At 51.9% G+C, this 70,193-nt stretch overlaps 2 protein-coding genes across 7 annotated transcripts; both read left to right on the top strand.

Annotated features, from left to right (window-relative positions):
* Nucleotides 1–28,507: 28,507 nt before the first annotated feature.
* Nucleotides 28,508–49,376, top strand: RUFY4 (RUN and FYVE domain containing 4). 6 transcript variants are annotated; one of them, XM_060106555.1, is made up of 15 exons: nucleotides 28,508–28,571; nucleotides 28,940–29,086; nucleotides 29,217–29,353; nucleotides 29,530–29,663; nucleotides 30,832–30,956; nucleotides 31,075–31,181; nucleotides 32,392–32,517; nucleotides 32,861–32,967; nucleotides 33,281–33,424; nucleotides 33,898–33,967; nucleotides 35,131–35,778; nucleotides 36,502–36,608; nucleotides 42,588–42,734; nucleotides 48,040–48,150; nucleotides 48,725–49,376. In XM_060106555.1, the coding sequence occupies exons 5-15, from the start codon at nucleotides 30,911–30,913 to the stop codon at nucleotides 48,825–48,827; spliced, it is 1,716 nt and encodes a 571-aa protein (XP_059962538.1). In that variant the 5' UTR covers nucleotides 28,508–28,571; nucleotides 28,940–29,086; nucleotides 29,217–29,353; nucleotides 29,530–29,663; nucleotides 30,832–30,910; the 3' UTR covers nucleotides 48,828–49,376. The 6 variants fall into 6 exon arrangements, with proteins under 6 accessions (XP_059962538.1, XP_059962537.1, XP_059962536.1 ...); XM_060106554.1 differs by lacking the exon at nucleotides 28,508–28,571 and adding an exon at nucleotides 28,695–28,819 and having other exon boundaries at nucleotides 29,278–29,353; XM_060106553.1 differs by lacking the exon at nucleotides 28,508–28,571 and adding an exon at nucleotides 28,695–28,819 and having other exon boundaries at nucleotides 29,242–29,353.
* A 13,273-nt stretch (nucleotides 49,377–62,649) lies between these two features.
* LOC132495090 (C-X-C chemokine receptor type 2-like) lies at nucleotides 62,650–63,723 on the top strand. The gene has a single exon (XM_060106686.1). The coding sequence runs from the start codon at nucleotides 62,659–62,661 to the stop codon at nucleotides 63,721–63,723; it is 1,065 nt and encodes a 354-aa protein (XP_059962669.1). The 5' UTR covers nucleotides 62,650–62,658.
* The last annotated feature ends 6,470 nt before the right edge of the window (nucleotides 63,724–70,193 follow it).

Raw genomic sequence — 70,193 nt, 5'->3', positions numbered from 1 at the left:
GCAGGTGCAGAGCTGGCGCTGGGATTCCCCATCAACGTCCAAATGCAGATCCCAACAGCACAGGACACAGGAATCTGACAAGAAAGCCCTCGCAATGGCGTGGCTCCTTCGGGCTCTGTCCCTCTGGCCCCTGCCCGCGGAAGGATCAATACTAACTAACCAGACACTTAACTGTGGTATCGTACTTAAGCCTCCTACCAGCTCTCATTTTACAGATGTGGAAACTGAGGTGCAAAGAGGTTCGGCAACTTGCTCAGCGCCACACAGGTAGTATGTGTGAGAACGGAATCTGGGGTGTCTGATTCCACATCTCGTGGGGATCAAACATTTTCCTGCTGGGCTTCCCTGGTGGCGCAGTGGTTGAGAGTCTGCCTGCCGATGCAGGGGACACGGGTTCGTGCCCCGGTCCGGGAAGATCCCACATGCCACGGAGCGCTGGGCCCGTAAGCCATGGCCACTGAGCCTGGGCGTCCGGAGCCTGTGCTCCGCGAGGGGAGAGGCCACAACAGTGAGAGGCCCGCGTGCCGCAAAAAAAAAAAAAAAAAAAAATTTTCCTGCTGCTCCTCTAGCAATACCATCACCCAGAGACTAGGGCTCACGGTCCCACGTTGAGGTGATGTGTTAGCTGTTCTCCCCACTCCTCATTCAAGGGCTGCAGCTCCGAGAAGAATGTCAACTGCCCAGGCCCAGGTCTGGCTTGGGGCGGGGAAGAGGGGGCAGGGGGAAGGGGGACACATAGAGGGACGCCGAGGACAGCACTGCCACCTGGGTCAGGATGAGACCAACTGGCTCCCTAGTGGCTCTAGAAGAGCCAACCAGAAGAGAAAAACCACAGTCCTAGCAAGCCCTGGGGCCTGAGATCTGGGTGACGACAGGGTCTGGCCACAGGGCTTCTGTTCAGATAAGCCATGCTGCCTCTCCCTGCTCCCACCCCCATACACACTCAGCCTTTGAGTTCTGGGGGGCTTGGAGCCCTAGCAGAGCCTCCATGTACCACTGGGCAGGATGTTCATTGAACAAGGGTGTAGCCAAGGGGTGAGTGGGGCCTGAAGACTCGTCCATGCTCTACTCACCAAGCCTGGCCCAAGACACATTCATCCTCATGCCCACCAAGGTACCCTATGGGCCAGGGGAGGTCCAGACCCCTGCCCCTATGCCCACTACCCCTCCGGTATAAGATGGAGGTCTCCCCCTTGCACTTCAGAAATCGGAATGCTCCCTAAGATGGAAAGTGAGCTTCCAACCAGGCCCTGTATGGGCCTCAGTTTCCAGCTGACCCAGGAGGGAACATCACTCACACCCCCTTCTCCTACCTCCCCTCCATCAGCACCCTGGATGGGGACAGTGTCCGGGCCCAATCGTAACAATTTTTAATAAAATCCTTCCCAGAGCTCAACTCGGTGATCTTGATATCTTCCCCAGCTCTAATTTCCTGCCTGACTCAGGCCCTCAAAGGCTGGAGGGAGGCAGCTGCAGCTGATCCCCCAGCCCCTCACCCCCAGCCCCCAGCTCAGATCCTAGCCCAGAAGGAGTTATGTCATCCTCAACCTCTGCAAATGAGGAGCGGGAATCGCCAAGTGGACTGGGGTCCGACTGACCTGGTCTCGGCTGGCCATTCCCGCTGCAGGCTGCCTTTTCCCAAATCTGAAAACCCGGACTCCGCAGCATCTGAACTCAGAGCCCACAAGAACGCCGACGGGGCTCTGGCCTTGTGGTCCACAGCCGCAGCGCCTGCCTCTCAGCCAATCACTGGAGACAATGCATTTTGCTAGAAGATTTCAAAGTACACCTTGGGTGACTGGAGCGGGCGTCTGCTGGCACTTTTTCCCCACTGCAGAGTGGCAGTGAGGGAAACTGAGTCCCAGAGGCAGCACCTGGGAGGAGGCGCTGAACAGTCAAGCTTCGTATGGAGTGGAAAAATCCTTCCTATCCATGTGATGGGAAGAATGGATACTGGGAGAAATCCCTCTATTCCCACATACCCCATCTCTGGCCTGTCTGAAGGTCTACAAGGAGGGAGAGCCCCATGGAAAGTCACAACAAGAATAAAGAAAAGATTCCTAATTTTTATTGAGTACCTAAAACAGAGAAAGCACTTGGTAACCACTTCAAATGTCCTACTGCATTTAATCCTCACAATAACCCAGTGATATAGGTATTTTTATAATCCCCATTCTACATGTCTGAAAACAGGTACCGGCAGCGTAAGTGACTTGCCCAAGGTCCACAGCTGGCAGATGGTAGAGCCAGAATTCAAAGCCAGGCAAACAAGCTCTACAGCTGGCACTCAGCCTGGGTGCCACTGAGCCCCTTTCCCCCATGTGACAGGGGCCCCTCTGGCTTCCCTACGGAATGGAGAATGGATCAGAAAGCCAGACCCCGCAGTCCCAGAAATCCTTCCCCTCACTGGAGTCTTCTGGGGGCTCGAGGTCATGCTCTTGGAATTCTCTCTGTGCCTCCAGGGGAGGATTTAAGGTTACCTGCAGTTTTACCAGTTCCCTACTCTGCTGGCCAGCTATGACCCACCTCCTCTCTCTCCCTAACCTCCCCCCTCCACACACACAAGCACGCACACCCTGAAGGCACTGTCAAGGATCTTCTCTGGGAGAAAGATGCTCAACCATGACACGCCCATTCACAGCACTGGGGGTCCCACCAGACCCCTCCTCCCTCACTAAGCCAGCTACTGCCCCAGCCCCCGTCCTTTCCATGTCCGGTTCCCTGGTCCCCCCATCCTCCTGAATAGATAGGAAATCCCTCCTGACGTCCACCAGCTTCATTTCCATCTCACTCTGTTACATCTCAGCCTTAACTCTGAATCCTCTGAACCCATCCGGGGGAAAAAGAGACATTTCCAGGAACTTGCCCTCCCTTCCCACAGAAACGTGAGAGGGACGCTGAAAGCCCCCAGAAATACTCCTCTGTGCCCAGCTCTCCAACGCCCTCGCACAGACTCCAGTGTTATCCTTCAGACTTCCAAGATGCTGTGCCCTGGCGGTGAGGCAGCCACTCCCCCTTGTGGATCCATGCATGAGTGGGGGCTCCCCCAGGAGTCCCTAAACTCTCATGAAAGCCACGCTGACAGCGGTCAAGGTGGGTGTCCCTGAGGGCGGCGAGAGGGTGATAAACCTGACGCCTAGGTGACCGAGGGAGGAGAGTGCCTGTCGGGGACGGGTGGGGCAGATGCCAGCTGAGTTTACCTGTCTGCGGAGGCAGAAGCGCAGGGGCAGGAAGCAGGAGAAGAGGTACTTGCTCCATCGAATCACGCAGGAGAAGCACCAGCTCATCTGAGTCATGTTTAACCCCGACGTGCGCGCCCCGGGCGCAAGGGTCGGAAGCAGGACCGGCTGCTCCGGGGAGGTGGTGAGGAGGAAGGCGAGAGACCCGCCCCGTGGTCTCCCGGATGCTCAGCCCCGCAGGAGCAGCCCGAGTGTCCCGGCCCCTCTAGCGGGAGGAGCTCGACAGAGCCCCCGAGGCGCGGCCCCGACGTGGCTCCATCTCCCCCGGAAGCCCCGGCGGGAGACGCGGGCGCTACAGGGCGCTTCCACCCTCGGGGACTTCCTCCAGCTGCTGCCTCTTTCCTCCCCTCGTTGTGACAGCCTCTGCCTGCCGGTCTCCCAGGCGGGCTGTGGGGGAGGGGGGCGGGGGCGGGCGCAGGCACCCCGGCAACTTCGGAGGCGGCTCGGGGAGAGGCTCGCAGGAGAGGCTGAGGGGCAGAGCAGAGGCGGTGCCAGGCGCCAGGCGACCACCTGCGGGAAGGCGCAGCGGCGGTGGCGGCAGCATTGTGCTCCAAGCTGCAGTGAGTGTGTGAGTGTGCGCGTGTGTGCGTCTGTGTGTGCGGATTCCCTCCAGACCTCACTCTAATTTCCACATTGCTCCCCAGAGCATAATGTGATTAACTTAAACGGAGACCTCCGGCTTCCATGACTGAAGCAGAAACATCCCTGGGCCTGGCATGCACGTCAGGACACCGAACACAACCTGGACGGGCTGTCCCAACTCACCAACCTCTGACCCTGGCCACACCTCGACCCCTCTGCCTGGATCTCTCTCCAGCCAACTACAGGAGGGAGCTCTGAGCATCCAAACGCCCCCCACAAGCTGGAAGGGCCCCTGCCTAAGAGGCTGAACCAACTCAGATTGATGAGAGCGGGCTGGGCCCCCCACAGCTATGGCTGAACCTCCCGCTCGGGGTTCAGGGTGTGCCACGTCCCATCACATCCTGCCCCGTGGCCGCCACTGGAGAACAGGGACCCTTCTCTGCCTCTGCTGTGCTCAGAGGATGTGAACAGGGGTTGGAAGCATCTCAGGAGAATTGTTTGGGGGTCACCATACTGTGACCCTGGAACCAGGGAGCAGGAGGAAGAGAGAGGTGAGAGGAGGTGCTGGACTCTGGAGAGAGGGAGAGAAGACGCAGAGAGACAAACACAGAGGGAGACCCACAGACAGACTTCGGGGAGGTGGAAAGAGGCGGCTGTGAGCTCTGCCCCTGGTTCTGTCCCTGCAGAGAAACTGGGAGGGGAGCCAGCCAGCCAAGCCCAGAAAGAAAAAGGGCGGGAGAGCTGCGGCTGCGAGCAGGACCCTGCCAGGGCCTCCTCCACAGCAACAGACCACTGGAGCCCAGCCAGGGCGCTCCCAACCCCCGCGCGCCGCCTCCGACCGCTGCCTGCACTCCCGGGCCCGGGCTTCCCTGGGCACTGTACCGGGGCTGTTTTTCCTGGCAATGCTGTCTCTCTGTCCTCAGGGAGACAATGCTGTCCTTCTTCCTCAGGGAAGGATGGGGACACACAGACAGCATTGCAGGGGCTCCAGGCAAGGTCTCCCTCCCGACATGCAGAGTTTCTCAGCGAGCTTACTCCTGCCTCCAAGCTCCCCCCACCCCATGGGACTTCTCAGGCCCTCCCCACTCCCCAGTTCATCTCCCCACCATGAGACAAGGCAGTGGGGTGCAGCGCTTTGGGGGAGGTTGACAGGAACACAGTGAGGGAGGGGGGAAGGGGGCCCTGCTGGTACGCACCAGCTCTAGCCAGCTCTCTAGCACCAGCTAGAGAGACGAGGAAAGACAGACACTGGGGCCCTCAGCCCTCAACAGTGCCCAAGCAAAGGGTCCCTCACTGTCTTCCCACACACACCACCACGAAGGCTCTGGATGAAAGCGGGAGGGGGCGTCACGGAAGTAGGCGGAGATGTAATACGCGAGCCCCTCCCTAGCAGGCCCTGCCTTTGCTCTTGCCCATGACCTACAGTGAAGTGCCTGGCACTGCTGAAGTCCGTGCCAGGCCTGCAGAGGGGCCCTTCCTCCTCTTTGGGGGGCCTGCGATCTTCACAGCCCTCCCCACCCTGGCGCCAGAGGAAATGGCTGCGTCGTGAGATGTGAGGAAACTGGGCTTAATCCACAGCATGTGGAACAAAGTTTAATCAAAAGGAATCACTAGGGCTTCTCTGGTGGTGCAGTGGTTGAGAGTCCGCCTGCCGATGTAGGGGACACGGGTTCGTGCCCCGGTCCGGGAAGATCCCACATGCTGCGGAGCAGCTGGGCCCGTGAGCCATGGCCGCTGAGCCTGCGTGTCCGGAGCCTGTGCTCCACACGGGAGGGGCCACGACAGTGAGAGGCCCGCGTACTGCCAAAAAAAAAAAAAAAAAAAAAGGAATCACTGGTTGAATTTTTCAAACAGAAGGAAGTTCCTCAGGTAGGCTGAAGTGTGGCCCTGCCTAGACTAAGAGAGAAGGACAAGATGATTTTCTTTAAGAGGATTCTTAAGACTCCTCAGCACCAAGAACATGAAAGGCACTCATCAAACAGAAGGAAGGAAGAGCAGATGGGAAGAAAGAGAAGGAAGTGATTTCTAGGTTCAGCCCTTCCCTACAAGGAGATCCTGATAAAAAGGGCTCAGAAGGGCCAAGGGCCTTCATTTCATCTACCGGCCAGCAGGAGGTGTCCTTAAGCCAGTGACCCTCCAGAAAGGAAGGGAAGAGCCCGTGGCTGACAGAGATAGGAAGCCAGGCCCAGCACTGCCTGGGCTTCTCCCCGGCTCCCTCCTCCCAGCCCCTGGTCCCACCACACCTCCACAGAGCTTCAAGCCCAGCGTTGCGGCTCCTGAACGAAGTCCTGCCCCCAAGGCAGGACGTGGAAATGTGTCCTCGGGAGTTTGGTGCCTCATGGGAAGTCACACATCCTCTGTTCTGTTTTCATCACCAGAGGAGATCAGAACCCTGAAGAGAGCAGCTACAGGATCCCCAGAACCTCCTGGAAAGCTTTAGCAAGGATCCCCATGCTTCCTCTTTCAACTTTTGTGAAGGTGGGGAGGGGGTCCAATCTCAGAAGTTCGTCTTTCAATTTCAGTCTCTTTCTCCTCAAAGCACCAGAAACTGCATCTGGTAGGTTCTTGCATGCATCCCATCCCCCATCTCTCCTTCCAGGCCCCCAAGCGTCAGGGTCAGAGATGCAGGATTTCACAGAATAGATCAGACGCAGATGTTCAGACATAGGGGACCACGGATAGGGATGAGTCTGGGCAGGGTCTGCTCTGTCACAGGAGCCTCAAGTCAGACCCCAACCTGTCTGCAGCCCCCGTTTGGGTACCTGACAACAGACCCCCAGCTCCTCACCTCGGCCTCCCCAGTGGAGCTTGTGAAAAGCTGGCCACCATCCTCGGAGGGTTAACCAATCCTCTGGGGACGCTTTGTCTCCCCTGCCCGGTCCAGCCTCCCGCAGACCCCCCGGCCTGTCTCCCTGTCACCCCTGGGACCCCGGCCCTTCCTCTCTCTGCCTCCTCAGCTAGAGGCCAGACTGCTAAGCAGGGCTGGATGTGGGCCTGGCCACGGCTGGAAGGAGAAGGAATTTCTTCTCCACACCCCACTCTTGTTCACACAGCCCAGAGACCCGGATTCTGAGTCCAGGCCAGGGAGGAGATTCCAGAGCCTAGAGCCAGGTAGGATGGAGGCCACATTCACAGAAAGGGGGCTGCTCCGCCCCCACCCCACCCCCGTCCCCCCTGCTCCCCACCACCCCTGAGAAGCGGGAGAAGAATGGGAAACTTCCCAGAGGCATCCAGAGAAGGTGTCAGGGAAACAAGAGAGCAGGTCACAGCCACCAGCTCCCTGGGGACAGGGTAAGCACAGATTCTCCTCTGTCCCATGTCCCCAGGGCCACAGTGCCCCCGGCTGGTTTTGTCTGTGGCGAGACAAAGGCGGCTCCTGTGAAGGAAGAATGGCTTGGGCATCTGATCGGAGGCTCCGGGTCTTGCTTTCACACCAAGAGAGATGCACAGAGGCCACTCCCTGGAGGCCCCCAGCCTTCCTCCTCCATCAGATGGGGACAGCTCCGGCAGGCCCAGCCCCCCACGTGCTTGCTCACAGCTACAGTTGATTTCACCACCCTCCCAACCACAGCAATTCCTCCCGCGGCCCCCAGGGGGCTCCTACTTGGGTCTCACCTCAAAGACTGGCATCCCCAGAGCCTCAACACGGCCACCAGGGACGGATTTCACCAGCCCCACTCATGGTTAAACTACCCAACCACATTCAAGGTCCAGGACTCCCACACAGCAACAGAACTGGGGTCCCTCCAGAGCTGGGGGTCCCATCTCATGTGGACTCCAACGTCACCTTCTCGGATCACCCCACTAAAGTCCTTCCGTCGTGCCAGCTCCCAGTCTGTGTGACACCAGCAAGTTCATGTCTTCAGAGCACGCAGCACTTATTGATAGATTTGCTCACTTCCTCACTGTTTCACCCCCTCGCCCCCAGATTGTTGGCTCCCAGAGGATCTTGGCGGTCATTTATGGTTGCAGTCCCAGCACCCAGCTCCCAGCACCCAGCACTCAGCACTCAGCACTCAGCATGGTGCAGGGCACAGAGTCGATAAACATGAGTTACTTGGTAAATTGGTAGGTTGACTGCATGAATACAAGAAAGAAGAAAGGCAGGCCATTCCTGCTTCTAAATCCAGAGTCCCTGCCCCAGCCCTGGACTGCGGCCACTGAGGAGTGTCATTTTCCAGATTCTTAACTGCTACTGCACCAGGACAGTGGGATCTTTACGCATCCCTACTCCACCCACCCCTGATGAGGGGCCACCTCCTTATTCTGCTCCTAAACATCCAGTACCGGTTCCAGTTAAACTTGAAAGAGACCCCGTGCCTTCCCCTGCCTCCCCCCAACCCTGACAGCACACGATTGACACATGAGGACACTGAGTTCCCAGAGAGGCAAGCGGACTTGCCAGGAGTCACACAACCAAAAAGTGGCAGAACCAGAACGGATCAAAGCCCTCCATTCCTGGCTCTTTGCTCTTCCACAGCACAATGCTGCAGAGGCGGGAGAGGAGAGGAAATGTTTCCCCTCACAGATATCCTGAGGAGGTGAACCCATAAGTTCTCTTTCTCCCCTTTACCACTACTAACCCGGGTCTCTGACCCCTCACAGGCAGGAAGTTCCTCTTGATATCTGACCTCCATCCCTGCTCTCAGATTCCAGACCATTTCCTCTTAGACTGCCTCGCCTGGGGAGGAACGACTTGGTCGCCCTCTCCGCACAATAAATGCCTTCAGATACTGGCAGCTCATTATTCAAGCCCCCATCCCCACCCTTCTCTGTTCTGCAGGCTGAAAATCCTGGGTCCTCTGGGCCCCTTTCCAAATGACTTCCATCACCACCCAGCAGCTGACATGATAAATGGGTGGGGGAAGGGTGGGGACAGACCTGGAGTGATGGTGGGTATTGACCCACTGGGGAGCCCGAGGCCTGGGCTGCCTTTCCGGACAAGCCATGGCATCTAGGGGTGGAGAAGTGAGAACAGGGGCCTGCAGTCATCCTGGTCATCCCTCTGCCCCTGGGGTGTTCATTGCAGGGCCTAGCATGGAGACTGCAGACCGAGGAGCTGGGCTGCTGGGTCTGAGCCCAGGCTCCCGCAATGAGATTAAAGCAGGGACTGTCTAATTTATTCTGATGGAACCAGGAGAGGGAGTGAGATGAATGGAGAGGGCAGGAGAGAGGGGGGAAGGAGGGGCAGGGGAAGGTCCAATCTGGGAAGCCCAATTGCATCAGAACCGGCTGATACAATTACCGTCCACCCCATCCCCGCCCTCTCCCACACAGCCCCCTCCCCGTCCTGGGAAAGCAGCCCACTGACTGCCCCTGAACTGGACAGAGAGGGCAGTTGGGTGGGGAAGGTACAGGAAGAGAGCAGCTGGGTTAAAGCCCCGAGTCCGAAGAACCAAGATGCCCCAAAAAGGCAAAGATAGTGACAGTGACTGGCAGACAGCAAGAGACGTCAAAGAGAGAGGCAAACGGAGGTAGATACAGACAGATAAGCAGATCCCTCCTACCCCCCTATTCTCACCTGACAACCTTCCTCTATCCCGCTCCCTGGCGCCCCTCACCCCTCTCCAGCCAGGACATTACACTGGTCTGCTCTCCTGGGCCCATCCCTTACACTGTTTCTGCAAAGTGAGGAAATGGGAGAGAGGCCAGGAAATGAGACCCCAGGACTCTCCAGTCCCCACTCACCCCAGGGCCCTCAGTCCATGCCCTGCAGACGTCCAGGGAGCTGTGAGAAGGAAGGAGGGCCAGGAGGAGCCAGGCCACTGAGACAGATCCCAGGTGGACCCCAAGATGGACATGAGGACAGGAGCAGGGAAACTGAGCTTTCAAGAGAGCCATCCAAGATGGAAAAGGCAGTGGGGCTGAGACTGCCAATGACCAGAGAAGTGAGAGAAAGCCGGTGTGAGTGGAGAGGAGACCAGCAAACAGAGGGCGGAGGAAGTCGGGAGGCAAGAAGACAAGAGAAAGGTGGAGGGCTCCGACCATCTCACGAAGAGCAGTGGGGGAGGGTCAGCATCAGGGGAGTGGGGGGAGGACAGGAATAAAGAAAGAGGAGAGGAAGCATGATGTGCCACCAGTCAGGCTGCCAGGGAAACCGAGGCACGAAACAAGGTGACACGGCCTCATCTACAGGTTCCAGAAGCAAGCAGGGCCTGGGGCTCCTGGAACTCCCACCAGCCCAGACTCAGACCACTGAAGGGGCAGACACAGAGCAGAGTCTGAGCTGAGACCCTCAGGGCCCAGCTGCGGCCCCTGTAGTCAGAAGCCAGACCTGGGTTAAGGCTCTCAGGGCACTTGCTTCCTCACTAGGAGAAGGCCACAGCTGGTCCAGGGGGGCAGGCCTGGAACAAGCTCTTGCGAGGCCCTCAAGCACCCCCAGATGTGAATCCTTCACCACTCCACAGAAGCCAGGAGAGCCGGCACGTCAGTGCACCCGGGCTGGACCCTGCATTAGATGTGGGTAAAATCCCTGCATCCCTTCAAGTCAAGGCTGGAGGCTCTCCTGGGTCTGCAGATTTCCATTTGCTCCAGTGACCTGAATGGTACAACGCAGCTTCCTCTTCCCCCTCCTAAAAGGGTCCCAGACCCCCTCTGTGAACCACTTGAACCTGGTTTTTGGCATATCCTATTCTCACTCTGTCTGGGAGCTTCTGGATAGAGCAGGGCAGGCCTGGCCCCAGTCAGACCAGAGAGAATGAGTTTACTGATGCAGCCTCCCCCGCCCCATCGCAGCCCTGTGGATGGATGAACAGAGTCATGAAGCCGTGAGGGGTGAGGACTCGGACCCAAGGGTAGGAGGAAGCACCCCAGACTAGGCTTGGGGCACAGCCCCTCTGGGAGCCCCAGTGTCCTCATCTGGGGAACAGGCACTGTTGCATTTGCTTTTTTTCTTCCCAGTGCAGTTGAGAGCATGCCAGGGAACACGTATGGGAAGCGTCACCTCCATCGTCCTCACTCTCACCTCCCAAAGAGAAAGACTGAGGTAAAAGCCAGCAGATACCAAGGTCTGAATCCTGGCCCTGACACTTACCAGCTATGTGACCTTGAAGAGATTATTTCTCTATTCTGAGCCTATTTCCTCTTCTATAGAATGGAGACAAGGATCCTAACCTCATGGGTAGTTGTGAGGATTAAATTAAATGTGAAAATGCCTGGCACTGCACCCAACTCATCCAGGCATTCTTTGGAGCTACTGGACAAATATCTCAGTACGTGGGTCCAGGAGGGGCACGCTGGGGTGACTATAAAAGCAAATTCACCCACCCCGAAACCCTTCCTGGGTCTGCTAGCTGCATACTACACACCCCACCCCCACCAGACAGATGCTCTGCATCAGAGCCCTGGGCAAGAGCACCCTGTCTGGAACACACAGTTCACACTGCCATCCGGGGAATGGAAACCCGAGGAAGAGGAGCCAGGAGTCCCGGCAGGATGAAGCCAAAGCAGCATTGTTAGGAAGATGTTGGAAGCAGGCCAGAAGAGAGGTGGAATGGGGGGCACATAGCCCAGAAGAGGCTGGAACTCAGGAAGAGGGAGGAACTGAAGGATGCCTCTCAAGCAGGGGAGACAGAAAAGAAAGCACAGCAGTGAGTTCCTAAGCTTCCCGCCCCCACTGAAGATAATCAGGAGGAAATGGCCAGGACTAAGCAGGAAATACTCAAGTTAGACAACAGGCAGAACTTCCAATAAGGCACCACAGTGCCAGAGAGGCCTCTGTTCTCACCCTACTATTCCCCCACTCTCCTCTTCTAAACCCCAAGTCAGGTTTGAGTCTTCAACTTCCTATGACTTAGCATAATACCTCAGTGTTAGAAGTTCCTGTTCACTTTAGCAGGAAAACAGGCCGGCCCTGCCCCACCCCCACCCCGGTCCCCAAATCTCCAGCGTTACTCAGTCCAGAACCTTCTGTATGGATTCTCTTGCCAAAACCAAAACCCATTCCCATCATCCGTGGCCATCTTAGATCCCTGGGGTAGGGGAACACTTTCCATGCAGACATGCACACCAGCTTTCTCTCACTTCTCTGGTCATTGGCAGTCCTAACCCCACTGCCTTTTCCATCTTGGATGTCTACTCCTCATCCATCGGAAACATCTTCCTCAACCAGGCCTTGCCTAGGCCACTCACACCTGGTTCTGTCTAACCCCAGATTGTCCCCTTTCTTAAGTTTCTGTCTCTGGGAGGCAGAGGAAAGTGTGCAGAGGCTGAGGATGGGGATAGAGGTGGTGGGAGAGGTGAAGCAGCTTGGAGGACAGGGCGGAGCCCTCTTAGGGAAAGGCTGATGGAACCCCATGATTGTTGCTGAAAGTTCGTAAGAAAGGGCTGGGCACTGGTTAGAAATGGGCTATATTTTGTTTAAGGGGCCAAAGGAAGGAAGCAAACATGAGCCTGCAAAGAGAGGAATTGTGTACATCGTACATGGACACACATAAAACACGCCCTTACAGGACAAGGTGAGGGTCCTGGAGCCAAAGGTCCAGGGCTGGGACTCTGTAGATGAGGAATGGGGGATCAGGACAGGAAGGAGTGGAAGGGGGTAGAGCTGAGTATCCCTGGAGAGAGAAACATAGGTGCCAATGGAAACTTCTGGCCAATTTGGACCCCAAATAGCATGCAAATCGGATGCAGAAGAATATGCAAATGAGGTTACTTTACAGGGAATTCTTTGTCTATGCCCTGCTTGACTATAAGGAGATGTCAGTGCAGGGCTGCCCTGGAGGTAAGAACCACCCCAGTCTTCCTCCTTGAGACCCCCATCTCCTTGAAGGAGGCCCCTCCCCCTCCAGCCTTGGGCCCCAGGGACGGGGGCCTCCTGGGGCCTCGCCCTACCCTTAAGTCTCTTTCTAGATCCCCAGACCTCCTTATATCTCTGCCCCTCACACCCCAAACTTCCTCTTCCACAAGGGACTTATCCCTTAACCCCACAGAAGGGGGGACTCTGCGTCCTATGGAGAGAAGCTTTCTACCGATGAAAACAGGAAGGGCGGCAGCAAAGGGAAATCAAAAGATCAACAATCATGGGGGCAGCTCAGGCAGCAAGGCCCACGGGGATCATCCCAGTCAGCCCCCGGCCTTCCCGGAGATCCCCCCCAGCCCAGGTCAACCAAGGGCCCTCCTGGCTTAAAGTTCTTCCAGAAGGGAGACTCCAGAGCCTCCCCAGATCAACGTGTTCTCTGGCTTCACAGCCCTGGCTGCTGGGAAGTGCTTCCTAATGTCTGACCTCCAGCCCTTCTGCTGCTCTTTTCACACCTGCTGGTGGCTTCACACCTCACATCCCATCAATGGCCTCAAGGCCATAACTAAGAGAGCTGATTTAGGAGGAAGGGAGTGGAGGATCCCCTGCATCTGGGTCAAGAAAAGGCTGCATCTTGCAGCCCTCCTCACCAGTCACAGCATTCCTGCCAGCCTCACTCCACGGCAGGTGAAGGAGGCCCCGGCCCAAAGGAGCGAAGAGGATACTTCCGGGGAAGTTGGCTGATGGAACACACACGTTTTACATGCTCCCTCTTGAAACTCCTCTAAAGCAACAGGAAAGTTGTTGTTGTTTTAAGGAAAGCATAAAGCCTGGAGGATCAAAAAAAAGAACCAGCGCTTCTCTGGTGACACAGTGGTTGAGAGTCCGCCTGCCAATGCAGGGGACACGGGTTCGTGCCCCGGTCCGGGAAGATCCCACTTGCCGCGGAGTGGCTGGGCCCGTGAGCCATGGCTGCTGAGCCTGCGCGTCCGGAGCCTGTGCTCCGCAACGGGAGAGGCCACAACAGTGAGAGGCCCGCGTACCACAAAAAAAAAAAAAAAAAAAAAAAAAAGAACCAAAAAGAGGGAGAGGAGACTACAGGAGCAATGTTTGGCACAGCACAACCACTGCAGTTGTTAAGAACCAAAATACTTCTGGTCCAGTGGGTAAGAAGTTACTGGACACCCGCCCTCTCAATGCTCTAGCCCCTCGCCTGGACCCAAAAAGGCTAATTCTTGTCTCATAAGGGGCCTCAGGACCCTCTCCAGCCTCTCAGCGCAGTCCCTAGGATCTCTTGTTAAATATTTTGATTATCACCCCTGACAACAATGTCAAGATTCTGGGAGTCGGAGAGCAAATGGATGTGTGGGAACTGTGAGCCTGAGAAAGCTAAACCCTGAGCGGCCTGCGGAAAAGCCAGGAAGCCGCCAGATTCTTCAGCGCAGAACTCCTCCATGGCTCAGGATCCGTGGCATTGGAATACCTTGGTCGGGGGTGAGCGGCAGTGGTGAATGTGAACCTGAACCAGGATTGGTAGGACACTGAAGAAGTGGTTAGATTTCCAGATCCTCTCCTTGACCCCTACCAGAAGAGAGGAGATTCATTCCCTGGAAAGGGTAAGACAGCGGGCTCTGGCCCCAGGGCCACCAGGCACAGTGGAGGGCATGAGTACTAATAGAAAAGAGGGGGTCAAGTGAGTGTTTACTGAATATGAGGCAGCCAGGCCCGTACCTGCCCCGAGGCAGAAAAGTGAAAACTTCTCTGGAGATCTGGCAAGCCCAAGGGGAGAGACCCAAAAATATTGACAGCAGTTTCCCTGATACAGCAGCCAGCGAAGCCCTCAGCTGGTCCATCCCCACCCCCCAGGACAAAGAATCCACTTTTTAGTGTCCCACTTAAAATATAAGTGGAAAACCCAGGCTCCCAGGCATCTGAGGAAAGCTTAGCGGAGAAGCAATAGAGACCAACAGCAACTTGAAGAAAGTAAGTGAAATTCAGTGGGAAGAACACTTTGAGAAAAAGTTAGTAATATCCTCAGAGAGATCAGAGAAGAAAATGCATCCATGAAACAAGAACAGCAGGTAATAAAATAAAAAGAATATTCAGAGAGCAACAGTAAGAAAGTTCTTGGGAATTTAAAAGCACAGAACCCAGATGGAGGCCCACGCTGGGCACCCAGCCTGTACTTGCCCCTTCACCCACTCTGCACAATGTGGCAGAGGCCAGGCTCTCCTCTCCAAGGAGCTCTGCAGACCCCATAGGGCCCCCAAGTCCATGATGGGAGTCATCTGGAGACCAGAGAGGACATGGAGACCCAGACACAGGGGGAGATCCAAAGGGCCAGGAGGAGACAGAGGTTCCACAGCTGAGGCTGAAAAGCAACGGAGGCTGCCAGCTTGGTGAGCTTATGGACATCCCCCGGGAGTCCTGTCAACCACTGACCCAGCAGCCATGTGCCTAGCAGTGGCGCCATCATACAGGTAGGAAAGCTGATGCTCGGAGAGCCTGAGTCATTGCTCAGAGTCTAAAGCAAGGGAAGGGCAAAGCTGGGAGTGAGAACTCATCTTAACTCAACACGCATGCAACAAAACCAGCTACGGCTGGAGTGACTGCCTCCAGTCTGACAACCTGCGCTTGGATTCAAGTCCTAACCACCGACACTTACCAGCTAGGAATCCTCGTTTGATCTTGGCACTCAGCTCGCCTCTTTCTGCCCACGTGTCACACATCAGCACCAGAAAGTTCCTCCCAGGTATCCTTGGGGCCCAAGGCCCTCCAACCAAGCTTCTGGCCACAGCAGGGTGGTGGGGAGGCCCCAGGGCCCCAGTGGACTATGTGCCCCAAGGAGACCATGAAGGACCTGTGGGCTGGACCCTGCCTCTGCCCCAGACTGCCTTGAAAGCACATCACGCATGGGTCTATTTTTAGCCAGGCCCCAGCGGGCAGCCAGCCACTCAGTGTTATTCTAGACTGTGGGGTCATCGGGCTGGCCGGGGTAAAGGGGAGCCACAGCTAAGGCTGTGGAAATAGTACCCCTGGGAGGAAGCACCCTGTAGATCGAGGCGGGGCAGGAAGAGTGGGGGTCCAGGGCAGGGAGTCAGGGCCAGGAGGGCTGAGCTGGGGACAGAAGTCAAGGAAAGGCTAGGGCTTCCCTGGTGGCGCAGTGGTTGAGAGTCCGCCTGCCGGTGCAGGGGACATGGGTTCGTGCCCTGGTCCATGAAGATCCCACGTGCCGCCGAGTGGCTAGGCCCGTGAGCCATAGCTGCTGAGCCTGCGCGTCTGGAGCCTGTGCTCCGCAATGGGAGAGGCCACAACAGTGAGAGGCCCGTGTACCGCAAAAAAAAAAAAAGAAAGAAAGAAAAGGCTAGAATACTGGGAAGGCAGCAGGCGACAGGGCCTCCCTGGAACTGGCATCGAGGGGCAGGGAGGGGTACCTGTCTGGTGTCTCCTTGGTGAGGGGGGCAGTGCCAAGGAAGGCAGATGCCAGGGTGAGAATGAGGGACGTGATGGAGACAGTGAGCTGTGCAGAGAGAGAAGGAGCAGGAGAGGGAAAGGAAAGAGAAACAGACAGACAGAATGACAGACCCAGAGAGAGAGCCAGGGGCGGGGAGGGGTGACAGCACCCACTTCCGGGGCCAGAGAATCACTCCCAAGCCTGCTCTCCCCCTCCTCAAAGGCACCCAGTCTCCCTTCTCCCACTAGGGTCTCTCAGCCTTGGTGTAGGAGCCCCAAGACTGCTCTGCATCCCTGAATCCTTTCAAGATTCTCCCTGCCCACCGCCCATATAAAAGAGGACAAGCTGGGGCATGACACACGCATGTGTACACGCATACACACACATACATACATACACGGCCTCCTGAGAAGAGACCAGACAATGGAGAGGGGAAAGGGGTGTCCCTTTGTCCCCCTGCCCAGCCTTGGGAGTTCAAATCCACACAAAGAGCTTCACAAAGGGCCTCTGGCTCCCAGAGGGGGAGATAAAAGGGGGAGGAGGGGAGGAGGAGAGGGGAGACCCCAGAGCTGGAAATTCCTGGTCAGTGGGTCTGGGAAGCAAGATGGGGGCTGTTCTCACAGCCACAGAGGCTGCTGGAGAGCTTAGGGGAAAGGGGAAGCAGGGGTGGGGCATGGGGCTCCTGTGCTCAGTGGGTAAGGAGAAAGCTGGGGCGAGAAGTGGCTTCCTGGAGGGGGCAGTCAGAAGTGCCGACCTGCTAGAGGCAACTGAGGGAGAGGTAGCTGTGTTTCCCTGGCCAGCCTGAATGAGAGGGGCAACAGGACTAACCCCACCCCAGCCCCAAAGAAGGCAGATGAACCCCTACCCGTTCCCTACACTGCCTCAGGTCTGGCAGGGGGGACAGTGGGTGCCTTCAAGGCTGAAGGCCAGGCCAGGAAGGGGGGTGTCCCAGGAGGACTGCCTGGTCAAACAAGACAACGACTTCTTTCTCCCAAGAGACCACTGAGAACAAGAGGAACTCCAACCCTAGTACAGTTGAGGGAGGCTGTCTTGCTCAGCAGAAAGAGAATGGGTAAGAGGCAGGAGGTGGGCCAAGTGCAGAGAGCCAGGAACCCTAAGAGCTGGCTCGCATCCCAACTCTGCACTTACAGTAATGAGACCATGGACAAGTCACTCCCTGGGCCTCAACCTCCCCATCTGTGAAATAGGGTGATAATGGCTGCTCACATGACTTTTCAGGGTTGTTGTGAGCATCGTGTAAGGCTCGTTTTAAGGACATTTATTATCATTATTGCTAAATGACCTCTGACCTGTCTGCCAAGTCAGAGACCCTAAGCCCAGGGCTCTCCCCATCCCTCTCCCTCTTTGTGAAAGAGGCTCAGAGGTGAGGCCCTTGGCCAAGCCAGCAAGTGAAGGGGTCAACCAAATGACTTCAAAGGCCCCTTCCAGGAGGAGAAGGAAACTGATGTTTATTGAGGGCCTGCTAAGTGCTGGGAACTTTACCTACATCGGCCAACTTAATCCCCTCCCTAACCCCGCGAGTAGGTGTTATCATTCCCATTTCCCAGATGAGAAAACTGAGGCTCACAAAGTTAATCAGTGGCAGAGACCAGACCTGCAACCAGATCAGTCCTGCCCCTGGTTCCAGACTTTTCTGCTACAAGCCCTCCCTCATTTTATTGGTATCTGTCCCACCCCTCACCCCCAATCCCTGAACCCCAGAGCAGAGCTCTGAGAACAGCCTCTTCCTAGCACACCCATCCCCAGCTGACCTCAGGATTCAGGAGTCCAGACTGCAGAGGGTGAAAAAACAGGGAAAGAGGTGCCAACAAGACCAGAATGTGGACGGGCTGGAACAGTGCCACCTGCCCACTGTGTCCCACAGCTTGGCATATACTCTTTCCAACAGCTTGGCAAGGTGGGCTCTACTGTGCCCATTTCACAGGTGAGGAAGCTGAGGCTCAGAGACACGATTAGTTTGCCCAGGGCACCCAGCTAGGAGGCAGTAAGCAAGGACTCATCAGCTGCCTGTCCCCAAGTTCCTGTTCCCTTCACGACAGGGCCAGACTTGGGAGAGGCAGTGTTGAGTCATACAGGGAGCCCAGGGGTCTTGCAGGAGAACCATGAAGAACTGCTCTCCCCCCAACCGGTTACCTCCAACACACTCAGCCCCTGCTGGCTTTGCTGCAATTCCATGAAGAAACAAGGGAATAAATTAGCCCTGCTTAGCATATTGAGTGGCTGGGGATCAAGAGGCCGTCTGGGTGGCTCACGCATCTCAATGCAGTCTGCAGTGGTGGGGAGCTGAGCGGGGTGGGGGGGGGGGACAGTCTGACCGGGCTGGGCCTGGTCCGACCGCCCGCAGACGGCCTCAGCTCAGTGCCCAGAAACACTTGCTTCCACTCCAACTTCATTCCCCTAATGGTGTCACAGCTTGGCTCGGCTCTCTGCACCCCTGCCCCACACTCCGGCCAGCCGGGCCAGTCCAGCCAGTCCCAGAGGACACCCAAGGTTAGCATCAGGGGTAGTATCGAGCTGCCCGGCCTCTCCTAGGATGAACTTTGAGGTGGATGGCTCTGTCCAGGGGGTAAGATTCCTGAATGCCCCTACCCAGAACCCTCACTGGCCCAGTGTGCCTGTGCTTCAGTTTCCCCCTCAGCACCGAGGTACCTCAAGCAGGAAGGGAAGATGGGGAGGGGAACAGAGAGCAGAGTCAGAGGCCGGGGGGGAGTCAGCCCTGTGCTCCAAGCAGGACCACCACACCATTAACACAACTAAGCTAAAGGATATTAACTCAACAGCCAGGACCCAGCCTGAAGCCAGGCCCCGAGTGAGGAGGCCTGGCAGCCAGGCCAAGCAGGCAGGCCCGGAAGGGAGCATGACAGCCTGGGGCCTAGGCCGCTGCCTCCTTCCAGATCCTTGGGTCACCCCCCTCCACCCCTCCCAACCCACCTCAGACCCCAGGACCAAAGGCCCCGTCCTCCTCTGAGTTCGCAAGGCCCTGTGGTGGCCAGCTGTGCGCTGAAATCCGCGCTTGCTGAGGCCGCGCCGCCTCGGGCTGCTCCCCGCCACTGATTCTAAGGCAGACTTGTTCCTGGGGGTAAGATTTGTCTGCCAGCTTTGGTTCCTGGATTGCCTGTCTGCTTTGCTGAACTCTCCTGAGAGGGCACGGAGGTCTAGGGCACTTGCATCGCATTCTGGCTCCCTCTGGCTCCCCTTCACCCGGGGTCAGACTCACATTGCCATGTGAAGGCTCTCCCAGCCTTCCCCAGCTCCTTCCTTTCACTCAAGCATTTCCCTTAATAAAATCTTTACACATTTAATCCCATCTTGGGCTTCCCTAGTGGCTCAGTGGTTGAGAGTCCACCTGCCGATGCAGGGGACACGGGTTCGTGCCCCGGTCTGGGAGGATCCCACATGCCGCGGAGCGGCTGGGCCCGTGAGCCATGGCTGTTAAGCCTGCGCATCCGGAGCCTGTGCTCCGCAACGGGAGAGGCCACAACAGTGAGAGGCCCGCGTACCGCAAAAAAAAAAAAAAAAAAAAAATCCCATCTTGTTTCTCAGAGGACCTGGACTAATAACAACCACTCAATAACCATAACGACACCAACACCAAGAGGTACTCCTTATAAAATGCTATCGATATGCCCCATGATGTTCTAAGTGCTTTTAAGGGCAGCAGAGGGAACCAAGGCACAGAGAGGTTACATGATACGCTCAGCGATGCACAGCCAGGCAAAGCCCAGAGCTGAATTTAGTTTAACCCAGAAGGCCACTTATGTAACAACTACTCCACACTGCCTCCTGTGTAAGAGAGAGACCATCCATCCAACCCTCCCTCCTGCCTCAGTGGGGGAAGAATGAGGCTGGAAAAGGGATTTGAAACTCCTAAGGAATGGGCAAGCCAGATATAGAAAGAGACAGAGTTAGAGCAGGAGAGAGAGTTAAGGAGAGAAAGAAGGCGGCAATGAGACCGAGGAGACCAGGAGGAGAGCCAGCTCTGGCCCTCAAAGAATGTTGATCCTACAGGCAAGAGTGTCTCACCTCCCCAGGGCAGGGGCGGGCTGAGCTACAGGAGCAAAACAAGCAGAAGAGGAAGGAGAAGGCGTCCCTGGAGCACTTTCCGACCACACCCACCTCTTGCCACCCTTGGCCAAGCACCCGCAACTGGCGCCCTCAGGCATGTGACCGAGGTGTGCCAGAGGCAGCAGCCAAGGAACTCTGCAGCCAGGCTCCTCACAGCCCCAGGTCCCAGGAATCGCCATCCCTTCCCGCCTCCCCCATTCCTCGTCCTCCAGCCTCTCCAGGGCAGACACAGCAGGCCCAGCCCAGGTCTCAGGGTCCCAACAAAGCCAGGCCTGTCCCCTGCCCAACCTCCGAGGGAATGACGTCTGGGCTGGGCAGCAAGTGAAACTGAGCCAAAGAGACAAGGCAGAGAGCCAGGGACATACCTCCTCCAGGTGACCTCGCGGCTTAACTCCTGGCCTGCTGGACCCAAGTTCTTGGGGCTGTTGGTTAGGGGATGAAGGGGTGGGTGGAGGTGAAGTCAGGGATGAGGAAAGGGAAGCAGCTTCCAGGGGGCACCCCTTCACACACACACACACACACACACACACACACACACACAAACATCCCCATTTGGTCCAGCCACAGCCATGTGAGAATGACCCATCAGCTAGCTCTAGTCACCCCACACCCACCTGTCATCCATCCTCCACCCTGTGCCAGGGATAGTTTAAAATGCAGACTCCCCCCAAACCTTGGATGAGACTTCCAGAGGTTCTCCATGGCGCGTAGAAGTCTAAAGTCCAAACTCCTTAGCTTGGCATTCAAGGCCTTTCCCATGCTGATCCACTCTTTTTTTTCTCACTCTCCTCTCCCACCCTCTACTCCAGCTCCCTGAGAGCATGCACACTTCCACACCCCCTGGGCCTGACAAAAAATGGGCTTGGCTCCCTCTGTGTCACCTTGTAGGACCTAGGTCAAAATGTCACGTCCTCTGGGAGGGCTTTCCAGACTGCCCCAGGCAGAAGAGCCACTCCCTGCCCTAGAACCAGGTGACAGCTTGCACAGGCCTGCCTACACGTTGTCTCAGGATGATGTGTTTGGATGTCTGCCCCCGACCTGCGCCCACTCCACGAGGCCTCCCACCACAGGGGGACTCACTGGGAAAGACCAGTGTATGCACCCAGGACATGGCAGAGGGTGGGTGAGTGGGAGAGAGGAAAGGTGATGGAGAGAAGGATGAAGGGTGGATGGAAAAGAGAAGATGGAGGAGGGAGCGAGAAGCGGGTGGGTGGAAAGGCAGATGGGCTGAGAGGTGAGCAGACAAATGAGAACTGGGAGGCTTCCACTGGCTACAGGACCAACATGGCACACATGGGCACCAGGGCCCACAGACCAAAGCTTTGCCAGAAGCCTCTGAGGATTGGGTCTAAGGACCCACCTGGCCATTCTTGACAATTGCAGTTTCAGCTGTGGCAGGAAGAGGGGGTGAATGGGCTTTGATGGGGACCCCTAGAAGTTCCTGAGAAGGGGGTACTGAAGGGGATGCCAAGAGGAGCTGGGCAGAGGCGAACGCTTGAGCTGAGATCAGAAGACAGCTCCACCCCCCCAGCTGGCCTCCTTGTGACAGCCGCCCACTGCCAGGTCCCAGTCCACCACCAGAGTCTTATCTCCCTTCCTACTCTCTTCAAATCTCCAAAACGCCTGCTGTCAGTCGACCTCTTCCAACACTGTAGACATTCCTATTTTACCTTTAATCATGCCTGAGCTTGACCCAGGTGGTCTTATCTCAGATCCCATCCCCACACCTGCACCCACCCAGTTGGTGCCCAGAGGAGCCCTAAAACCCAGGGGATACCACGGCTCCCCAGGCAGAAAAGCAGCAGGCCACACCTGCCCATCACTGTCCCCTGTGCCTGGCCTCCACCCGGGTTCTCTCTCCTTCTCTGGCATCTTTACCAGCCCCACCCTCACCATCCACCCATTCATCCACTGAGCAAGCCTTATTGAGCTACACGTCGTGAGAAACCAAATTCACTAATCCTTGACTCTGGCCTGAAAACACTGGCTCACAGACTTAGGGGGAGACAGGCTTGTGAACAGACATTACCAGAAGCACCCCAACTCTCCTCTTCTTGGCCAGGAAGGGACACTAAAGCTGAGGCCCCTCCATCCCCTACTTCTGGGATGAGTTTGGAGACCCAGCTTCCTGCCCTGGGCCCTAGGGCTGCTCAGTCTGGGAGACAGAGGGTCTGGCCTGAAGCACCAGGGCTGGGGTCTCTTGATGGGGAAGGGGTCAACTTAGGGATCAGAGCTGGGATAGTCAGCAAGAAGATCTGGACCCTCGGCGTCGCCTGGGTCTCCTTCACTCCCCACCACTTGGCTTCTCTGCAGATGGCAGCCTCTGCTGCCCCTCCAGGGCTGCCGTGGCTTGCCTGTCCTTGGCGCCGCACTCCGTCTTATTGCCAGGGGCTCTTAGCAAGTTCGTACACCAAACAAGGAGGCAGTGGCTGGCTTCCTGCCCTCGGGAAAGAGAGAAGGACTAGAGGGCGTGGCCCCACCCTCAACCTCAGGCACTCCTGACCCACCAGGGACCGGGGCCTGCCCCCAGAGAGTGGGTGAAGCTGAGAGAGGTGGTCAGCTGACTCCCACCTGCTCCTAATCCAGTGCAGACCTCTAGGGCTTTTTCCTCCTTCCCCTCCGACACCTGAGCCCCATGTGGCCAGGGGGTGGGTGGTAAGATGAGAAGAGTCACCACAAAGGGACATGTTAGGGAGCTAGAGGATCTTCTCCCCTTCCCCAGGATGTCTCTCATCCACGTTGTCAAGACGCTGAAGTGCTCCCTTTGTAGAATGACACCTCGGATTCTTGAGATGCTGGAGTCTTCTAGAGACACACATCAAAAGAGATGGATGAGTCTACCCAACAGAAATTAGAACACAGGATCACCAAAAGACATGCATGAAAATGTTCATGGCAGGGCTATGCGCAATAGTCCTGAACTGGAAACGACCCAAATGCCTGTCAATAGCAGAAGTGGGGCTTCCCTGGTGGTGCAGTGGTTAAGAATCTGTCTGCCAATGCAGGGGACACGGGTTCGAGCCCTGGTCTGGGAGGATCCCACATGCCGCGGAGCAACCAAGCCCATGCGCCACAACTACTGAGCCCGCAAGCCACAACTACTGAGCCCACGTGCCACAGCTACCGAAGCTCGCACGCCTAGAGCCCGTGCTCCGCAACAAGAGAAGCCACCGAAATGAGAAGCCCGCACACCGCAACGAAGAGTGGCCCCCGCTCACCGCAGCTGGAGAGAGCCCGCGTGCAACAACGAAGACCCGATGCAGCCAAAAATAAATAAATAAATAAATAAATAAGTCATATCTGATTAAAAAAAAAAATAGCAGAAGTGATAGCTTCACACAGTGGAACACTAGGCAGCAGTGAGAAGGAATGATCCACAGCCAAACGCAAGAATATGGATGAAATTCTCAACCATAATGTGGATCAGAAGAAGTCAGGCACAAAAGAACACACGTGCTCTATTGATAAGTTCTGTAGCAGGCAGATCTATGCTGGTAGAAGTCAGGATAATGAATAACCCTTAGAGGGGAAGTAGTACCCCGAAGGGGACAGGAAGGGGGACTTCTGGGTGTGGGCGATGCTCTATTTCTTGACTGATGCTGGTTACATGGACACGGGGGTGTGTTAAGTTTGTGGAAAGTTTGGGCACTTTTCTGTATTTATGAAACACTTCACTAAACTAAAATGGAGGAATGCCCAATGAAGCCTTGCCAGCTACCATCTTTGTAAGATGAGGGGAGTCATCTTCACCTCGCCCCCACCCCCGCTCCCTCTCACCCCACCTCCAAGCCATCTCCATGGCCTGTCCCTTCTCCTCCAGAATCAGTCTTGGCCTCACTCCGCAGCAAGCCCTCCCCATGACCTGTGACCTCTTTAACCCAAACCATCATCACGTCTCCCCCAGATGACTGCAACCACCTCCCCAGGTCTCTTTGCTTTGCCTCTCACCCCTTCCGATCCACACACACACACCACGTGGACGGCAGTGCTCATGGGGTAGCTGCCAGAGAAGACCTTTGTAAAATTCCTAGGAGGTCCCAACTCTTCTCCATCACAGGACCTTCACGTGTGCCATTCCCACCACCTAGAACACTTCTCCCCACTAACTTCTACCAGCACTTTGGCTCCTTGTTTAAATGCCACTTCTTCCACCTTCCCGGTCTAACTGTGATCCCTCTGGTCGCTCCCATGACCTCCTTGACTTCTCCATCGCACTGTTTCCAATAACGCACTTGTGCAACTACTTGTTTGCACTTGGTTCTTGTGCAACTACTTGTTTGCACTTGGTTCTATCTCTCGCCCTGGACTGACACCCACTCTGAAGCCAAGAACAGGGGCTGCCTGCCTTCCTGCTCTGGCTTCAGCTCCCAGCTCCATGCCTGGTTCACAGCAGGTGCTCAAAAATGCTCACAGACGAAGAGACTAGAGCTTCATTGTTCCCAACACAAAAAACAAGTGATAATTATGTGACATGATAGAGGTGTCAGCTAACACTACAGTGGGAATCGCATCACAATATATAAATGCATCAAATCAACACATTGTATACCTTCACCTTACACAATTTATTCAATAAAAATAAATTTAAGAAATACATAAACTTACAGTGAAGTAAATTCTATTACACACAGGTAATGAATACCCTAAAACTAAAAGAAAAAAAAAAGTTTGTTGAATGAATGAATGAATGAATGGCCAGGCCTGCCTATCTTGCAGGCAGTCTGGGAGCAAAACTCCCACTTGTGCCGGGTCAGGACACTTGGGTTATGGTTCTGGCTCTGCTACCCACTCGTGTGGCCCTGGGCCATAGTCATTTCCCCTCTCTGGGCCTCAGTGTGCTCATTTGTGAAAGGCAGGGTTTTAAGGATCAGGACGCTGGGTGGGCTTGAGGGGGGTTATGATACTGTGTGTGTGTGTTTCTGCAGTGGCTGAGTGCATGATATTGTGTGTGTGCACGTGTGTCTGTGTGTGTATCTGTGTGTGCACAAGCCCATGCACATCTCCCTAGCAGGAGAATCCATAGCTTTCATCAGATTCTCAAAGGAATCTGTGACCTTTCAAGGTTCAGAACCACTCACCAAGATCCTTCAGCTCTGGAGTCTATGACTATATGTAACTAGAGAGAGAGAAAGAGGAAGTAATTCAACCCAGAGTACAGGGAGTTAGATTAGACCCCAGAACTTCCATTATAGATGTAGGACCCCATGACAGGAATGCAGGGGAGGCTGAAGGACCTTTACCCCTGGGGATCTCCTAAGCTCAGTAGGGCTCTGGGCTATTGAGCAGAAGCCGGATGAACTGACCCCCGGAGTTGGCTTTCAGAGAGAGGAGGCAGAGGGAGCCCGGAATCTCCTCCCCTCTGCACCCACCACCTTCCGACAAGCACGCACCTGTCTTGGGATGCAGCAGAGAGCAAGGAGACGAGGCTGGCACCTGGAGATGCCCTCCAGGCCCCTTGGCGCCCAGGTCAAAGAAGGTTTGACGGGAATGCTCAGGAGGGATGCCAAGCCCCACCTTCCCTTCTCCCGAGGCTGGCAAGGGACCAAGGGACGGCTCGGAGTGTAGGGCAGTCATGGGACCCTGAAGAGGCCACCTGAAGCGTGCAAGGCCTCTACCTCCGGGCTCCAATAATCCAGAACTGAGGCTCAGAGGCATGGGAGGCAAGGCGGGCAATCTCCCTCAAAGCCAAGAGGAAGAGCAGGCCACAAATTCCAGTCAGGGGAGGAGAGAGGTGTGGACAATGAGGTCTGGGGGGACAAAGAGGCCACCAGAGCGAGGAGGGCACTGTGGTCTGAGAAGAGGACAGGCTGCTTAGGGGGATGGGTGGGGACAGCATGCAGGGGCAAGAGGACAGGATGGCCTGGTAGGAAGGGGGCTTGCCAGAGGGGAGAGACGAGGGGCGAGGCTGCGGGTGGAGACAGGTGATGTGAGCACAGCCTGAGGCCCAAGGAGAGAAGTCTGGCCTATGGAATGGGGGGTGGAGGGGTCTGTGGCAGGAATGGTGGCGTTTCCGTGGCAGGACCGTCAGTAGGAGTGTGCCCTGGCTGGGAGCCCAGATGCTTGAGTAGCTTCTAAGCCCTGACTCCTGAGGGAGGCTGAGAGCCTGAGAGATGTTTATCCACCACAATAACATGGTAAAACACCTCCTGTGGTGAGGTGATAGGCTGCCTGGCTGCCCTTTTCAGGGTGGCTGAAGTCTCCTGAGAGGTGCGGTGTGAACGGGGGCCCTGGCGAGGGGAGGGAGCACCAGCAACAGCGCCCCCTGCTGGAGCGGTAGCCAGAGGAGAGGTGGGCACGAGCTGGGACTGAGACTGAGTTTCATCCTGCAGCTAAAGGCGGGCTGAGTCATGCGTGAGCGCCAGGGTCTCTCAAGAGGCTGCTCAGAAAACCAGCTCATCCGAATGCAGACAGACACTCGTCCCCGTGCCCGTCCCTGTGGCCGTCACAAGCCCACGCAGGCACCGGGCCCGCCTCCACCTTCTCCCCTCTCCTTGATCTCCCACCTCCAGTGCCCCTGGCTCTTTCCTCCATCTCAGCCCTGCCTGCCTGTCCCTGTCCCTGCCCACCCTCAGCTGGCCCCCCTGGCACCCACCCTACTGCTGGCCACATGCAGCACGGAGAAGGTAGGGAGATGGGGAGTCCAGAGAGCCCCCAACAGAGAGTAAAGTCAGGAAGGGTCTGAGATAAGAACAGGTAAGGGAGGGAGACTGTGAACTCACCTCCCCCTGAAACCTTTCAAGGTCAGAGGAGGGTTCCTGAGGCTCTGAGGCAGGCGAGGAGTCCTGATGACCCCTGGGGACGGCCCTACAGTCCGAGAGTTCTGCCCTGTCACCTTCACTCTCTGTCCCTTTGCCGGGACCAAGAGGCGGTGGTCTGGGATGCCCAGCTGACACACCCAGGGCCTCACCCTTCCCCCAAGGCCCAAAGCTAAGCTCAAGCCTCCAACAGGATCATCCCTGGGCCACCAGCCACTGTGAGGACTCACTCAACAACTACACCCAACCAAGCCTGTCCCTCACCGTGGTCGGTCATCGTGGTGAGGACCGGAGCTAGAGCTTGGGAAAGACAGAGTTCGCTTTATAAGTGTAGCCCTATGCCTGGCACTGTGGAGTACAACCACGAATATGCCAAATATATGACCTGGAGGGACATCCAGTCAAGTGGGGTGGAGGGGGTCACTTTGGTGTGCACGCGCGCACACACACACACACGCGCGTGCGCGCCCACGCCCACGCGCGCACACACACACTTGGTTTCACTGGCTGCCGCAGGGAAGGGGGATAAGGGGGAGGGGCTGTGGCCACACCATACATTTTGAGTTGCCCAAACTCTGTGAGCCCCAGGGGGAGGGAGGTAAGACTCCAGCATAATCCAAACCCCACACAGCAAACAAATCTTAGGAGGCTGCAGCCTTCACAGCCCCCAAACAGAAAGGTAGGTTGGGATTTTGCAGGGAGCCTAGAGCAGGGTTGTCTAGTCCCTGGTAACCCCAAATATCTCCCCCACTCCTCCTCCTTGGAGAAATCCAGTGCCCACACGTAAACCAGGTCTGCTGGTTCACAGACAGATGCCTCATCCAGAACAAACACCTGCCTCCTTGCACCGGCTTATTCCCACCCCTTTGCGTCAGCTTCCTACTCGAAAGGCTCCAAGACTTACCCAGAACAGAGAATGCAGGGGTGAGGGTCCAGCTCCCCCACCATCTTCAGGTCAGTCCTGGCTCTAATGGGGCCCTCCTTAACTCAGAAGGTCCCCTCCCTCCTGGCTACAGAGCCCTGGTCGGAAGCAATAGCCCAGCTACCTGTGGGACACACAATCAACTCCTGGACCAGGTCGGGGGAAATTCACTCTTTCAGTGCCTTTCCCAGCAAGCCCAGCCCTGCCCCTCTTGGGTGGCTCCTAAAACCTCACCTGAATTATTTTTCCTTTTAAGAGTCAGGTCCTACATCACCCCTCTCCCAAGGGCACAAGACAGCCAGGTGAGACCTTGGCCTAACTCGCTGCCCCTTCACCTGGTCTTGGCTCCAGAGCCCCCCGACAGCTGTCCGGTGCTTTCCCGGCGGGGCTCTTTACCTCTCAGGTGAGCCGGGCTCTGCCCGCCACCCACCCCGCGCGGCGCCCTACCTGAAGCAGTAGCCCCCTGCTCTCTGCGCGGCCCGAGCCCCGGGGCTCCCGGCACTTGGGCGGCGCGGGGGCCAGGGGGCTCCCCGGGGGCTGGGGGCTGCAGGGAGGCCCGGGCTCCAGCGCCTCGCAGCACACCAAGCTCACGGTGCAGCCCATCCGGCCGGGGCGCCAGCCAGCCCCTCGCCCTGGCGTCCGCTCGGCCCAGGGAGCCTGCGACGTCGGGAGGGGGACGGCGACACCCCCAGCCCGTCCCCTCCCGGAGCCTCCTTGGCCCGCAGCTCCAGGAAGCGGGGGAGCACGGAGCCCGGCAAGGGGCGGTGACACGGGCGCGGACGCCCGGACGCAGCCAGTGAGGAGGGAGACCCGAGGGCGCGGTGGCGCGGGGAGGGGCGGCGCGGGGTCTCGGGACCGACCGGGGCGGCGGACCGGCAGAGAGAGAGAGCGCGCGCGCCAGCGGACACGATGGGAGAGGCAGGAAGCAGCTAAGGAGAGATAATGAGGGAGAGACGGGGACACGGGGAACAGAGAGGCGGGACGCAGCCTCAGCACGCGGGAGACCAAGTCCCAGAGAAGGAGAGACAGACGGGTGTCCCCGTGGTAAGACAGAGCCAGGCTTGAGTACCGCGTGCTCCAGTGTTTACATGCGGTTCCTGGGGGGTTGTGAAACGGGTAGCCCTCGCAGATGCCTGCTCCTGTGTTCTCTGCCCCCAACACTAGCCCCTGGGAACCAACAGCGGAAAGACCCCAGCCTCAAGGAGACAAAGCACAGCTAGGGTGGGAGGGCCACAGTCCGCCTGGGCAACCCACCGGGCCCCTTCCTGGACAGAGCATCTCACCAGTGCTTTCGCTTTCAACCTTTCAGCGGTGAGTCCCAGAACTTGGGGGATGACACTGGTAATCAGCACTCCCCGGGACCCCTCAGAAGAGATGGGGAGGGGGAGGGAGACATGAGGTGGACCCTTGTCCTCCCCTCCACACCTGCACCACACTCCAGCCAAGTGACGGTAAAGGTGGGGCAGCCTCATAGCCTCTTTGTGCCACCTGGTGGCGATAAGGAAGAAAGACAAGAGCAAGTGACCGTGACGAGAAGGGGAGAGGACTCGCAGAGCAGCAACTGCCGCTACCTCATCGGTGAGTCTGGGTCCCAGTCTGTGTTTGGCCAACAAGCGAACCTACCCCAGGTCTGCGTAAGAGGGACCATCCCCCATCTCACCATTCTGCCCTGGTGCCCTCCACACTGCCTCTGCCGCTTCTGCCCCACAGTCTTCCACGCCTCCCGCTCTGAGCAAGATTTCCCCCTCCTCCAGGCTGCTGGGCTGGGCATGAGTCACTTCGCAGGCAGCAAACTCTGGAAAAGGCTGGGCAGAGCCCTCAATCACAAATGACAGGCTCAGGCTGCAGTGCTCTGTTGTCCATGCCCCAACCAGCCAGGCCTTCCCAGGTGAGTAGCAAGGAGACCCCTGGGTCTGGGGGTGGCCAGGAGCAAGGGCAGAGGAATCCTGGGTAGAGATGAGGAAAGGGAGGAGGTCCATCTAGGCGTCTGTGGATTTCATAGATCATCTGAGCTCAAAGGAGCGGCAGAGACCCTCAGTCCAACCCCTTGGTCTCCAGATGGGGAAATCCAGGCCCAAGAAAGGCGAAGGACATGCCCCAGGTCACACGATGAGCCAGCAACAGGGCCGGGATGGAGAACCAGGGCTCTTGACTCCCAGCACTGTGCTCCCTGAACGCCATTCCCCACCCACCCTCCCTCGTCTACCTTCGCTTCCTTCTCCCTTCCCCTCCTCTGTGTCCCAGCGCTCCTTCACTCCCAAATTCCAGCCACCACAGCATGGGAGGCAGGACACCGGGGTCTCGCACTCCAGGCCTGTCTTTACTTCCGGCTCTCAGAACAAGCCCACGGGCCCTCCGGGGCCACAGTATTCCTCTCTGAGCCCCGGGACCCACTGTGGGGGAAACAGGCTGAGATTCACTGGGGAGAGAGCAGTGGGATTAAAACCCTGTTCCCTACACACCCCCGGCATTCTGGCCAAGGCCCAGGCCCAACTCTGGGGCCTCGCCTCACTTCTGCCTCCTTTTCCTCAGAAAACACACATTTTCCATGCAGCTGGGGCCCAGGAAAGGATGAATTTGTGTCCCAGGGATGATGACTGCTCTGGCAAGTCCCCCTGTGGGGGAGGGAGTGACAACCCCTCAGCCCAGCGTCCACATGGCTTACACCCATGAGCACTAGCAGGGCTGCTCACAGCCAGTCAGGGTTGAGAGTATGAGCCCTGCAGGCACAGGGACCTGAGTTCCAATTCTAGCTTCACCACTTAGCGCTTTGTGACACTGGAAAAAACACTTACCCTCTCTAAGCCCCCCTCTCTTGGTATAAAATAGAGTCAGTAACCTCCCAGGATTATTATGGGTACTGAATAAGACAGGGATGTCGGGCACAGGACACAGGGCCTGGCACCCAGGAATGGCTCCATAGGTGGGGACCACACCATCATCCTCCTGCCCTGCCTTACAGGAAAGAGCTGGGTCTTCTCCTACCAGTGAACTCGCTGTGTGACCCTAGAGACGTCACCTTGTTTCTCTTGGCTCTGATTCTTCCTTTGTATAAGGAGAGAGCTGGGCAGCTGAAGCCAGAAGCTCGTTCTTGGCCTCTAGACCCACAAGGAATCACGTCTTTTTCAAATACTCATGGCAGAAGAAGGGGCTGTCTTCAAGATGACCAGTGACCTGAAGGGTGAGTGTGTCCTGAGAGAGTTTCTGGGACCGAACTGGGGGAGGTGTGAGGGGTCTTGAGAGCCTCTCCTTCAGAGCCCTCACCATCCGAGGTCTGACGTCCACCATCCTCCCCACAGATGTCATCTCTGCCATCCTCCAGGGCTATGGGGGTGGGCGGCAGCCAGTGACGGACACCAGTGCTGAACTGCACAGACTCTGTGGCTGCCTGGAACGACTGCTGCAGGTAGGGCGCTCCCCTCCCCCCTCCCATCTCTCCAGGTCCCAATAACCACTAACCAAATGGGCTTTCCCAGATCCTGAGGGAAGAGCCACTGCCTCTCTTCGTTACCACGCGCTACCTCATCTCTGTCAATGGGCAAACCCTTCCTGACATCTAACCTCACCCTTGGAGGCTGTCACTGTAGCCTGGGAAGTGAGGTGGGACAAGGCTGGGGCAGGGTTGGGTGGGGCTGGGGACAGTCACCCTGCTCTAAAGACAAAAGTTTCAGAGGCACAGATGTCCTCGGGCTGGCCTTCCTCGCTTCTGGTTAGAGCCCCAGTCATCACTATCACTAGCTTTTATTGAGCAAGTATTATGTGCCCAGCTAAGCCCTTTACGTGCCCATCTTGTTTAATTTTCCTTTTAACCCACTGAGGTGCTTGATGACCAGCCCATCCCCCCAACACACACACATACCCTTCCTACTTCTCTGACGATGTGCATGTACATGTGGGGTGTGAATGTGCATGTGTGTGAGGTTTGTGTGTGTGTGGTGTATGTTGTGTGTCTGTGTGGTCTCCTGCCAGTCTGCCCCTCATGTGCTGCACTCCAGTCACACCGGCCTCCTTGATCTTCCTAAAGCACAGCAGAAAAGCACCTACCTCAGGGTCTTTGCACTTGCTATTCCCTCTGCCTGGAATGCTCTTCACCCAGAAATTTGGGTGGAACCCTTTCTTGTTTCCTTCAGATCTGGACTTGAATAGAGCCTCCTCAGTGAGGCTTTCTCTAGCCACCTTAATCTATGTTTTTTCACACACACACCACACATACACACCACACACTCACACACCACACACACATGCATGCACACACCATGCGCTTTCCACTCCCTTTCCCCGCTTTATTTTTCTCCTTATCAGTCAGCGCAATCTAACATACTATATGTTTTGCTTATTCCGTTTGTTCATTGCTGTATCCCCAGGTCTTAAAACAGGGCCCAGCACATAGTAAGTGCTCAATAAGTATTTCTGGAATGAATGAATGAATGAGAACACTGAAAGCTCAAAGAGGTCAAGCAGCTTGCTCCTGGTCACACGGCCAGTGGGGGCAGACCAGGACCTGAAGCGGGCCTGTCTGCACGAGCCCTTTCCGCTATACTGCTCAGCGTGCTGGAACACAGCGTGTTCTGGGAGGGAACATTTCCACACTTTCCTTTCCCTCATCTTGCTCCCAGTTTGACCAGAAAGAACAGAAGAGCTTCCTGAGGCCTCGGAAGGATTACTGGGACTTCCTCTGCACGGCCCTGTGGCGGCAGCGGGGGGACATGGAGCCAGTCCACTTTGTCCAGTCACAGGACAAGGTATCCAGGGCCAGGTGGCAGGGGGCTGGCCTCGGTGTGATGGGGTCCTGCCCCCAGGTCCTTGACGAGGATGGCTCGGTGGCCGGAGGGGACACCGGCCTGCCCCAGGCTCCTTTCTCACCCATCCCAGCTCCACTGACCATAGCCCCCCTCACCTGGTCCTCACCTGTTGTTAGCCCTGCCCTCACACCCCTCCAGTCACCCCCTTTCCTCCCACAGCCTCAAGTCCCAGGACACCCTTTCTCATGCACCACTCATTCTAGCTTTTCTCCCTCTGTGCTGGCTGCGTTCCCTCTGTCCTAATACCACCATCCCCCCCACGTGCCCCCTGTGTGCTGTGCAGTTGAAGACCCCGCTGGGAAAAGGCCGAGCCTTCATCCGCTTCTGTCTCGCCCATGGACAGCTGGCCGAGTCCCTGCAGCTTTGCCTCCTGAACCCAGAGCTAACCAGGTGGGGCTACCGATACCATCCGAGCCCGTGGCCCTCCTTCGGGAAGATTCCTCTTTACCCCTAGAAGGGTGGTTTGATATCAAAGATGACTAAAATAGGGGTCATAAAGGGAAAGCCAAGGAAGAAAGGGCAAAGGAGAGGTTAGAACCTGAGTCCTGGTAGCATCATGATGCTTGGCCTCCTGGTCCCCAAGGACCACCCTGTCTGGGGAACCATCCCACTATGGTGTGCAGTGGAGGTAGATTCTCTGAGGTCGGGGGTGGCAATAGCCACCAGAGCCAACGGCCAAGGGTGCTGCTCCCTGTTAACACAGGGAGTGGTATGGCCCCCGGAGCCCTCTGGTGTGCCCTGAACTCCAGGAAGACATCCTGGACTCCCTCTATGCTCTCAACGAGGTGACCTTCGACTTGGACCTGCAACGGCCAGACTTGGATGGAGCCTGGCCCATGTTCTCAGAGTGAGTGGGGGCAGCGTGGAGGGAAGCTTCTTTTCAATGCCTGTTCCCATTACTACCACCCACCCAAACTAACCCCAAGCCCTCAACCCCCAGCCCCGTCTTTTCCTCCCTCCCTTCTTACTCCCTGACTCCCGATTCTCCACCTCCCTAGCCTTCTGTTTTCCCAGTGTCATCTTAGGATGTCCCATGATGCTGCACAGAAAACACACTCATTAAAGAGTTGTTGGATGGTTGGGGTAGACGGTTAGGAGGATGAGTGGATGTTGGGAGGTTGGAATGGAATGGAAGGATGGGTGGAGGGTGGGATGCATGGGTGGATGGAGAGAAGGATGCATGCATGAGGGTGGAAGGGCAGGAAAGTGGGATGGGTGGTGGGCTGAATGGGTGGTTGGAAAGATGGGGTATCCTGCATCTGAGGACCAAGACCACTGCTGGAGAGTGGTCCAGGGTCCCCCCGCTTCTTTCACTTTCAGGTCCCACTGCTCCAATTCCAACTGGACCCAGGGAAGAAGACCCAGAAAGATCAAAGATTCCCCTAAGGAGGTGCCTCTTCCCAACCTTCACCCTAGTTGCCTCTTCTCTGTCTCTGTTGGGACCCCCAGGTTGAGAAGTAACTGAGCCCTGACCCAGCTGGACAGAGAGGGAGAGGCCAACATGTGGACCTGGGGCTAGGGAGCCACAGAAGCGAAGGCTCATATTTGTCAGGTGGTGAGGGTATCAGGGAGAGAAGGGGACCACTGGCAGCACCTGCAGGCGCCACTGGGGCCCCTGGGAGGAGGGGAAGCTGGGGAGGGTGACCAGAAGCTTCCAGGAAACAGCCCAGGGAAACAACCTCTGCTGGACGTTTGCCAACATCTCAGTTCAGTTCAGGGAGCGATTGAAGAGCCAGATTGCCTGGTTGATATCCCAGCTCCATGCCTTACTAACCATAGTCCTTGGGCACATAACTTGTCCTGCCTGACGGGGGGATCGTGAGGACGCACGGAGACAGCCCAGGTGCCGCACAGAGCAAGGCTCCTGCTACGTGCCCAGTAAGCGGTAGCTTGTGGTTTTCATCTTTCCACAGGCTTGCTTTGCACCCCCGCCAGCTTCCAGGCCCCAGGTGCAGATGCTGTAACTCAGTCTCTGACCTAAAGGAGTTCCAGGTCTGCTGGGGAGACAGACCCTAAAGGAACGCATTGCAACGCAAGTTAAGTGTAGGGACCAGACATGCCCAGGAACATGGGAGAACAGAGGAGGCTTCTTGACAGAGGTGACTTTTAGGGGCTGTCGGTCTATTTAAGCTTTCACCACAACCCTATAAGGAAGTATTATTATTCCCATTTTACAGACCAGAAAACGGAAACACAGAGAAGTCAAGTTCAGGGGGGAAGATCAGAGGAGAGTGGTGGGAAGAACTAAGGGGAAATCAGATGGATGCAGAAGATGGAGGTAAAGGAGGGAGAAGGATGCCAGCAAGAGGCGAGGAAGGAAAGGGCGTTGAGAAGCACTGCTCAGATCAAAGCCTGGGCCTCAGGTCACCTGGGGTGTTTTCAACATTCAGATTCCTGGGCCCTACCCCAGATCTGCTGAATCAGTATTTCCAGTGGGAGGACCAGGAATCCATATATTTAGCAAACCCACTGGATTAGGGCTGTGGCCTCTCCCAGGCACCAGGTTGGTGAATTGGTGCTGAGAAGGATGACGGGTTTGCGGCTTCTCTGCAGATCTCACCCACGTATGGAGACCCCACAGAAGGCCACCCAGAGGAGCCACATACCAGGCAAGCCAGTTCTCTGCAAGATGCACCCAGGGAAGTCAGGTTGGCTGGACTCCCTAGGTCCCAGCAACACAACCATCAGCCCCTCTTTCTGGAAAAGAAGAAAGAAGATCCCAGGAGGCTTGGGCCTCCCCAGAGCATGTGGGAACTAGAGGGGGAGGAGCTTCAGCAAAACCAGGAGAAAGGAGCTCCAAGGACGGGGATGTGCCTGGAGAACTCAACACCTAGCGTCCAGGGACAGGGGAAGGGGGTCAAAGGGACTCTGAAGGAGGTGACAGGGACAGATGCTGAGGGCAGGGGGGTTTTGCTGAGTGCAGAGGACCAGAGAACAATAGATGGGACTTATGAAGGGGAAGCAGAGAGGAGTCATATCCACAGGCTGCTGGCCTCCAGCCCCAAAGAGATGATAAGGGACGCAGTGTCAGGGAGCCGTCAGGGCGGGAAAGTGCCCAGCATCCCGAGGGAGTTCTGGGTCCTTCAGGGCCTGGAAACAAAGGAAGGCTCCACCACGGAGAAGCCCCAAGAGCAAATAGGAGTGACCAGTGCAACCAGGAGGGAGGAACAAGCAGAGATGGCCTTGCAGGATGTGGTCAAGGTGAGACCAGTTGAGCTCTGTACCTGTCTCTGCTCCCCATCTCTAACCCAGCCCACAGGTGGGTGCCTTCAAGGATGGCCCAGGGCCCTTCCAGCCCACAGACCAATTTGCATTGGGTCACACAGGATACTATGATCTGAGGAGGCCTTTTGGAAGGTCTCCAGTTCATCACATGAAGAACACGCATTCTTCAGTTTACCACAATACCCACCTCTCCCTGTTGCCTCTCACCAGGCCCACTTTGTTCATCCTGCCCAGCCCCTGTAGGCATCTGAGTCTGTAATCCCTTCCCAACAGTCCTTCGGGGCAGTTGCTTGTTCTCAAGTTCCATAGCCCTCATTATTGGCAGGTTTCTTCCCAATATCGAAGCTCTGCTATTGCAGGCCCTACCTAATTGCCCCTGTAGAGGTTTCTCTTCAAGGTCACCCAAATTGTTTTCAAGCCTTCCTTCAGCATCCTCCCTAGCCCGAGTCTTCCAGATCCTTGAGGTCTGTAACTTCCATCCTTTAGCCAAGGAAGAAATGGTGGCTCCAGGCTCACCCAGGGGCAGAGCCAAGCACCACAGCTCCCAGCGCTGTCCCCAGTCCTGCTCTCCACCCAAGGGCTGTTTCACGTGGCCTGGGGTCTCACGGGGGTGTTTGTCAGGTCAGGCCCCGGGCTGGGGTCTCTGCCCTCCACCTTCAGCTTCCATTTCCCCTCCTTTTACCCTCTCCCCGCCCTCAGAGTCTCAGACATGGGCTCCAGAAAACCAAGGAGCAGGCCCAGCACCAGGAACAGCTGCTGAAGGAGCAGGAAGGGGAGCTGAAGGCGCTGCAGGAACAGCTCAGCAGGTAACCTAGGCAACCACCAGTGCCACAGGGCATGGGAGCCAGGAGGCCACGGGGGCAGGAGGCTCACATTCACGGTCACGCCAGCAAGCATCTTCTGAGCACCTCCCGTGCGCCAGGCCCTGTGCGGGCACAACTTTGGCATGCCATGCATACAGGAAATTGTTCCCACTCTTAGGGTGCTCCTGCCCCCCTCTCCTCCCCTCCCCTTTGCCAGCCCCCTAACTCGCTGGCCTCCCTCAATAGCCCCAGGAGAGGTCTATGCGTCCCATCCCTCCCTTCCCTCCCACACTCACCTTTGCGCCTTTCTGCGGCCTCTTCTGGGCTCCCCTCTCTCTTTTCCGTCCACACAGCCTCCCTCTCCCACCACACTCCTGCCCCACTATCTCTCTCAGTCTCCCTCTTTGCCTCTTATTTTCCTGTTCCCTATTGTACGGTCACTCTTTCACCCTCTTGGTTACAGTAATCATAACTATCAACACTGAGCACTTACTATGTCCCTGGCACTGTTCCAGGTGCTTCCTGGTAAAATCTCAGGAGACCGGTCCTCCAAGAACCCCCATTTTATAGATGAGGCAGCTAAGGCTCAAAGACCCACCTAGGGCTTCCCTGGTGGCGCAGTGGTTGAGAGTCCACCTGCCGATGCAGGGGACACGGGTTCGTGCCCCGGTCCGGGAAGATCCCACATGCCACGGAGCGGCTGGGTCCGTGAGCCATGGCCGCTGAGCCTGCGCGTCCGGAGCCTGTGCTCCGCAACGGGAGAGGCCACAACAGTGAGAGGCCCGCGTACCGCAAAGGAAAAAAAAAAAAAAAAAAAAAGACCCACCTAACTCACCCAACATCAGCTAGTTAGTAGAGGAGCTGAGATCCAGACCCTACAACTGATTCCAGAACCAGTGGGCCTAAAAGCTGCCCCGTCAGCCAGTATCCCCAGTGCCGGTGTGTCAGTCTCCTGTCTCTCCCCTCAGCCTCTCTCAGCATCTGGCATCTTCATCCTCCCACCATCACATTCACCTCGAGGGTCCAAAGTGCATGTTTTGTCTCTGCGTTCCCCCTCAGTCTCTCAGTGTCTCAGTGTCTTTGTCACAATTTATTTTTAAAGAAATTATGACGCCATGCAAAGATCTTCCTTGGTCTGACTCAGTCTCTCTGTGTGTCTCTCCCTTGGTCTCCACGTGCCAGTCTGCCCACCTGCCTGGTCTCTCCCACTTGACTGACACCTGCCCTGACCCCCAGGGGAGCCTGCATAGCTGCGATTCAGACTGAATCACAGAGCTGTCTATTGACTGCTTAATAGGCTGAGAGAGGCCCGGGGGCCCAGGAACCAAGCCCAAAAGGCCCCCAGGGACTCCTCCCACCAGGCTCTCAGCTGAGTCCTGTGGTTTGGTCAGCAAAGAATCCCGTGATTCAGGCCCTAAGTGAGTGCAGGAGCCTTGCCCACTCAAGGCCATCTCTGGGGATCAAGACAGGCTGGAGGGAGAAGCCAGCAGGCTCCAGGGAGACTACCCAGCCCCAGGCTGCTCCCTGAGGCTGGGGGAGCCCTTGTTTCACAGACCCCTGTCCTGCCCCCATCATCCCGTCCATCATTTGGTCATTCCACAAACACTCGGAGCCAGACCTGTTCTATGTGCTGAAAATACTCTCATGGACAAAACAGATAAAATGCCTGCCCTTTTGGAGCTTACATGCCAGTGGGGGAGGCAGTTGATAAATACAAGCAAGTAAAATACGTAGGATGCAGATTGTGATAAGTTCTAAGAAGAAAAACATAAAGCAGGGAAGGGGAATGGGAAGTGTCAGGGGTGACATTTTAGATCAGGTGGCATGGCCAAGGGGGGCTCCCTGGAAAGGTGACATTTGAGTCAAGACCTGAAGGAACTGAGGTCTGAGCCATTTGGATACGTGGTCGAGGAATGTTCCAGGCAGAGGGAACAGCAAGGGCAAAGGCTCTGCAGTGGGAATGGGCATGGCCTCAAGGACGCCATTGTAGCCCCAGTGGAGTGAAGGAGGGGAAGGCTGTAGGAAAAGGTCAGGTGGGTAACAGGAGACCCTAGCAGGTCATCAAAAGGACCTTGGCTTTGACTTGACTTTGAACCACTGAGAGTCCTGAGCAGAGGAGGGACATGATGTGACTGTCTGCATGTTAAAAATATGTTTCTCTGCTTTGAAAAAACAATTCAATGGTTTTTAGTGTATTCACAAAGTTGTGCATCCATCACCACCATCAATTTTAGAATATTTTTATCACCCCAAAGAGAAACCTATACTGATTAGCAGTCACGGCCCATCTCTCCCCAACCCTCCAGCCCTAGGCAACTGCTAATCTGCCTTCTGTCTGTGTGGATGTGCCTATTCTGGGCTGACATGTGCTTCAAGGACTCACGCCCACTGCTCCGTGGAGCTGGTCTATAGGCTAGCAGGGGTGGAAGCGAGGAGACTGATGAGGGAGGGGAGCTGGGATGCACTGGTGGCAATGGAGGCGTGGAGGAGCCGCTGGATCCTGGATCCAACGTGAGGTCGGGCTTCCCGAGGGATGGGTGTGGGGTGTGAGAGAAAGAAGGAAGTCAAGAATGACTCCGAGTCTTCGGCCTGACCGACTGGAAAGGTAGAGTCACTGTGTGGTAGAGCAGGTTGGCAGGGAAGGCTCAGGCATTGGGTTAGGAGCCTAAGTTCAGGACCCCTGTTAGACTCTAAGTGGATCCTTAGGTGGGCGGCTGAGTGTGGAGTTGGGGAGAGAGGCTGGGCCGGGGGACCCACCAGAGAGTCATCGGAATGAGGTGGTAGGTTACAGAAGCCCCTGAGGCCTGGACAAGAATGCGTCCCCTGCCACCTGGGATCCAGGGAACTTAGACAAACCCCTCACCCCCGGGAAAGTGGCCGTGGGCTTCGAGCTGGTGACGGTATCTCACAACCAGTGAAGAGAAGGGCCACGGGGGCCCAGGCAGTTAATGAACAGTATTTACTGTGCCTCTGCTGTGGCCACGTGGGTGGACAGAAGGGAACAGAACAGGCAATGTCTGCTCTCACAGACCTAGGGAGATGTAGGGAGACAGACAATAGATCAACAAATAGAAATACGATGTCAGGTGGTCATGGGTCCTGTGGGGACTAGAGAGAGAGAGAGAGACAGGAGAATCATCTAGAATTGGAGTCAGGGAAGCCCTGTCCAAGGAGGTGACATTTGAGCAGAAATCCCAACCACAGGAAGAGCTGGACCATGCAGGTATCTCGAGAGGAGTGCTCCAGGCAGGGGGACCGGCAGACGCAAAGGCCCAGGAGACGTGAGCTTGGAGACAAGCAGGCCTGTGGCTGGAGCAGAGACTCCCACGTGGTGGGGGAACAGAGGGTTCTCATAGTCTGACTTGGGTTTCTGAAGGACTGCTCTGGCTGCGGTGTGGAGAATAGACTTAAGGTGGGCAGGGGTGCAAAGCCCCAGGCTAGACACAAAGGTGAGACACAGCAGGCCCCAGAGCAGACCAGCTGGGGGCTATAAAAATACACTTGGGCTTCTGATACCCACTCCCCGGCTGTCTGGCTGTGGGGCGCTAGGACACTGACCTTCCCTCTTTGGCCTGAGGTCCCTGATTTGCAAAAGGAGATGGTTGGATCTCTTCCAGCTCACATGATCTGTGAGACCATCTTTCCAAGCAAATGGGTTTCCTCTGCCCTCTGGGTTAGACCTCAAAGCAAAAGGGATTAGGACAGGTACAAGTGGAAGGTCCTCAGATGGGGAATTAGGCAAACATCAAATCTTCCCCCCACCTTGGGTGGCAGCATTGAGCTCCTTGGAGGCATGCCACAGGACCATAAGGATCCACCCCTCTCTCCTACCTGCTACCCACTCAGCCCTGGTGCCACAAACCACCAGTGTTCAGGGCCCTGCATGGATGCAGGTGTGGGGAGGCAAGAAGAGATTAGAGCTGGACAGGCCTGCATTCAGATTTTTGCTCCCCTCACTTATCAAGCTGTGTGACCCTGGGCAAATGTTACTCCCTCTCTGAAGCTCTGTTTTCTTTCCTGTGAAATGATGATCATATCACCTGTCCCATAAATTTGTGAAAATTCAATGAAATAAGGCTATAAAGCACTAAGCTCAGTGCTGGGCACCTAGTAGGTACTCAGTAGACTTTAATTCCTTCCATGTCCTCTCCTGCCCTAGGAGTGTCTGTCACCCCCATAAATACTTAAAATGCTTCAATGGCTTCCTTTGCACTGTGATCAAACTCCACTCCTTCTGGGGCCCTTGAGGGACCCTGCCTCCCTCCCACCTTGCCTCCTGCCTCCCCAGCCCCGCCCTTCACAGAACTACAGTGTCACTAGCCCTCCTTTCATTTCCTCAAACAAGCCATGTACTTCCCAACTTGCAGAACTTTGCATGTGCCCTTGGCTGGCTTTACATGGCTACCTCCTCGTCTTTCAGATCTGCTTAAATGTCGCCTTGTCTAAGAAGACCTCCTGAGCATCCCCTCAACTCTGCATCTTGGCCCCTCCTTTGTCACTGTCACACAATTATCTTACTGGTTTATCACAAAGAAACACACTAACCGCAGTGGTCACATTAGGGCCTGGCCACACCAGAAATCCTGGGATCTCTGGGCAAGTAAACTAGCTTAGGAAAATGAAATCCTACTACTAAGAAATGAGGAGGCTGAAGACTAGAATGTTCATTAAAAGTCACTTCTCCCTAAGACTGCAGGAACTGGCCTTTTTGGAATTTTGGTGGCTAGCTGTGTCGGTTTCATTTCATGGCCCACCCAGCTTTCCTCCCTGCAGCATACTACATGGCTGAATTTTTAAAATTATAACTCAATTCATTGTCAAGCTTCTTCCCCTCAAACACACTCAGCCAGGGCACGGGTACACACACACACACACACGCACACGCACGCACGCGCAAGTGCAAGCACAAGAAAGAGAGAGAGAGCATCCAGAGGTCACAGGATGGGCACCGCCGTTGCAACACCCACCCATCTGAGCAACGGAGTAAGAGCCTGGGACCTGGGGTTGGGACCTTTTTATTTCCAGTCCATTACATTTCTTGGAACCTTCTAGGAAGCCACTAAAGACAAAAGCAAGAGGCAAGAATAGAGCTGAAGAGTTTCCAAGCCCAAACTGAAACGGAAATTTAAGAAAGCCATATGTTTAAGATTACTTTTTTAAATTGAAAAGACAATGTAATGAAATTTTTCAAAATATTTTAAAGCCAAAAAGTCACTTCAAATCGTACACCACTTACTCCTTTTTCCCCAAACACCACAAATGTTTTCAGCAGGCACAGCCCGTCCGGCCTAGGTTCCCAGACACCCACTTCCCCACAGAGAGCTGCCAGGATTGTGAACGTGCCTTTCCAGGAAATTACATTTTAAAATGGAAATGTTTAAAAAAAAAAGAAAGAAAAAGAAGGAAAACAAATGAAAATGTTGGCTTGTGCCCTCTAAAGGAACACGCAAGGCTAGACCCTGTTTTCACTGCTCTGAATGGTTGATGAGGAGTCAATCTATAGGTGTCAGGCCACACAGTGCCTGGTTCACTGCGGTGTGTGTGTGGAGGGGGGGGTGTATGTGTTATGTACATGTGTGTGATGTGTGTTATGATGTGTGTGTGGTATGTGTGTGGTATGTGGTGTATGTGGTGTGTGGTGTGTATAGTGTGTGTGTGCTGTGTTGTATGTGTGGTGTGCGTGTGTGGTGTCTAGTGTGGTGTGTGTGCCTGTATGTGTTGTGAATGTGTGCTGGGTGTGGTGTGTGTGTGCTGTGTTGTGAATGTACGGTGGGGGTATGTTGTACGTGCTGTGTAGTGTGTGGTGTGTGTGCTGTGCTGTGAATGTACGGTGTGTGGTGTGCGTGTGTGTGTGCTCACTTCAGCTGCAGGGGGCATCACCAGCTTCCCTGGTGGGGGTCCCTGTCAGGCAGAGGCCCAGCCCAGCTCAGACACAGATGCTGCGCCTTTCCCCTCACAACTCAGTCTTCCTTCTGCGCCCAGGTGTCAGGAAGAGAGGGCCCGGCTGCAGGCGGAGCTGGAGCACAAGCAACAGGAGACTGAAAGGAAGGGTGCCATGTATGAGGAGGAGCTTGGCGGGCAGCGGGACCTGGTCCGAGCCATGAAGAGGCGGGTGCTGGAGCTGATTCAGTAAGGGTGGGACACTGGGGATGGGGTGCACAAGGGGGCATGGTACAGCAGCTCTGGACCTTTTGTATGTACTAACTCATTTCCTGCTTTCAGCCATCCCCTGCTGTTATTCCCTTCTTTTTTTTAATATAAATTTGTTTATTTCTGGCTGCGTTGGGTCTTCGTTGCTGCACACGGGCTTTCTCTACTTGTGACAAGCAGGGGCTACTCTTCGTTGCAGTGCGCGGGCTTCTCATTGCGGTGGCTTCTCTTGTTGTAGAGCACGGGCCCTAGGCACACAGGCTTCAATAGTTGCAGCACGTGGACTCAATAGTTGTGGCTCGCGGGCTCCAGAGTGCAGGCTCAGTTGTTGTGGCGCATGGGCTTAGTTGCTCCGCAGCATCACATTGGCTTCTTTCACTTAGGAATATACATTTAAGTTTCCTTCATGTCGTTTCTTTTCTTTTCTTTCTTTCTTTCTTTCTTTCTTTCTTTCTTTCTTTCTTTCTTTCTTTCTTTCTTTCTTTTTGGCTGCATTTGGGTCTCCGTTGCTGTGTGCGGGCTTCCTCTAGTTGCAGTGAGCGGGGGCTACTCTTCGTTTTGGTGCACAGGCTTATTGCGGTGGCTTCTCTTGTTGTGGAGCACGGGCTCTAGGCGCTCGGGCTTCAGTAGTTGTGGCACGCGGGCTTCAACAGTTGTGACGCACGGGCTTAGTTGCTCTGCGGCGTGTGGGATCTTCCTGGACCAGGGCTCGAACCCATGTTCACTGCATTGGCAGGCGGATTCTTAACCACTGCACCACCAGGGAAGTCCCAATTCCCATGTTATAGATGAGAAAACCAAGGGTCAGAGAGGCTGACTTGGCCACCAAGGACCCACAGCATATAAGTTGCATAGAGTCCTCTGCCTCTAAGGCAAGCTACCCTCCAACCCCCACATACACACACACCAACCAAGGTTAGGAGAAGGGAAAGGAGCCCATAGGTTAACTGAGAGGTAATCGCATGTCCTACACCTGCCTGCCTACTGGACTTCCTCAGACGATTGGGCCTGTGGCCCATCTTGGGTCAGCTGTCCTGGGTTCCAGAGGCTGAGCTCACCAGGATTAATCCTAAACCACTAAGCTCACTGCAGGATGGATGAAATGTGTAAAACCTGCTTTCTACCCTTCAGTCTAGTGAGAAGATAATTCACAGATATACATTATACTTTCACCTCCTTCAGGAAATAGGAGACCATTGGACTCAGGTTCCATTAGAATTGGAAGGTTACTGAGGGATCATCTAGGACTAAATCCTCTTGCACAAAATCCAAGTGATTAAAGATGAGAAAAGGGAGAGATCAGCCTGGAAAGAACAAAGAATTTAAGGAATAATCTCCTCTGAGGAGCTGTCAACCGGGAGGAAGCTAATAAAAAATTAGCTATATATCTCACAAAAGAATTTAAGGTAGCTAACAATAAGACATATATATTGTGTATATGTGCATGCATATATATATGTACCCCCCCACACACACACACACACACATATAGTAAGTTAAAGAATAACAGAAGATTTAATGAAAGATTAAAAATATATACTCCTGAAGTGTTAGGGTTAAAACTTAACTCTGAACATCTTGATAGCAGGATGGAAAGGGAAACACAGAAAGTTTCACTGTCCATTCAAAGGAGCAATACCAGTTCATCCGGAGAGACAAATGTTTTTTCTAGTGCTAAAGAAATTCATCACAAGGCCCCAAACCACATAACACAATGTTCCTCCCAGAAGCGTTGTGGAAGAAATGGCCTTAAGCAAAAAAAAAAAAAAAGATGGAGCATGAAGGTTGACTTCTGTGTCAAGATGGTAGACTGACCACACGTTATCCAGTCTCCATCCTGAGATCTCACTAAAATGACTGTAAAAGAATAAAACATAAACAGAGAGAAAGGTGGAGGAGCCAACCACAAATGAGAGATTTCAGCTAATTTCCAGAAGCCAGAAAACAGATGGAAAAGTGGATACTAGATTTAGCCCAAGTTAGAACTTCAGGGCCCAGAGACACCAAGAACACAGATGGCAGAAGTGAGATGAGGGGCAGAAATCAGGAAAATTAACTGATAAAGTCATTAGAAAGAGCAGTGTACAACCCGTGCTTTCTGCCTGCCTCCCCCACTGCAGAATATCTAACAGTGAGGGCTCTATCACCCAGGCAAATAACTAAAAGGTCTTTCTCTAAAGAAAGCCCCAAATAAAAGGGCAGAGTGTTCTGGCATTTGAGAGTCTGGAGTGGCAGGTAGCTCCCTACCCAATCTCTCCTAAAGGGACACTACGAGTCAATCATCCCCTTCTACTCCCTGGAGCTCTAGCAGCTTTTATCGCCTCTTTCTTAAACATGAAATGACAACCAAGGATCCCCAGACATTTGAAGAGAGGCTAGAAAATAAAGGGGAGTAAAGGGGAGTGACAAAGATAAACAAACAAACAAAAATGATCCATCTTCCATGATGCTGTGAAAAGCGACCATCAAAAGATGAGAAGCATTCTTGGAAATTAAAAATATGATCACTGAAATTATTTTTAATTCACTAGGATTAGAAGATAAAGATGACGCAGTCTCTCAGAAAGTAGAATGAAAGCACAGATAAATGAAGACATGAGAGAAATAGAGACATAGAGAATCAATCTAGGAGTTCTAATATCTTCTCCAACTGACAGGAATTCCAAAAAAGAAAAGAATAAAAAGGAGGTGATTATCAGGTAGAAATATGAGACACTTTCCCAGCTCTGATGGACATAGATCTTCAGATTTAAAGATTTCACTGAGTGACCAGCACAATAAAGGAGAGGGGTGGGTGGTAAACTACATCTAGGTATATGATTGTGAAATTTCAGTAAAACAAAGATAAGGAGAATATCCTAAAAGACAGGTCCACTTATAAAAAGAGTAGAACCCAACAAATGTTAAGACTCAAGGGTGTAATCCTTTCAAGTTCTGAGAAAAACTGGCTTTTGCCCTAGAATTCTATTATCTAGCCAAACTAGGAAGCAAGTGGGGAAGTGATAGAGGAAACACACTTTTTCAGATAGACAGGTCACATAAAATTCACCTCCCACACTGCCTTTCTTAAGAAGTTGATTAAGGATGTGCTCCAAAAAAAACAAGGAAAAAATCCAAGAATAGAGAAGATGCAGAATTCAGGGAATAGTAGCTCTAGCCCATGAGAGAAGAAAGGGGAATTCCCACGATGACAAGCGGGCAGCAAGCCCAGGAAGCAGTCAGTTCAGGCTATAGCAGAAGTATTGAGGGCCCAAGAGGGAGGTCTCAGGGGAGAAGAGCATTAGAAGAATATCTGATATGATGAAGAATTAGGGGCATGGGGGATTAGGCTAGGTTAAAGGCAAGTCATGCAAAGAGCAAAGAAAGGCAATTAGAAAGTCCTAGAAAAACAGAAAATTTCCAAGAAGGGAAATGTTATAGAACACATCTTAGCTTCAGTAGATGCAATATGCTTACATATTGTCTAATAATGTAAAGACTATTCATTGATTTTTTTCAGTATTGGAATCAACCTAAAGGCAAAGCACAGAAAACAATGATAATTATAGAACAAACCTAAATGTTACCACCTAAACAATATTAAGTATAGAACAGAATCCAATGGGAATTTCTGTGAAGATGGAAATGTCCTGATTTTGCCCTGTCCAATATGGTAGCTACTAGTCCCATGTAGCGATTGAGTACCTCAAATGTGGCTGGTGCAACTGAGGAACTGAAGTTTTAACTTTATTTAACTTTAATTAAGTTAAATATACACCTGATATCACTTATATGTGGAATCTAAAAAATACAACAAACTAGTGAATTAAGCAAAAAGAAGCAGACTAACAGATATAGAGAACAAACTAGTGGTTACCAGTGGGGAAAGGAAAGGGGGAAGGGACAATATAGGGGTAGGGGATTTTTTTTTAAAGGGGGTTATTATGGGATTACATGAAATCATGGGTGTGAAACTTATGAAAATTGTAAAGTACTGTAGAATTTAAAGAATCATTAAATTAAAAAATTAATAAATAAAATAAAAAGTTAAATATACATCTAAGTAGCCACATGTGGCTAGTGGCTACCACATTGGATGTTGCAGGGATAGATACGTTAGGAGGTTGAGAAGGAGGAAAGCTGAAGAGCAGGGATGCTGGCACCATCTTAGTACAGAATGGCAGTCATATGATGCTATCTATAGTCAATGAATGAGTGAGAAATAAATGTGTGAGTATATTCTGTAAAATTCCAACAGTAACCAATAGAGGAACCAAAAATGGGGATATAACTGCACTGGGAGGAAGGAGGAGGAGTTAATGAGGATGGTAATAAATAACCCATATCCTCAAATGTTAAGACTCAATGGTGTAATGCTTTCAAGTTCTGAGAAAAGCTGGCTTTTGCCCTAGAATTCTATATCCAGCCAAACTAGGAAGCAAGTGGGGAGCGACAGAGGAAAGACATTTTTTCAGATAGACAGGTCACATAAAATTCACCTCCCACACTGTCCTTCTTAAGAAGTTAATTATGGATGTGCTCCTTGTGATATCAAGGGGCTCTATGGAAGATGTTCTTTCTTGATAAATCAAGGAGGAGGAATATGAGCATATTACTTAAATATGGAAATAATATCAAGGAGAAAAAGCTAAAGGATGTAAGAAGTGGTTTGCCACTGAGCATGGGAAGGAGGTACATCTCTTGCCTTTGATGTAAGTCCTTCTGTACTGTTCGATTTTTAAATCGTACGTGTGTATGTCATTTTGATAAAAATGTTGAACAACCCATATTCCTAAACGTTCTTTAAAAAAACAGTGAGGATAGTTTTGCAGGAGCTTAAACATATGTAACTACGTATGTTACATGTCTTTCTCCATCACTATGTCTCTTTCTTGGTCTCTCCATCTTTCTCCATATTTGTCTCCCTCTCTGTGTCTCTGTCCCTGTCTGTCTCTACATCTTTTCCCGTGTCTTTCTCTCTCCCTCTACACTGATCTCCCTGTCTGCTTCTCTGTGTGTCTCTGTCTCCTTCTCCAACTCCCTTTTTTTCTCTCTGAGTGCCTGTCTCTCCATCCCTCTTTGTCTCCCTCTCCATTTCTGTGTCTCTTTCTGCTCCACTGTCTCTCATCTCTTTTGGTCACTTTATGTGTTTATCTCTGTGTGACTCCCTCTCTGTCTCTCTCTTCTTTGTTTCTGTGTATCTCTTTCTGTCCCTCTCCATCTCTCCATCTGTGCATTTCCATCTTTCTATCTTCTGTGTGTGTGTGTGTGTGTGTGTGTGTGTTCACCTCCACCCACCCATCAGAGAGAAGGATAACCTGTGGCAGAAGGTCCAGCATCTCTCTTCCTTCACCCCTGGATGCTGTGTTGTCTGTAACAAGATCTTTGGTCGGCTGTCTCGGCGGTACCTGTGCAGGTAATGGGCGGGGGGGTACAGAATCCTTCCTCTGGGACAACCCAGTTTCCACCAGTCCACAGCCCACTGCCCACTCCAGGGAAGGGAGGGACACAGGAAATAGGCATTTATGAAAGGCCACTTAAAGCTGGCTACTCATTTTACCCAACACTTTGCAGAGACATGAACAAGAACAGTGGAAAGGGGGCAGACAAGGAATGGCATCTGGAAAATGGGACTGGGTAACCCTTCCACAAATAGACTGATTAATCGATCAGCTAATCTCATCTGGGAAGAGATTTCCTGTACAGAGAAATCTGCTTCCCTCACCTTGCCCTGGAAACACAGTGGCAGGACAAACAGTAAGAGAGAGGACAGTGGGCTGTCAGGAGAACCTGCCATTTGGAGTTAGAGGACCCTAGAGGGGTGGGGCATCAGGACTCCTTTTAGGAAAGGGGAGGCCTCCTGAGACAGACCCAGGGCCATTCTGCTGGGAGATGGGAAACACACAGGTAGATACAAAGATGCTCGAACCCCATGACCCCCTCCCCCATAGGCACCCACATGTACCCACTCTTCCGCTTCTGCTCCCCAGGCTCTGCGGAGGCCTGGTTTGCCATGCCTGCTCTGTGGATTTTAAGAAGAAGGAGTGCCACTGCCCACCCTGCTCCCAGAGGAGAGAAGCCCAGGTCCTCTGACTGAGACCCACCCACCTCACCTGATCGGCCGTCCCCTCAGCCCTTCCCAGCCCTCTGGTCTGACCGGTCCTGCCTTCTAGAAGTTGGCCATCTAAGGTGGACAGCACTTGAGTGGACAGACCGTGCTTTGGAGGATGGAAGGAGCCAGGCTGGCAGTCAGGAAAGAGGTTCTAACCCTGCATCTCCCACTGGGTGACTTTGGCAAAGCTGTCAGGCTTTTTCTATAACATGAGGGAGTGGGCACCATCCTCTCTGAAGTCCCTGCAGGCTCATAGTCCTTGTCCAAGAATAAGGCCTGGTGGCCCTGACGTTTCTCCTCTGCAATCCCTTCTCAGCCAGCCCATCCTTCATTATACACGGGAGCTTCCTGTCTGCAGTCTCCTTCGGAGGTCTGCTTTCATTCTTAACAGCTTTCTTTAGGTACTATTAATGTATAATACACTTCATATAAACCTGACGAGTACAGTCTGATGAGTTTTGCCTTTAATATACACCCTGAAGCCATCACCATATTCAAAATAATAGACACATCCGTCAGCCCAGTTTCCTTGTGCCCTTTGTCATCTCTCCCTCCCCGCACCTTTCCCCATCCCCGGGCAACCACTTACTTGCTTTCTGTCATTAGAGACTAGTTTGCATTTTCTAGAATTTTGTATAAATGGAATCATACAGTATATACTCCTTATTATCTGCCCTCTTTCACTTGGCATAATTATTTTATCATCCGTGTTGTAGCATATATCAAGTTCCTTTTTACTGTTGAGTAGTATTCCACTGCATGGATATATCCCAATTTATTTACACATTCACCTGTTGCTGATACTTGGGTTGTTTCTAATTCCAGGCTATTACAAATAACTTTCCCATCTTCGCCTGTGTACAAATCTTTGTATAGACATATACCTTTATTCCTCTTGGGTAAATGCCTAGGAAATGAAATGGCTAGGTGGTATGGTAGGTGTATGTTTAACTTTTAAGAAATGGCTGAGGGCTTCCCTGGTGGCGCAGTGGTTGGGAGTCCGCCTGCTGATGCAGGGGACAAGGGTTCGTGCCCCGGTCCGGGAAGATCCCACATGCCGCGGAGTGGCTGGGCCCGTGAGCCATGGCCGCAGAGCCTGCGCGTCTGGAGCCTGTGCTCCACAGGCCACAACAGTGAGAGGCCCGCGTACTGCAAAAAAAAAAAAAAAAAAGAAAGAAATGGCTGAGTTATTTCCCAAAGAGACTGTACGTTGTACCTTCCCACCAAGAGAGTGTGGGAGTCCCAGTTACTCCCCAGGGTGTCTGATTTGGTGGGCAGGAGGGGAGGCTTGAGCCTCTCTGCCCTTCCCTTCCAACCACTATGCTGACTTGATGGGTCCCAAGTTGTGAGCACCCAGAAGAAGGGACTGATCTAGGTAACTCTCTATGCAGTGCTTACTCAGCTAGACTTTAATATTAAAGACAGTTGATGTGGACTCGTTTAGCTCCATGGTACACGATCATATCCCCTGACTGCCCAAGAAGTCTTAAAAGAATTATGGTCATTCAGTGGTCACCCAGCTGTGGTGCTTTTGACAACGCTGTTTCAGAAGAAGTGTGGGCCCCACTGTATGACAAGGCGATTAGCTGCCCTAGCTGGGCTCCAGGGCAGGTTTTGTGGTCCCAAAGAGGCATGCATGCTATCTCTGTCCCCTCTGCCTCACGCAGACTGCCAAAGCCTCTGCAGTGGTTGGGCAACCCTGTCAATCTGACCAGAGCCCATGGACCGCCTCTTGGGGTAGGCCGCCCAGAGTTGCATCCCATTACCATCTCAAGGAGGAAGAGTTTTGTAACAGCAGTTCCTGCCCTGGAGAGCTGGTAAGAACTTCTCCTTATCAAAGTCAGCGACGAGGTGGGGGGCAGGGAATGGAGGGAGTAAGGGGCAAAGCTGGGGCTCCCGGAGCAATCAAGGCAATAGAATCACCCCTGCCCTAAAGGACAGCGGTCCCTTTCTGGAGGTTCCACTTGCTCAGCTACTTTTATTAGGGCAGGTTCTTATTACAGCAGAATACATCATATTCTAGTAGGAACTCCAGCATGGAGTTCAGACTTACCTGAGGAACTGATGGGGGAGAGGGGACCTAGCTGAAGCTTATGTTCTACAAGGTAGCAAGATGCTCCTGGACAAGAACTCAGGAGGAAATCAGGGGCCAAGAATGGGGGAGCTTGACCTTCACCCCCTGTTTGGGAGGGATGGAAGGGCAATGCTGAAGACCAGCCTCTAGCTCAACACTGCCCCTCAAAGAGTCCCCACCAAGTCCAATGGAGAGCACAGAAGCTCCACAAAGATATTGGGAAGCTCATTAGACTCTGGGGACCCTCCGGCAGAAGGCTCCACAAGGGTCACCATAGACTATCCCAGAGCGTGGCACTGAAAGGGCACCAGTTCCCCAGTGGTGAGTCCAGAGCACACGTCTAGCCCAGCAGTACCAGAGGAGCACCTGGGGGACACCTCCAACAGACTCTTCCAAATTCCTGGGGAGCATTCTACAGCGGGGGTACGCCCTGCATGAACACACAGGGTCTAAAACAGTGCAATCTGGGTTATCGCTGTTGACGTGACTTCGTTTGTGCTCACAGGCTGGGGGTGACCTGGGAAATATGGGTGACATAATTATTTCTTTAAATTAGATGTCACTCGGATGCACTAACGTACATTGGTTTCCTCACTTTGTCAGTTCATTCAGTGCTCAACAAAATGATATCAAGTACCTAGGGTTTGCCAAACACTGTGTGTGTCTGGTTTGGGGAGACGAAAATTTCATTTTATTTATATATATATATATATATATATATATATATATATATATGAATGAATGAATGAAATCCTTGCTTTCAAGAACCTCACATCAAGGAGGAGGAAGCAGCCAAACTGATGATTATAAATCCCCGAAATTGATGCCACTGTAGAGGTAAGCCCGAGGATGCAGATGAGCACAGAGGGGAGGCGGCAATGCATGGAGGTGACGACGGGGCTGAACTGGAAAGGAGAGAGAGCTGGCCAGCCCAAGAGGGCGGGGATGAGGAAAAGGGAAATGAGTGCCGAGGCCCAAGCGGAACCAGAACAGCTCTGAGGGGGAACTGCAGGTTGTTCCCTGTGGCCAGAGTTAAGGATTCAAGAGGGCATGACCTGAAATAAGGCTGGAGAAGCACACAGGGTCAGAGGCAGGGGCGTCAGGTGCCATATCAGGAATTTGACTCTGCCTGAGGGCAACGGGAGTCTTTGAAGGGTTGCAAGAGGGAAAGAGGGTGATCAAATTCACATTTTTTTTTTTTGGCCGCACCACGCGGCTTGTGGGATCTTAGTTCCCCAATCAGGGATCGAACCCAGGCCCACCGCAGTGAAAGCGCTGAGTCTTAACCGCTGGACTACCAGATAATTCCCTCAAATTCACATTTTAGGAAGGTCGTTCTGGTAGAGAGTGGAGGATGGATTGAGGGAGGAAAGACTTGACACAGAGAGCGTTTAGGAGAATAGTGGTCTGGTAATGTTGGTAGTAGAAGTAGCAGCAGCAACGAACAGTGCCAAGCACCATGCTAACTGCTTTATAAATATAGACTCATTTAACCCACATGACAATTCTATGCAGTGGGTGCTCTCATTATCCCCATTTTACAGATGATGAAACTGAGTCCAGTGAGATGAAATAACTTGCCTGAGGTCTACAGTCTATCTCTGACAGTCTAGCTCTGAAATCACAGCCATCCCATGATGAATGCAGTAGTTTAGGCAAGAGAAAATAAAGCGGGACCTAACATCATCAGTGAAGACGGTGAGGAAGAGATAATCAAGAGAGATGTTAAGGAGATGGCCTCCGTGGAGAGGAAGAGCAAGGCAAGCGTGAGGGGCACGCCTGTTTCCAGGTTAAGGAGGAGGGGCACCCGTGTCAGGGAATTCCGTGAGACCGGTTTTCTACATGTTGAGTTTGCAGCATCTGTGGGACCTCAGGGGAGATTCATGAAGTGATTAAATGTAAGAATTTGAGCTTAAAGAGAAGCTTAGAAGAGAAGCTGGGAACTATAGGTGTAGGAGACACTGGCAGATACTGGGTGGGGGCTGAAGCCAAGGAGGCAGGTGGGCTAGTCTAGGGAGAACAGGTAGAGAAGAGGACCGAGGCAGACTCTGAAGAACATCCATATTTGAGGAATGAATTGAGAAAAAAAGTAACAAATAAGACCAAGAGAAGTTCTCTGAGAAATAAGAAAACAATGGGATCAGTGGGCTTAAATGGTTCAGAGATCAAATAAGATAAGGCTTGAACGGTATCCATTTCACCGTAAATACAGTTAAAAAGCATACAGCAGGGCCTCCCTGGTGGCGCAAGTGGTTGAGAGTCCGCCTGCCGATGCAGGGGATACGGGTTCGTGCCCCGGTCTGGGAGGATCCCATATGCCGCGGAGCGGCTGGGCCCGTGAGCCATGGCCGCTGAGCCTGCGCGTCCGGAGCCTGCGCGTCCGGAGCCTGTGCTCCGCGACGGGGGAGGCCACAACAGTGAGAGGCCCGCATACCGCAAAAAAAAAAAAAAAAAAAAAAAAAAAAAAAAAAAAAAAAGCATACAGCAGGCTGGGAGAAGATATTTTACCATGATTGACAAGTATGAGACAGTATGAGTAGACAGGGTAACAGGCCCTTTTATAAACTGATAACAGGAGAATACACTGCAACAGTCTTTTTGAAGCACAATGAGTAGTAGTTATCAACATATCAACATGCACAGTTATGACCCAGCAAAATTATACTTAAGCTACTGAAACACTCGTACAAGTTTCCAAAGACCAATATCCAAAAATGTTCATAGTGAGAACCTAAATATTCATCTATAAGGTAATTGTCAAATAAGTCAGGTTATGTCCTTGCCATGGGCCATTATGTCATCACTGAAAAGAGTAAGATGGATCTATATATACTGATGTGAAATAGGTATATAATACATTGTTAAAGTGCAGAACAATATAACTAGTTAGATACTATTTTATTAAAGAAGGAAAAAAACACGTTTGTATGTGCATGGGGGAAGTCTGGAAAAATATTCACAAGATACAGGTGAACAGAAGGATGGAAGAGTATCACATATTACTTTATATGCTTTTTACCACCTGTTTTCTTTACAATATGCACAGTTTATTTTTATAATATTAAAACAGCTTTATTTAAGAAAAGAGTTTACTGGATTTAGCGACCCTAGGTCACTGGGAACATTGGCAAAAGCTGTTTCCTCAGTACAGTGGGCAGGAAGCTGGTTGCAGTGGGTTGAACAGTGAACAAGAAGTTGGCAACGTGGAAAAGGCAACTGCTCACTGCTTTTTCGAGAAGCTTGCCTGTGAAGCGGAGGGCCCAGGGGGAGTGGTCGCTAAAGGAGTTCTAGAACAGAGGGAGGGAGAGAAAGACATATGCAAGTCCAGGGAAAGAGGTGGTTGAGAAGCAGAGGGTGCACGAGGCAAGACCTTCAAGGACGTGAGAGGCAGCGGGGTCCCACGGCCAGGTGCAGGACCTAAAGAGAAGGAAGAACACTTCTCAGGCTGCTCGTACAAGGAAGGAAGAAAGTGTACACACAGAGTCAGGCTTACGTGTCAGCTGGGGGCTGGGGTTGCCTGCATCTCCCTTGTAAAGAAGGAGGTGTACGTTGAAAACGAGACAGAGGTAGACTAGGTAAACCTCCACCTTCAGACTGACAGGCTCTTGCAGAAGCCTTTAGACAAGAAGGCCTGAAAATTCCCAGCTCTCATTACACGGTTGCCAGGAGGAGGCTTGGCCTTCAGTCAGAGTCTCAGAACAGACCTCGTTGTTCCTCTGTGGGAACACCTCCTCTGGTGGGCCTCCTGGATTTCCCCCTCAGCAGCCCTGGGTCAGAACTTTCCAAGTAAAGGCTGCTTTGCTTTTTTCCTGTGCAACAACTGTGACAGCTGTCAAGCCCTGAGTCACAGAGGAGGCATCAGTGGGCACTCCAATAACACAGCAGCTGTAGCAGCAACAACAGGTAGGTGAGCAGTTCGGTCTTCGGGCTGCTGGGGACTATTTCTGATAGAAGGAATTTGGAAACTTCAGTCTCCTCCTTTGAGTCCCCTGAGAAGTGAGGTGGTAAACTGCAGAAACAAAATAAGTCTGCACCAAGACAGCACGGTACAAATGAAATTTCTACAGTAATGGAAATGTCCTGTATCTGCACTGTCCAATATGGTAGCCACTAGTCACATGTAGCTATTGAGCACTTGAAATGAGAAACTAAATTTTTATTTTATTTTAATCAATTTAAATTTAAGGGACTTCCGTGGTGGTGCAGTGGTTAAGAATCCACCTGCCAATGCAGGGGACACGGGTTTGAGCCCTGGTCCGGGAAGATCCCACATGCTGCGGAGCAACTAAGCCCGTGTGCCACAACTACTGAGCCTGCATGCCACAACTACTGAAGCTTGCGCGCCTAGAGCCTGAGCTCTGCAACAAGAGAAGCCATCACATTGAGAAGCCTGCACACAACAACGAAGAGTAGCCCCCGCTAGCCGTAAATAGAGAAAGCCCGCGCGCAGCCGCGAAGACCCAACGCAGCCAAAAATAAATAAAAAAAATTTTAAGTGCACAGTATAATGCACTTCAAATATAAATATGAAGTGCTTTTACAAACATATTAAATTTAAGTAGCCACATGTGGCTAATCTCATTTTCCAGGGTACCACATTGAGGCACAGAGAGAAATGACCTGCCCAAGCTCACCCTGACCATTAACAGCAGAACCAGGACTGGATGCCGGTTCTGTATTCACCCCACCGTTGGTAGGCCTGCTGTGGGCTCAGTGGAAATGAAATCAATCTAATGAAAATCAAGAAGTAGGATGGTTAGGAAATGTCAAATCTGGGCTGCCCTTTGCACACCCTGTTGTCTGGGACAGAGAGGTACTTAGTGGAGCTCAGCCCCACACTGCAGTGGACACAATAGCAGATTTGAAGTCAGATTAAAAAAAAAAAAAAGTCTCAAAAACTGCTTAAAAGTCAGTTCATCTGCGTCACTCTAGGTAAGTTGCCTAACTCCGGAGTCTTAGTTTCCTCATTCAGAAAGTGCACTCTCCATGGGGTTGTTGTGAGGATTAAATGATACAGATTCTGAAAAGCACTTTCCCTGGAAGCTAGGCCTTAGCAGGCACTCAACATTAGAGCTAATGGGACTAATGCTATTCAGGTTAAAGCAAATTAAGATGTACCTGGCAGTCAGCCCCGAAAGCAGACCCGCTGCTTTCTCTTGCTTGGGGATGTAGTGGGAGAGACCCCATGCTATTAGTTAATTAACTATTTCAGTAATAATAATCACAACGATAAATGCTAACATCGTGCTTTATATGTGTCTTAAGGGCTTTACAGGTAATCCCTCATTTCATCCTCAGCACAACCCAATTAGTTAGATTCTATCATTGGCCTCATTTTACAGATGAGTAAACTGAGACTCAGAAAGGAAAAGTTGCTTGCCCAGAGTTGCTAGGCTAGCAGAGTTCTTAACTGCTGTTCTCATGGCTTCTCTCCGTGTGTCCTGGACCTCTGCCTGGGTTTAGCTTCACCTGTCCAGGAGTCACTGTGTTCTCCAGCGTGGAAAAGAGAAAGGTGACAAAGAACGTTTGCTAAATAGCTGGACTCAAAGGTTCTTTCCTAGGGGTCGGCAGCTTAGATGAGTTTGCCATAGGCTTTGAGCACTGTGTGGGCCCTGGGATGCATGGAGCAACAGGTCAGGGTAAGGAGTAGTGGAGGGGACTGAGGCTTCAGTCACTGGGGTGGGGGCTTAGGAGGGAGCAGTGAATTAGTGTTCACTGCTCTGCCTGGATTTATCCTTTCAATTATTATCAACAGCAAATGTGACAAAATATATTCTTGGTGTCACTCAACACTGTTTTCAAAAATGTATTTGAACTTGGGTGGGATTTTAACTTTTACCAAATGGTTTTCTTTCCAAATTAGATGGTCTTGGTTCCAAAGGTAGTAGCTACTGCAGATCCAATTCCAAGTGGACAAGCTAAGAAAAAATAGCAATGCCCTAAGAGAGGCATGCGGTCAGAGCAGATGGTTGGGGAGGGAGGTGAAAGACCAGGTGAGGTAGAACGGGGCCCCCATTTGGGGGTGGGAGTTCTCAAAGGGGTATGGCATGGAGAAGGAATCTGTGAGGCTTTAAGGATGCCCAGGGTGGATGGGATGGAGACAAGAGGCATTAAGTACAGGGAAGAAAGCCACCAGACGCACCAGAAGCTAGTTCCGTTTCTGTTGCCTTAAAGAGCTGTTCCCCTTTGAGATGGAAAGATGTTTAAGAGCAGTAGCGCTGCTGGGTTGTAAGCATGGGGTGCCCGAGACTGCTGGATTGTGGGGAGAGTCAGACAGGGTGGCTGAAAGAGCCAGGGGCTGCTGAGCTCAGGGCAAAGATAAGAGAAATCCTTGCCGTCCTGGGCCAACTACTTCCTTTGGGTGGGCCTCAGTTTCCTCATCTGTGAAATGGAAAGATTGGCTAGAAAAACCCCACAGGCCCCTTCCCAGTGTGAACTCTGCCAGTTAATAAAATGACTACTAGTTATCAAAGAGTTGACCTGGGAATTAATTATTCAAGCTATCAAAGGCATCCCACACCCTCAGGGGCTCCACCCCAGAATTGAGCAATCTAATCCACCACTCACTTCCTCCACTGTGTTCTCACCACCGCCGCCCTTTGTATCAGGCACATCTGCCTTCCTGGAGGTGTCCCACAGGTGACAAGCCCAGAATCCTGGTAAGTCTTGGAACACCCTTCCAGAATGTCTCTGTTCTCTGTCCCCCTTGTCACCCAGCCTCCATTTATCCCCTCCATTTATCCCCACACTCCTCAGTCTCTCCATTCTTTCTCTAGGCTTCCCTATCCCCAAAGGGAGAGGTTCTGCCCCTCTTGCCTACACCTCTGTCCAACAAGCACCTAGGGCAACTGGCTGCCCACCGCCTTCTCTTGCGGACCCAGCCGGCTCTCCCTGCCTTGGCTAGGATTGGGTCTGAGGAAGAGCCAGATACTACTGAGGCCCTCCTCCCCTATATTAAATGTAAATATGTGTGGATTATATTTCTAGAGAGAAAGGATACTGGAATTGTATACAAATAACCTTGAATTTGTTGTTGTTATTATTGTGTTGCCGTTGTTAAAAAGATTGCCTTAAATGTTTGGGCTTTTGTAAATGTAGCATTTTCATGAAATAAATTAGAATCATCCTTTCCATGAGTTTTTGAGCTATCATGAGTCATTAAGGGGCTGGCAGTTTCATTCACTGAGGGGATCTCCTGCTTGGTTACGGGGAACATGACTGGGTGGTCAGCAGGGGCCAGTCAGTTCAAGGGCATTTGGTTTATGATTCCTGTAAGGGCTGTTTCTCTCGTTCTGGGCCTGAGGAATAGCAAAGAAAGCAATGCACAAAACCTCAAACAATGGGAGTGAACCAGAGCCAGGTTAACTTCATGATATCTCAAGAACTTAGCTTACAGCTATATTTGATACATGAGCTGTGATTTTTTTTTTTTTTTTTTTTTTTGTAGGAAGTAGATCTGTAGACTGAAAATAGCATGTGAAGCCATTCACACCTAGTTGGAATCCGGGCTGTGGCACTAAAGAGGCTCTGTGACCACAGGCTGGTTTCTGAGCCTCGCTGTGACTGTCTATTTATAACTGCCGAACGACCCCATGTACCTGTGAGGCACAAAGCAGATCTCAGATGTGTATCTCCCTTCCCTTAGTTTCTCCCTTTAACTGTCAAAACATCCTCACCAGAGACTGGTAAATTAAAAAACAAACAAACAACAACAAAACATTCCCCTCCCTCACCTTCCAGTGGCTGGAGGTCATTGCCCTGGCCTGGTTTCCATTCCTGAGTTCTCTACCTTCTGTCCTAACTTGCATGGTCTCCCTCTGGACCCTGAAGCTGAGCCTTCACGTCTGGGCGCGGGAGTTCGCCCATACACCTCCAGCCCAGCTCCAGCACAGCCGAGCACTGGATTATCCAGAATGAGGACTTGTCTGTGAAACATGCTTGGCTGTTGCTGCTTCTTCTGAGAGGCAGTTTCTGCGGCTGCCCCAGCTCTGCCTTCTCACGGCCAATGCTTGTAAATGTGGGGTTCTCCTCTCTAAGGGCACAAGCTCTCTGCACCCATCATGCTCTGCAACCACTCTCAAAGGTGGCCTTCTCTTAGGTCATGGGTCCCCTTAAGAACATCTCTGATCGTCTGCTCCCAGAAGTGACCCACCTTGTGACTTCATTAGACATTACCCTGGGCTTCTGAGCAAACTTGCCCTTGACCTTGGGGCTGCAGAGTCAGTGATTTCACGCAGGTTTCGTCAGCAACACTGGCTGAGCCAGCTGTACTATCCACCTCTCTCACTACCGTCCCTGCCTCCTGGCCAGACTGGGCCCCATACTTATCATCATGTCTTTTAGGTTCACAGACTGATCTAATCTGCTCTATCTGTGGTATCCGTGTGCTGAGAAGGCAATTTATCTGGCTCCCATCACTTAGGGGAGAAATACCTTCTCAGGAAGGTGAAGGCTAAGAATTCTATCACTCTGGGGAAAAGGGGCATTGTTTCTCCAGTTTCCTTAACCTCATTTTAGCTTTTTTTTTGTTATGTATGATTGACAGTAACAGTTTCTTCTGCTAAAGAGAAAAGCTTCCTAGGACCTTTGTTGTTGTTGGTGATGATGTTGATATTGTTGTTTTAATATTTGTGTTTCCTTTGTAATCCTATTTACCTTTGATTAATCTTTTTTAATTGAGATATAATTCACATACTATAAAAGTCATCTTATGTGCATACACACACACACACACACACACACACACACACACAATGGAATACTACTCAGCCATAAAAAAGAATGAAAAATGTCATTTGCTATAACATGGATGGACCTAGAAATTATTGTACTAAGTGAAGTAAGTCAGACAAAGACAAATATCACATGATATCACTTATATGTAGAATCTAAAAAAATGATACAAATGAGCTTATTTAAAAAACAGAAAGAGACTCAGACATTGAAAACAAAATTGATGGTTATGAAAGGGGAAATGGAAGGGAAAGGGATGGATTAGGAGTTTGGGACTAACGGATACACACTACTGTGTGTAGAATGGATAAACAACAGGGACCTATTGCATAGCACGGGGAACTATATTCAGTGTCTTGTGATAACCTATAATGGAAAAGACTCTGAAGGAGAATGTAATGCGTATGTGTAACTGAGTCACTTTGCTGTGCACCTGAAACTAACACAACACTGCAAATCAACTATACTTCAATAAAAAATTTTTTAGAAAAAAAAAAAGTCACCAATTTACAGTATACAATTCAGTGGAGTTTTGTATACAGATGGTCCCCAATTTACAATGGTTCAACTTAAAATTTTTCAACTTTATGATGGTGCAAAAGTGATTTTGCTGTACTTTGAATTTTGAATTTTGATCTTTTCCCAGGCTAGCAATGTACAATAGGATACTCTCTCATGATGCTGGGTAGTGGCCATGCAATCATGAGGATAAACAACCGATACACTTACAGCCATTCTTTACCCATACAAGCAACCATTCTATTTTTCACTTTCAGTATAGAATTCAATAAATTACTTGAGGTATTCCACACTTTATTGTAAAATAGATTTTGTGTTAGATGATTTTGCACAACTGTAGGCTAATGTAAGTGTTCTGAGCACATACAAGGTAGGCTAGGCTACTCTATGCTGTTCAGTAGGTTAGGTGTATTAAATGCATTTTCGACTTAGGATATTTTCAACTTATGATAGGTTTACTGGGACGTCACCCCACCGTAAGTTGAGGAGTGTTATACTCAGTAACACTCCCCCACCCCCAGCCCCTGGCAGCCACTAATCTACTTTTTGTCTCTACCAATTTGCCTGTTCTGGACATTTCACATACATGGAATCACACAGTATGAAGCCTTTTGTGTCTGGCTTTTTTCACTTAGAATAATGTTTTCAAGGTTCATCCATGTTGTAGCCTGTATCAGTACTTCATTAATTTTTATGATTGAATAATGTTCCCTTGTATGTGTATACTACAATTTGCTTATCTGTTTATCCGTTGATGGACATTTGGATTACTTCCACTTTTTCGCTGCATGCTGCTAAGAATATTCACATACAAGTTTTTGTGCAGACATATGTTTTCTATTCTCTTGGGTATACTAGGAGTGGAATCACTGGGTCGTATGGTAACTCTATATTTAGCTTTCTTAACAACTGCCAAACTGTTTTCCAAAGCAACTGCACCATTTTACATTCCCACCAGCAATGTATGAGGGGTTCAACTTCTCCACATCCTCATCACCATCGTTATAGTCCTTCTTTTTAAATTATGATCATGCAAGTGAGTGTGAGGTAGTTCCTGAGCCTTTTTACTTTATGTTCTTCACTTTAACACTGGGTTCCATGTTGAGGTGGGCTACAGACTGGCATAGGGTAACAGGATGGCCATATCTTGTTATAAAGAAATGGCATGATGCTGATATATTTTGTGGTTCAAAAGGAAGTTAATTCAGTAGCTGGTCACTTTACTTCCTCTCTGCAAACTGGGATAATATTTCAGGGTGGCTGCAGCTTCCCCCAAAAGAAGGCTCTCTGCTACCCCCATAACAAGGGCAGAGCCCACAGAGGTTAGCCAGGCATGCTGGAGAGTCAGGTTTGGAAGAAGGCACTACTAGCAGGGCAGGAAGGGTCCCCAGCAGGACTGGAAAGCCACCAAAACAAGGATCGTGTGTCTCCACCTGCCTTCTCTGCTTCCTAATGCCCCTCCTCCTTAGGCTGGGAACATACTGCCTTTCTCTGCTCACCCCTACATGGCAGAATCTGCCTGTTCAGAGCTCCCAAGATAATGTTACATTTCCACCCATGTGGAGAATCAGTCAGCCACCTGCTTATGATTTTTAATATATTTTTTTCAAACTACACAAGTATGCCCAGAGCAGGCCCCACGCATCTCAGAAGAAAAATTCTGGGCTGTACTAGTGGAGTCAACTTTCTCTTAGCTCGAGCATCCTGAAACTCCATGCTGCTATCACTCAGATTGTTTTTCCAGAACACTTCTTTTTTTTTGCAGTACGCGGGCCTCTCACTGCTGTGGCCTCTCCCGTTGCGGAGCACAGGCTCCGGACACGCAGGCTCAGCGGCCATGGCTCACGGGCCCAGCCGCTCCGCGGCATGTGGGATCCTCCGGGACCGGGGCACGAACCCACGTCCCCTGCATCAGCAGGCAGACTCTCAACCACTGCGCCACCAGGGAAGCCCCAGAACACTTCTTTTAAAATAACTTTCAGAAAGTTGGACAAAGGGACTCATCTCTTAGGTTTCTAGTCAAGCCTTGATCTTTTCCTAGGGATCTAACACAATTGGATTGCCTGCTTAGTCCCCCAGATTGAGAACTGAATGGTACCTCATGTTTCTGACATTAAAATCAGCCTCAATAGTAAGAGATGCCCACCACTGAGGATCCAAGACATGTTCTGTAGGGATTATCCAAGGGGACGTTTCAACAATGGTTTGGGTGACAGCAATGTTATAGAAAGTGATAAGAACCTCTCTCTGATGTTGAAGGGAACTAGACACTTTTTGTGAAATGTATCACGTTTTACTAAATATGTCTCCAAAACCTTAGTGCTGTGGCCATCCCTTGAAGTGAAAGTTACTTCCATGCAATATACAAGCTAACACAAAGAATCCTATCTAAATGTTGTGAGCAGACAGACTAGAATCTGGGGAGATTTATTGTGCAGTAACCCTCGTCTCTCTTCTCTAGGCCGGAAATTAAGTTTACTTCAAATATGGAAGAATTTAACTGGGAAAACTACAGCGATGGAGATTTTGATAATTACAGTTACAACACTGATCTGCCCTCTATTCTACCGGACTCTGCCCCATGCCGGCCGGAATCTCTGGATATCAACAAGTATGCCGTGGTCGTCATCTATGCCCTGGTCTTCCTGCTGAGCCTCCTGGGAAACTCCCTGGTGATGCTGGTCATCTTATACAGCCGGGTGGGCCGCTCTGTCACCGATGTCTACCTGCTGAACCTGGCCATGGCTGACCTGCTCTTCGCCCTGACCTTGCCTATCTGGGCCACCTCCAAGGCAAAGGGCTGGATCTTTGGCACATTCCTGTGCAAGGTGGTCTCACTCCTGAAGGAAGTCAACTTCTACAGTGGTATTCTACTGCTGGCCTGCATCAGCATAGACCGCTACCTGGCCATTGTCCATGCCACACGCACACTGACCCAGAAGCGGCACTGGGTCAGGTTCATATGTTTAGGCATCTGGGTCCTGTCCTTGATCCTGGCCCTGCCCATCTTCGTCTTCCGAAGGGCCATCCACCCGCCCTATTCCAGCCCAGTCTGCTACGAGGACATGGGTGCCAATACAACGAAATGGCGGATGGTGATGCGGGTCCTGCCCCAGACCTTTGGCTTCCTCCTGCCCCTGCTGGTCATGCTGATCTGCTACGGACTCACCCTGCGCACGCTCTTTGCGGCCCACATGGGGCAGAAGCACCGGGCCATGCGGGTCATCTTTGCTGTCGTGCTCGTCTTCCTGCTCTGCTGGCTGCCCTACAACCTGGTCCTGGTTGCAGACACCCTCATGAGGGTCCGGGTGATCGCGGAGACCTGTGAGCGCCGCAATGACATTGGCCGGGCCCTGGATGCCACCGAGATCCTGGGCTTCCTCCACAGCTGCCTCAATCCTCTCATCTACGTCTTCATTGGCCAGAAGTTTCGCCACGGACTCCTCAGGATCATGGCCACCCATGGCCTGATCAGCAAGGAGTTCTTGGTCAAGGACGGCAGGCCTTCCTTTGTTGGCTCTTCTTCAGGGAACACCTCTACTACCCTCTGAGACCGCGCGCAGCGCTCCTCCCTTCCCTTCAGTATCCGCCCCAAGCCGCATGTCCTCTGGCTGCTCACAGCCCTGTGTCAAGGCAGGCAGCCCCCCATTGTGGTTACAGAAAGTTGCTGAGGCCACATCCTTACTAGGCCCCCAGCTATGGATTCGAAAGCCCTGGCCCCCACCTCTTACCGTAATTACCATGTCAACTGCTAGAGCTCAGTCCATCCTACCACTGAGACCGCAGCACTCTGTCTTCTGGCAGACATTCTTTGAAGATATTCTTTGAAGTGATTACAAAAATTTCCCACCATTGGGAGGCATTAGTGTCAAACACCATTGGTTGCTTCCCCAGCTCTCCCTTTCCTTGCCTGCTAACAAAGTCCACCTCCCTTGAGAGAGGCTGAAAATGACAGATACTCACTTTCTCAGACTTCCTGAAGCCAGCAGTGGCCCTATCATCTGGTTCTGATAAATAAGAATTAAAGGCAAATTGTGTGCTGGTAAATCACTTTCCTGGGGGAAAAAGTCTTGGTTTGTAGCATTTACCACCTTCTGTGGTGTAAATAAATGCTCCCACCATGACCCATTTCAAGGTGGCAGTGTTTAGCAATGAGATCACAAGATCTAGAAAATGTAATAATGTGCTTTCACAAGCACATACAAACTGGCTTCAGTGCAACATTGCTTAAGAAGTCTACAGAGGCCAGGAAACCCCTGGGAAGTATTCCTGATGTGAGAGAGAGAGAGAGAGAGAAAGGGAAACATATCTTTGGTTCTTGCTTTTTAATATGGTTATAGGATATGCTATGTGGTGCCAAGGCAGCCGCTTTGTGAAAATGAGATGAAAAGTATGCCCAACACACTCGAGTTGCTGGAGCCAAAGGATATAAAGAACCTGAGAGGACTTCCCTGGTGGTGCAGTGGTTAAGAATCCGCCTGCCAATGCAGGGGACACAGGTTCAAACCCTGGTCCGGGAAGATCCCACATGCCGCAGAGCAACTAAGCCCATATGCCACAACTACTGAGCCTGCGCTCTAGAGCCAGGAAGCCACAACGACTGAAACCCGTGCGTCTAAAGCCAGTTTTCCACAGCAAGAGAAGCCACTGCAATGAGAAGCCCATGCACTGCAATGAAGAGTAGTCCCCGCTTGCTGCAACTAGAGAAAGCCGGCAAGCAGCAGCGAAGACCCAATGCACCAAAAATTAATTAATTAATTAATTGATTGATTTTTTAATAAAAAGAACCTGAGAATAAAGAGCCCAGAGTAAACCTAAGCATAAACAGTCAAACGATTTTCAACAAGAGTGCCAAGGCTATTCAATGGGGAAATGATAGTCTTTCACCAAATTGTGCTGGGAAAATTAGATATCCACATGCACAGAATGAAAGTGGACCCTCACCTTACACCATACACAAAAATTAACTCAAAACAGATCAAAGACCTAAAATTAGGGCTAAAACTATAAAACTCTTAGAAGAAAACACAGAGGGAAATCTTCAGGTCATTGGATTTGGCAATGATTTCTTGGGTATGACACCAAAAACACAGGTAACAAAAGAAAAAGTAGTTTAATTGGACTGCATCAAAGTTTAAAACTTCTGTGCAGCAAAGATCACTATCAACAGAGTGAAAAGGCAAATCACAGAATGGGAGAAAATATTTGACATCGTATTTCCTATAAGGGGTTAATATCCTTATAAAAAATTCCTGCAACTCAGCAAAACACAAACAAACAAGCAAACAACCTAATTCAAAAATAGGCAAAACACAGAGCGGCTGGGCCCGTGAGCCATAGCCGCTGAGCCTGCGCGTCCGGGGCCTGTGCTCCGCAACGGGAGAGGCCACAGCAGTGAGAGGCCTGCGTACCGCAAAAAAAAAAAAAAAAAAGGCAAAAGATTAGAGAATAAACATTTCTCCAAAGAACATAAACAAAGATCCTATCACTAATAATTAGGAAAATGTAAATCAAAACCACAATGAGGTACCACTTCACACATATTAGGATGACAATTGTAAAAAAAAAAAACGAATGAAAGAAAGAAGAAAATAACAAGCACTGGCAAAGATACAGAGAAACTACAACCTTTGTGCACTGTTGGTGGGTATGTAAGATGGTGTAGCCACTGTGGAAAACAGTGTGACAGTTCATCAAAAAATTAAACATAGAATTACCATATGATCCAGCAATTCTACTTCTAGGTGTATACCCAAAAGAACTGAAAGCAGAGACTCAAACAAATATTTGTACACTAATGTTCATAGCAGCACTATTCACAATAGCCAACAGGTGAAAACAACCCAAATATCCATCAGCAGATGAATGGATAAACACACTGTGATATACCCCTACAATGGAATATCATTCAGTCTTAAAAAGGAATAAAATTCTGTTATATGCAACAGCATGGATGAACTTTGAAAACATTATGCTAAGTGAAATAAGCCAGACACAAATGTTATATGATTCCACTTATATGAAGTACCTAGAATAGTGACATTCATAGAGACAGAAAGTAAAATAGTGTTTACCAGGGGCTGGGGGGAAAGGGGAAAATGGGGAGTTATTGTTTAATGGGTACATAATTCAGTTTGGGATGATGAAAAAGTTCTGGAGATGGACAATGGTGACAACTGTACAACAATGTGAATGTACTTAATGCCACTAAACCGTACACTTTAAAATGGGTAAAATGGTAAATTTTACGTTATGTATATTTTACCACAATTAAAAACAAAAAACCTTGTACCAAAAAGGCAAACTTGAACCACTGGAACCACCGACCTGCAACTTCTTAAGTGAGATAATTAAATGTCTTTTTTTGTATAAACTACTTTTAGTTGGGTATTTCATTACTTGCAACAAAAAACATCCAAAGTGCTACAGAGAGGTCGGGCAAGAGTGAGCAGAGGTCCTGAATGAGGGTCTTTACAATAAATAAATCCCTTCGTTGTTTATCGGGTACATAGAGAGAAGGTCTAAAATCGAGATGGAGGCTGGTATTTCTTCCTTCTTCCCCAGCCCAAGCCTCCTGCTACTCAGCATGTATTATGGAAGGAAACACGTCCTGGCATCATCTTGTGCTTCTCGTATCCTTGGGTGAGACAGGAGTCAAGAGTGTCAAGGGTGGGACTTAGAACGGCCAAGAAAGTCTACCAAATCAGCTGGATTGGGTAGTTGGAAGGCAGAGAGCTCTTCTGAGCTTGACCAGCAGCTCTCACTTTGACTCATCCTTCACACTCTCCCCTCTCCCACCCACACACACACCCATCATTCAGGTTTGACAAAAGGGCACTCAGTTTTGTTTCTTTTTATGGCTGAGTAATATTCCACTGTATATATGTGCCACATCTTCTTTATCCATTCATCCGATGATGGACACTTAGGTTGTTTCCATCTCCGGGCTATTGTGAATAGAGCCGCAATGAACAGCCATAAAAAGAAACGAAACTGAGCTATTTGTAATGAGGTGGATAGACCTAGAGTCTGTCATACAGAGTGAGGTAAGTCAGAAAGAGAAAGACAAATACCATATGCTAACACATATATATGGAATTTTTTTAAAAATGTCATGAAGAACCTAGGGGTAAAACAGGAATAAAGACACAGACCTACTTGAGAATGGACTTGAGGATATGGGGAGGGGGAAGGGTAAGCTGTGACAAAGCGAAAGAGCGGCATGGACATATATACACTACCAAACGTAAGGTAGATAGATAGTGGGAAGCAGCCGCAGAGCACAGGGAGATCAGCTCGGCGCTTTGTGACCGCCTGGAGGGGTGGGGCAGGGAGGGTGGGAGGGAGGGAGATGCATGAGGGAAGGGATGGGGGAACAGATGTATATGTATAACTGATTCACTTTGTTATAAAGCAGAAACTAATAAAAAATAAAATAAAATAAAATAAAAAAATAAAAAAGGAGGGTAAGTGAGGCAATTAAAAAAAAAAAAAGGGCACTCATGCACAATGGGAAAATGACTGTGTCACCCAGACAAAACAAAGAACTGGACTCATTCCTTCAACAGTATTGAGAACCTACTCTTCTAGGGCTTTGAGTATATAAACAATCAAAACAGAGAGTGCCTCACCCTGGCACAGCCCCTGTTCATAGGGCTGGTCTCTGAAGGAGGGGCTCTGGCTCTGAGCAGCCTACTAAGGAAGTAAGGAAACAAGGGGAACTGAACTTCACTGTCACCAAACTTTTACCAGGTTCCAATCCCTTTCATGTTAACAACTCTCTGACCATTAAATCAAGGAGACATCAGCTGTGGCTATGACAAGAGGCCTCTCCAGGCAGACAGAGGCAAACCTCTGAGCTTCAGTGCTCAAGGGGCAGGTAATAACCACTTCCCCTAACTCACGAAAGTGCTTTTCCTTTTCCAGTCAACAAGCAGGATTAATTCAGCAACAATAATCCCTTGTTCCAAGCTCACTCTGCCAGGCACTGGGCTAAACTCAGGATCAAGCATGACTTAGCTGCTCTGGCTGAGTCTTCAGAACAGCTTCCGATTCAGCAGGAGGGAAAGGCAAGGGAATGTGTATTTACAAAACATCCAAGTTGCCAGAGGGACCCATGGTGTCCTGACAGGACAAGGCAAACGGACAGGACGGCTCGCTGAGATGTCTGTCGGTGGGAGGAGGCCACTCTGGTGCCAGGAACGCTGCTCTTTCCTCCCTGAACAAGGGCTAGAGGAAACATGGTTCTCCAAGGAAAACAAGAGGATAAAATAAGCCCAGAAGCAATGAGGCAGAGGCTGAGTTGTACTTACGTGAACTATTAATATTTATCCCTGGCTCTTACACTCTCTCTCGCATACACATATAAAGACAGTCTTGGCATAAATAATCGACCAGCCAAGCCAACACTAGGACAGGGCATGCTTTTTTTTTTTTTTTTTTTTTGCGGTACGTAGGCCTCTCACTGTTGCGGCCTCTCCTGTTGCGGAGCACAGGCTCAGGACGCGCAGGCTCAGTGGCCATGGCTCACGGGCCCAGCCGCTCCGCAGCATGTGGGATCTTCCCAGACCGGGGCACGAACCCGTGTCCCCTGCATCAGCAGGCAGACTCTCGACCACTGAGCCACCAGGGAAGCCCAAGGCCAACTCTTTAATACATAAATGAGGAAACTGAGGACCAAGCAAAGCAACTTGACCAAAATCTCATGGCTAAATAGTAATGGAACTGGAATGAAAATTCCTAGTTCATTTCTTCAGATATTTTGCTTTTCTAATGGTAAATTTTTAGACATCTTATGAATAAATAAATGAACTTCTCAAAGCATTCTGCTCACTTGGCAGGGCCAGTCTACCTCTTCAGTGCCTAGACTCATCTGTGTTGGCACTGGGGTTTGGAGTCTCCATCATCTTCTGCTAGAGGTAAGGGCCAGCTGAGGCTTGGGGCACAAGTGTGGGAGCAGGCTCAGGTGGGGTTACCCTATTCTGCGCTGGCAGGCAGGGTAGTTAAGAGGCAATCGGAGCCCAACACAAAGTTCAAAGACAGGCCAAACTAAACCCTGTGTTGAGACACACGCTCTATCACACAAGGTTGATTTAGAAAAGCAGAACCACTAGAAGGAGGGATTTGTTACAGGGATCTGACTATAGCAATTGGCAGCTGGTTTTTTGTTGTTGTTTGTTTGTTGTTTGTAAACAACAGAAATTTATTTCTCACAGTTCTGGAGGCTGAAAGTCCAAGATTAAAGCACTGGCAGATTTGGTGTCTGGTAAGAACACCCTTCCTGGTTCATAGACCTGTCTTTCCACATGGTGAGGAGTTTCCAGCATTTCTTTCTTTCTTTTTTTTTTTTTTTTTAATTTTTCGGCCACACCTCGTGGCATGCAGGATCTTAATTCCCCGACCAGGGATTAAACCAACGTCCCCTGCAGTGGAAGTGTGGAGTCTTAACCACTGGACCGCCAGGGAAGTCCTGGGAGCTGGTTAAATAGTCTAGAGCAGGCTGTTGACTTTGCTTCTGGTTCTGGGACCTGAAAGTGGCAGGACAGACAGCTGAGAAGGAAAGATGCACTTGAGGTGGAGAAGAGCGAGGATAGACTGAAAGTTGTGTGGGGCTCTCGCAGCCTCCAAGCTCAGGCTGTGGGTGGCCTGCCTGCTGGAGAAGCTGGCTCCTGTATCACAAAGATCAGCACACTCCTGGCTCAGGAGTGTGCGGGGCTGTGGACCCGTTTCCAGCCAAACCAGCAAGAGCAGCCAGCAGATAAGCACAGCAACGTCACAGTGGCGCTGACCTGCCAGAGCATTAAAAAATGCAGCTTCTGCCCTACCCCTGCCCTCCAAATCCCACACTAAAGTCTCTTCTGGCCAACACTAACCTGGAACTATGCAAGGAAGGGAATCGGGGGAAGCATAGTTCCAGCTGAACTAAATGGACTCCGTACAAATCTTTCACACGTATATATGTTACCTATGAAAAGGAATCTAAAGAAAAAGGAATGTTTACCACAAAAGTTTGGATCATGTT

This window comes from Mesoplodon densirostris, chromosome 8 (genome assembly GCF_025265405.1).
Source record: "Mesoplodon densirostris isolate mMesDen1 chromosome 8, mMesDen1 primary haplotype, whole genome shotgun sequence".
Lineage (NCBI taxonomy): Eukaryota > Metazoa > Chordata > Mammalia > Artiodactyla > Ziphiidae > Mesoplodon > Mesoplodon densirostris.
This window is presented reverse-complemented; position numbering and strand designations above follow the sequence as displayed.

Excerpts from the sequence above, each read along its gene's own strand:
- RUFY4 (XM_060106555.1), top strand. The coding sequence starts at position 30,911 with ATGGCAGAAGAAGGGGCTGTCTTCAAGATGACCAGTGACCTGAAGG. Across the intron at positions 32,968-33,280 it reads CTGAACCCAGAGCTAACCAG|GGAGTGGTATGGCCCCCGGA; the intron begins GTGGGGCTACCG and ends CTGTTAACACAG. Across the intron at positions 33,425-33,897 it reads GCCTGGCCCATGTTCTCAGA|GTCCCACTGCTCCAATTCCA; the intron begins GTGAGTGGGGGC and ends TTTCACTTTCAG.
- LOC132495090 (XM_060106686.1), top strand. The coding sequence starts at position 62,659 with ATGGAAGAATTTAACTGGGAAAACTACAGCGATGGAGATTTTGATAAT.